Here is a 59,430-nt window from a genome sequence, read left to right on the forward strand (position 1 = left end):
TGTACACGTTTTTTTTGTTTGTTTTTTTGTTCCAGTAGAGTGGGAGGGAGAGAGAGGAAGAGAGAGAGAGAAAGAGAAACATCAACGTGAAAGGAACACATTGAGTGGCTGCCACACGCATGACCAACCAGGGCTGGGGACAAACTGCAACCGAGGTGCACACCCTTAGTGGGAACCGAACCCGGGTCTCTCTGGACCGCAGGCCGATGCTCTAACCGCTGAGCTAAACCAGCCCAGGCAGAACACATGTTTTTATTTTTTTCAGTAATTATCCAAGAATGAAATTGTTAGGTTGTATGATAAATGTATTTTGCTTTGTGAGAAACTCCCAAATCGTTTTCCAAGGCAGGTGTACCATTTTGCATTCCCGCAGCAGTGAATGAGTTCCCAGCTAGCACTTGATAATTTCAGTTTAAAATTGTCTTCCTCCCATCCAGATACTAACCAGGCCCGACCCCGCTTAGCTTCCGAGACCAGACGAGATCGGGCGCGTTCAGGGTGGTATGGCCATAGACTAAAATTGTCTTCCTTCTGATAGGTGCATGGTGGTATTTCATTATTGTAACTTTTCATGGCAGCCATTTTGATGGACATTCACAACTGCCTCAAATGGAACTGACAAAAACAAAAAACAAAAAAACATGGACTTCTGGTTAAGATGGCAGCGTAGGTAAACGCGGTATCGCGTCCTCCCACAACCACATCAAAGTTACAACTAAACTACAGAACAACCATCATTCAAAACCGCCTGAAATCAAGCTGAATGGAAGTCCTACAACTACGGAATTAAAGCAGCAGCCGCATCCAGACTGGTAGGAGGGGCGGAGGGGCTGGTCCCACACCCACGTGTGGCGGATAAAAATCAGGAGGACACCTCGGCTGGGAAGGTCCTTCCTGAGGACTGAGGGGTCCCCGTCCCACACCAGGTGCCCCGCTCAGGGTTCCAGTGCCAGGAAGAGAAGTCCCCATAACTTCTGGCTGGAAAAACCAGCGGGAACTGAGGCTCAGGGAGGCTGAGGCGGCTGGAGCCCCAGGCAGCTCCTTAAAGGGCCCGCGCGAACTTATTGGACTCTCTCCCTCTAAGCTTGGAGGGGAGGCAGCTCGAGGGGCACCAGAGACACACAGGGAAGAACTGAGCTGTTTGGCACTGGAGCGAGGGCTGGAGAGGGGGCTTTCTCCGGGACAAACATGATGTCAGAGGCCTTTGTTCCTTTGGTGAGCCCTTCCCTGGGGCGGCAGACAGTCGCCATATCTGGGACTCCAGCAACCCGGCTCACACTGGTAGCCCCGCCCTGCTGACTCCCTGAGACTCCACCCCACCCAACTTTCAGGCCCACCCAAGCTGTTGCCACTTGCTTAACCATAGGATTAGCCAGTCTTGGATCCTGCTTCAGGTTTTCCTAAATTCTTTCAAACAAGCAGCATCTGGTCTCAGGTAGCCCCATATCTCTCGTTAAGTAATACACAGAAACAAACACAGGGAGGCAGCCAAAATGAGGAGACAAAGAAACAGGTCCCAAATGAAAGAACAGAACAAAACCCCAAGAAAAGAACTAAGCGTAATGGAGATAAGCAACCTAACAGATGCTGAGTTCAAAATACTGCTTATAAGGATGCTCAATGAACTTAGTGAGAACCTCAGCGAACTTAGTGAGGGCCTCAAGAGCATAAAAAAGGGACTAGTCAGAAATGATGGATGCACAGTCAGAAATGAAGGAGGCATTAATTGAAATAAAGAATAATTTACACAGATTCAATAGTAGAGTACGTAAATCCAAGAAGCAAACCATTGATTTGGAATATAAGGAAGCAAAAAACACCCAATTAGAACAGCAAAAAGAAAAAGGAATCCAAAAAAATGAGGACAGTGTAAGGAGCCTCTGGGACAACTTCAAGCATGCCAACATTCCCATCTTGGGGGTGCCAGAAGGAGAAGAGAGAGAACAAAAAATCAAAAACCTATTTGAAACAATAATGGCAGAAAACTTTCCTAACTTGGTGAAGGAAACAGACATACAAGTCCAGGAAGCATAGAGAGTCCCAAACAAGATGAGCCCCAAGAGGCCCACACCAAGACACATCATCATCAAAATGCAAAAGGTTCAAGACAAAGAGAGACTCTTAAAACAGCAAGAGAAAAGCAGTTAGTTACCTACAAGGGAGTTCTCATAAGGCTATCAGCTGATTTCTCCAAAGAAACTTTGCAGGCCAGAAGGGAGTGGCAAGAAATATTCAGAGTGATGAAAAGCAAGAACCTACAAACAAGATTACTCTATCCTGAAAAGCTGTCATTTAGAATCGATGGCCATATAAAGAGTTTCCCAGACAAGAAAAAGTTAAAGGAGTTCATCACTACCAAACCATTATTATATGAAATGATGAAGGGTCTTTTTGAAGAAAAAGATAAAATATATGAACAAACAAAATGGCAATGAAGACATATCTATTGACAATGGAATCTACAAACAAAATGAACAGGTAGAACAGAAACATTCTCATAGATACAGAGAACATTTTGCTGGTTGCCAGATGGGAGGGGGGTTGGGGGAATGGGTGAAAAAGGTGAAGGGATTAAGAAGTACAAATTCATTGCTAGACTGACAAACCTCAAAGGGAAAGGGGTTGGGTGGTGGGAAGAAATAAACCAAAGAACTTATATGCATAACCAATGGACACAGACAACCGTGTGGGAAAAGGCGGGAGGGGGACAGGAGTGGGGAGGAGGGGGTCAATGGGAGAAAAATGAGGAACATCTGTAATACATTCAACAATAAAGATTTTAAAAAAACTTAATCCGTGGCATACATTGAAAAATGTAAGAATCTAATAAAAACTGTTTAAAGAAAAATGGAAAAAGAAAACTCCTGTGAAACTGAAGGATGGGACAGGTGTGGAAAGCTCCTGGGACATGTGTGTGACTTGAAGCATATTCTGGGTAAAGAATCAGCTTTTGGCAGAAAATGCGTAGGAGGGGGCATCTGCCAGGCTCTCCCCTCCCCCAGAAGCTCCCACCCACAGCCCTAAAATTTCTCCAGCAGAAAGGAGTGGGGGAGGGGTGGCAAAAACATTTGATCAGAAAGGTCTCTCTCAGAGGGTGGCAGCCTGCTGTCAGTCTTGTCCCCTGCTCTGTCCCAGAACCAGGCTCACTGCCAGTCTCATAACAGGAGCCCAGGACTATGCTCCTAGTCTGTGGTCTAGTCTAAGTTGCTCCCTCTCCCCATCTTTTTGTGAACATCGCCCAGAAGCAGTGACTACACTCTGCCAGCCTGCAGGAAAGTCCTCTTTGCTCACCCGAGGTCCAATCTGTAGCCCATCTGTGGTCGTGTTTCCTCACGACCTCTCACACTGGTCCACTCCACTGCTCCTCCCTTCTCACTGCTCCTCCTCTGGCAACTGACACAGCCTTGTAACAACTCTCCCTTTCTAATCTATCTTGTCTGAAGTGGATGCCGAATTCATAACCCCAGCTCTTATCCTGCATCGCTCACGCCCAAGCACCTGCACTGGCTCCTAGGTGCCTAAGAGAGAAAAGCCAACAGGTGGTCAGGCCCTGGCTCCCATAATACAGCCCAGCTCCCACTAGCCCTCTGTGGGGCTTGAGGTTTTGGTTCAGTTCCACCTTCATGTCTTTCACCTGCCCTTTCCTGTTGAAGCCACATCCTGTCCAGTCAGTAAGGCCCTTGAGAATCAGAATGACTAGGTTTGAACTCCAGTTCCCTTATTTCCTAACCAAGGGGACACTGACGAATTTCTTGACCCGAACCTCAATGTTCCCTTCTCTAAAATGGATAATACAAACAACTACCTTTTGTGTGGTTGTAAGGAGATATGAATAAAGGGTCTGGCCCTGGCTGGTTTGGCTCAGTGGTTAGAGCGTCGGCCTGCAGTACAGAGAGACCCGGGTTCGGTTCCCGCTAAGGGCACGTACCTCTTTTGCAGTTTGTCTCCAGCCCTGGATGGTCGTGCAGGTGGCAGCCACTCAATGTGTCCCTTTCACATCGATGTTTCTCTCTCTCTTCCTCTCTCTCCCTCCCATTCTATCTGAACAAAAAAAAAAAAAAAAGAATAAAGGGTCTGGTATATGGTTGGTATTTAAAGAATGTTAGATATGATTTTTGGTAATTTCTGCCTTGAGTAAGAAAGAAAGGTTAACAAGGGGGGTATAATTAAATAATTATTTTATGATCTCCTCCCAGCCGAAAACTAAAGGCTTCTTCCTTAAAAACATCAGAGAAACTGCCTGGGAGACATAGGGATTCTGGTGTGGGTGCTGCTGCCTCTAAGTCCCTTCATCCTGGCATTGGGGGTACCCCCAGCCTAATGGCTCACACACATAAAGAGAAGCTGGTCAGTCAAGATGCTCCCTCTAACTGCCCTCTACCCCTTCCCCACCCCAGTCAGCCTTCCTCCTTGGGAGAGAGTCCTCGCAGAAAGACCAAGTACACAATGGCACAGCCAGTGAAGGAGGACTCACAATGTGGGCAGCTGGGGTCACCTCTGGTGTGAGCTTCAGGAAGGAGGAAGATAAAGATAAACCAACAGAACTTGATTCCTCACTGGCAGCTCCCTGAGGGCAATTCTTGAGGCAGGACTGGGCACAGGGGGGAATAGAAAAGACTAATGGTGACGGGACTACTTCCAAGAAGGGAACCCTCAAAAATTCTCCAAAGCCATGGACTCCTTGAAGTAGAAAGTTCCCTAGCAGCGATGGCGTTCTAGAGAGAACATTATGATTGAGTATCGGGGAGCGTAAAGCTTCAATGGGCTCTTTTTTTTTTTTTTTTTTAACTTATCTTTATTGTTGAATGTATTATAGATGTTCCTCCTTTTTCCCCCATTTAACCCCTCCTCCCCGCTTCTGCCCCCCCCTCCTGCCTTTCCCCACACTGTTGTCTGTGTTTATTGGTTATGCGTATATGCATATAAGTTCTTTGGTTTGTTTCTTCCCACCCCCTCCCCACCCCCCTTCCCTTTGAGTATCATCAGTCTAACAACCAATTTGTACTTCTTAATCCCTTCACCTTTTTCACCCATTCCCCCAACCCCCCTCCCATCTGGCAACCAACAAAATGTTCTCTGCATCTGTGAGAATGTTTCTGTTCTGCTTGCTCATTTTCTTTGTGGATTCAATGGTCGATAGATACGTATTTATTGCCATTTTGTTTGTTCATATTTTTTATCTTTTTCTTCAAGAAGACCCTTCAACATTTCACATAATACTGGTTTGGTGGTGATGAACTCCTTTAGCTTTTTTTTTTTTTGTCTGGGAAACTCTTTATATGTCCATCAATTCTAAATGATAGCTTTGAAGAATAACGTAATCTTGGTTGTAGGTTCTTACTTTTCATCACTCTGAATATTTCTTGCCACTCCCTTCTGGCCTGCAAAGTTTCTTTTGAGAAATCAGCTGACAGCCTTATGAGAACTCCCTTGTAGGTAACTAACTGCTTTTTCTCTTGCTGCTTTTAAGATTCCCGCTTTGTGTTGAGCTTACTGCATTTTGATTATGTATCTTGGTGTGGACCTCTTGGGCTTCATCTGGTTTGGGACTCTCTGTGCTTCCTGGACTTGTATGTCTGTTTCCTTCACCAAGTTAGGGAAGTTTTCTGTCATTATTGTTTCAAATAGGTTTTCAATTTCTCACTCTCTCTCTTCTCCTTCTGGCACCCCCATGTTGGCACACTTGAAGTTGTCCCAGAGGCTCCTTACACTATCCTCATTTTTTGGATTTTTTTTTTTCTTTTTGCTGTTCTGATTGGGTGTTTTTTGCTACATTATATTCCAAATTGGTGGTTTGCTTCTTAGCTTTCCCTACTCTACTATTGAATCTGTGTAAATTATTCCTTATTTCAATTAATGCCTCCTTCATTTCTGACTGTGGATGCATCATTTCTGACTGATCCTTTTTTATGCTCCTGAGGCCCTCACTTAGTTCATTGAAGTTCTCACTAAGTTCATTGAGCATCCTTATAAGCAGTGTTTTAAATTCCGCATCGATTGCATTGCTTATCTCCATTTTGTTTAGTTCTTTTCCTGAAGTTTTGTTCTGTTCTTTCGTTTGGGACACGTTTCTTTGCCTCCACATTATGAATGCATCCCTATGTTTGTTTCTATATATTAGGTAGAGTTGTTATGTATTCTGGGCTTCCTTCGGTGGCTTATTGTAGTAGGTGTCCTGTAGGGTCCAGTGGCACAGTCTCCCTGGTCTCCCAGCTGGGGCCTCGAGGTGCACCCTCGTGTGGACTTTATACCCTTCTGTTGTAATTGAGTCTTGATTGCTGTCGGCACACCAATGAGAGGGTTTTACTCAGGCTGATCAGCTTCAAGGACTGGCTATGCCCACTGACCACCAACCTCTGACTACCTTGGATGATCAGCTGTGTAGGGGCCCACCACATAGAGGAAGACTTACTTCAGCAGGGCTCTGGTACCCACTTAGTCCACTCATTGAGTGTGTCACTTGTAGAGGTGGTTGGGTGGTGGTGCTTTGACATGGTCTGAAGCCGTCCACTGGATGTGCTGGCTCTGGGGCCAGGCCAGCCACTGCCTGTGTTCTACCCGGGACCACCAGGCATAAGCTACAAAGTGATCTGCAGATGGCTGCTTCTTGTGCTGGGCTTGGAGGTGCCTAGGCAAAGCAAAGTTGTGAACCAAGGCTGGCTGCTCCTAGTACCAGGCCTGGGGCCACTTAATAAAAGGTATGGGGCTTGCTGAGGCCAGATGCTGCTTTTTTGAGAGCATTTAGGAAAATCTGAAACAGGAACCAAGACAGGCCAATCCTATGGTAAAGCCACAGGGGGGTGGGGGGGCTTGAAAGTTGGGTGCAGCAGGGCCTCAGGGAATCACAAGGGTGGGGCAAACAGTGTGAGCCAGGTTGCTGGAGTCCCAGATATGGTGGCCCTCTGCTGGCCCCATGCAAATAGGGTTCACCAAAGGAACAACGGCCTCCACCAGCACGTCTGTCCAGGAGAAAGCTGCCTCTCCAGGCCTTGCCCCAATGCCAAACAGCTCAGTTCTTCCTCGTATGTCTCTGGTCCCTTTCAAGTTGCTTCCCCTCCACACTGGAGCTCAGAGGGAGCAGGTCTGAGTAAGTCCGTGCACGGGCCCTTTAAGAGGAGCTGCCTGGGGCTCCAGTGGCCTCAGCCTCCCTGAGCCTCAGTTCCCGCTGGTTTTACAGCCAGAAGTTATGGGGATTCTCTTCCTGGCACTGGAACCCTGAGCTGGGTGCCTGGTGTGGGACGGGGACCCCTAAGTTCTCAGAGAGGACCTTCCCAGCCAAGGTGTCCTCCTGATTTTTATCCTTCACACGTGAGTGTGGGACCAGCCAGCCTGAGCCTCCGCCCCTCCTACCAGTCTCCATGTGGCTGCTTCTTTAATTTCGTAGTTGTAGGACTTCCATTCAGCCTGATTTCAGGTGGCTTTGAATGATGGTTGTTCTGTAATTTAGTTGTAATTTTGATGTGGTTGTGGGAGGATGCGATACCTACACCTCCATCTTGACCAGAAGTCTGTCTGTTTTTCTCCCATGGGTCTTCTGTTAGATGTCCTCTCACGCCCCCTCCCCACCTCAGTCTGGGTCCTACAATTGAGAAGACTTGGGGGTTTCCAAGGGTTTCAAGCCCCTTGAAAAGCTAAAATAAACAAAAGATTCTCATATGTCAATAAAACAAGTAATTAAGGAAAGTAGGGGCTTTTAATACCAGGTGATGTCAGCACAAGGAGATGTATACAAAGCTGGGTCAATTTTAGTACAGCAGGTCCTCAAATAATGTCACTTCATTATAGTCTTGATGAAAAGAAAACATCAGTTCCGGGCTGGCACCACTGTCTGTGTGGAGTTGGCATGTTCTCCCATGTCTGCGTGGGTTTCCTCCCACACCCCAAAGCTATGCATGCATGTGAGGTGAACTGGTGTGACCCCATTGTCCCAGTCTGCATGAGTGTGGAAGGGGATCCTGTCCAGGTTGGGATCTTCCTTGTGCCCCGTGCTGCTGGGAGAGGCCCCAGCACCCCCTTGACCCTGAACTGAAATACAGTAAACCCTGTTTTGCAGACCTTGATTTAATGGATAACATTTCCAGTCCATATGTCATATGTGAAAATTAACATCCTGTTAATTTTAAATTGCTTTTAACCAAGAGTTGCTTATAATTAAATTAACAGGTTTTTTGTGTGTGTGTATGTTATTAATACATTGTTATTTTAAACAAATTTTAGCAAATAGGCCATATGTTGGAAAAAAACACTATAGTAATTTCACCAGTATAAATAAATATTACACATTACATATCTACAACTATAGTCCACCTATTTAAATCCAAGGGCTCATAAACAATGTTGGGTGAATGATTAGCACATGATCACACATGCATTATCTGTGGCAATTGGTTCTGTTGTCGCATGGCATGATTTCCTGTAGCATTTTTTTTTTTTAATGTTCTTATTGATTTTTTTTTAGACAGAGAGGAAGGGAGAGAGAGCTAGAAAGATTGATGTGAGAGTCCAGCTGGTGTGGCTCAGTGGTGGAGCGTTGCCAGTTTGATTCCCAATTAAGACACATGCCCAGGTGTGGGCCCAATCCCCAGTGAAGGGCATACAGGAGGAGGCCAGTCAATGTTCTCTCTCATCAGTGTTTCTGTCTCTGCATCTCCCTTCCTCTCTCTCTAAAATCAATAAAGGGAAAAAATAATTTTTTTAAAAAAAGAAAAACTGATTGAGAAACATTGATGGGCTGCCTCTTGCAAGCCCTCTACTGGGGATCAAGCCTACACCCCAGGCATGTGCCCTGACTCGGAATCGAACCGGGATCTCTCAGTCCATGGGACTACACTCAATCCACTGAGACACACCAGCTGGGCCCTGCAGCAGTTTTAACGTGGGCAGGCTGATGTTCCAAAGTGCACTAAGCCGTGTGCATTTGTTTACTCATGGTGACTGGTGAATGCACACATTTATTAGACCCATTTGGTATAAATTTAAAATTACAGTAATAACATAGAAAACTTTTCTGTGAAATTAAACTTTTCATACATACTAATTTTAATTACACAAATGTGTCTACATAAGAAAAAAACAGGTAAACTAACCAATTTGTCAGTGTTTTTACATACACATTTAGAAAATCTACTTTATTATATAAGGAACTTAAGGCTATAACAAATGACAACCCCTTGCCTGAATTAGTCCATTATATCAATGTTTTATTGTAGTGAGTTGGAAAATAATTCTTACTTTAAAAAAAAAATCCTCACCTGAGGATAACTTTTTTCCATTCATCGTCAGATAGAGTGGGAGGGAGAGAGAGAGAAACATCGATGTGAGAGAGACACACATTGATTGGCTGCCTCCCTCATGTCCCCGACCAGGGCCAGGGACCGAACTGCAACCAAGGTACATGCCCTTGACTGAAATCAAACCCGTGACTCTTTGGTACACAGGCCGACACTCTACTGATGAACCAAACTGGCCAGGGCTCTTTTTTGTTTTTATTTATCTTTCTTAAATGTATGTATAGCTCACATTTATATCATCGTTTAATATTTGAAGTGTTTAGGGTCTTTATTTAGAAGTTTGGTGATGTTTTGTGACCAGAAATATGCCTGAAGAACTTAAGTCTTGTTTATATCAGCCTATGATAAAATTAGTTTTCTTATACATCTTTTTGCTTAAAACCGCAGTTTCCAAGAACCTATCAGTGAGGTCTTAATATATTTGGAAAAGGTACATTATTCTTTTGACAATAAGAAGAAAAAAAGCAATGAGAGACTCCAGGAAAATCAAAAGCTATACAAAGAAGCCATTGCCCAAAAATAAAGCAAATGAAATGTGTCTCATGCCTTTGAGCAACTGATAGAGCCTAAGAAAATTGAGTGCCTGGGACCTTGATGTGTTCTCAGCCACCCTTTGAATGGCCTGGGCATCATGACATTGAATTAGAGGGGGAGGAAATGTAACCCTTGGGTACATACTCCTTGGTTCAGCACCAGACCATACTCATACAGGCATGAGATGAATATTGATTTATTGATTTTTTTTTTTCAATCCTCATCCGAGGACACTTTTGCATTTATCTTCAGATAGAGTGGGAAGGAGTGAGGGAGGAAGAGAGAGAGGGAGAGAAACATCAGTGTGAGAGAGACACATTGAGTGGCTGCGACCCACACGACCCCAACCGGGGCCGGGGACAAACTGCAACAGAGGTACATGCCCTTAGCGGGAACCGAACCCGGGACTCTCCAGTCCAGGGGCTGATGCTCTAACTGAGCCAAACCAGCCAGGGCAGTTTATTGATTTTTTTAAAAACATTTTTAAAATTGATTTTAGAGAGAGAGGAAGAGTGAGAGAGAGAGAGATAGAAACATTGATGTGAGAGAGAACATCGACCGGCTACTTCTTGCACACCCCACACTGGGAATCGGCCCACAGCCTGGGCTTGTGCCCTGACGGAGAATGGAACTGATGACCTCTTGGTGCCTGGGTCTGCAGGGGTCAGTGCTCAACCACTGAGCCACACCGGCCAGGAGGTTTATTGATTTAAACAAAAACAAAAACATTTTAAAGTCGATCTGTGGACAAAATGTAACTGTCCTCATTATGACTTCAAAACAGTATTTAAATATTATCATCTTTTAAAATGTAAAAGTTGAGGAGTAGAAGAGTGGGCAGGGAAAGATGAGAGATAGGAGTGGCCAATTTCTCATTTTCTACAGTGGAACGTCATTACCTTGTATCTCCACTCTATGGCTGGGAAGTTTGGTGTATTGTTTAGAGCACAAATGTAACCAATAGAAGAACAAAGACTATTTTAACTCCCAAAACCAGGTAGTGGGGGAGGGAAGAGTGGAACATATAAGTGAGTAAAATCTTATTTTTCATAGAAGAGTGTATTAATTTCCTAGGGTTTCCATAACAAAGTATCAAAAACTGGGTGACTTCAATAACAGAATTATTGTCACACAGTTCTGGAGGGTGGGAGTGTGAAATCAAGATGTAGGCAGGGCTGTGAGGGAGGACTTGTTTCATCTCTCTGGTTCTGGTGGTTGCTGGCAGTCTTAGGTGGTGTTTCCTGGCTTGCAGACGCACCACTCTGATATCTCATCTTCACAAGGCATGCTCCCCTGTGTCCCAACGTTGTGTTCCTTTTTTATTAGATCACCAATTATATTAAGTTAGGGCCCACCCTAATGACTTCATTTTAACTTGATTACCTCTTTAAAGACAATATTTCTAAATGAGGTCCCATTCTGAGGTACTGAGAGTTAGGACATAAACATATCTTCTTGAAGGGAATATAATTCAACCCATAAAAGAGTCATTAGATATTGTCTAAAGCATCTGTTTTAAGACATGGTAGTCTATGTACATAATTTGGATGTATGCAAGTCAACGTCACTTTAATCCAGGCCCTGCCCTGACTCCTGTGCTTTTCCCTGAACCTTCTCTGGCCTAGAGTTGCCAGATTTGGAAATTTCAGATAAACAATTAATAGAATCTGGGGGTGGGGAGTGTTTTTTGTTTGTTTGTTTGTTTGTTTGTTTGGCATAAATATGCCCATTGTAATATTTGGGACATGCTTAAGCTAAAAAATTATTGTTGTTTATCTGAAATTCAGATTTAACTGAGTGTCCTGTATTTTACCCTACCCTGGCCATGCCTTTCCAAGGGGACCCTTTCAGCTAAAACCTGCATCCCCACCTCTGGACCAAGCTTCCAGGACTCGAGACCCTGAAATTCTCTACTCAAATGAAATGGCCTGAGCCTGCTTCCAGGGCCTCTGTAAGTCTTCACCCTGACCACTCCTCCCCAGGAAGGACTATGCCAAGGTGTGTGCACCCCTAAGGTCAAAGTCAGTTTGAGGGAGATCGGCATGTCAATAGAGCTTGGTGTGAGGGTTGGAGTATCTACCTATCTATGAATGGAACCCCGCATTGGGGGCGGGGGTGGAAAGAGAAATCGGACAACTGCAGGCTGGGAGACTGGGTCCATCTGCTTGTCTAGTTCTGGTGAGGGACTCCGAGGAGTCAGAAATTCTCCATTTGAACTTGGCCTTCAAGTGGTTATGAAGGTACATTTGTCAGAGTAGGAGAATAGAACATATTATTTAGTTGGTAGGATTTATAACTTTTAAATACTTAGACAAATGTACCTTTGCCCCAGGCCCTGCGCGTGTTATGGGCAGGCCTGACATGTGTAACCACAGTAGAACTGAAAACAGAAACCGTCCCGAGTTGCTACCTGTGGGGAATGGATGAGGACAGAACAGATGGGGAACAGAGAACTGCAGCACTTGGTTATAAGCTTCCCTGCCAATTCGATTGTTTTATCATTGCATTCTTTGCTTTGTTATGAAAATTACTGAGTTCCCAACTCCTCCCTCAAGTCTTCCTGATCCCTAGTCCCAACGTCTATAACCCTCGGTGCTGTGTAGCATCCTGCCCTGCCTGAGCAGCTCTCCCAGGGTCCTCTGCAGCCAAAGCCCCATCTCCAAGCAGACTGGATCCTGTCTCCCCTAAGAGGTTGCCTTGTGCTGAGGTCAACATGGTCTTGTGTCCCAGCCCTACCCAAGGGTCAGTAGCCTCTGCTGGAGCTCCTCTTCATGCCCCATCTCCAGTGGGTGCTCCCACTTGCACCCCCTGGTCATCCATTCTGAGAAGCCTGGTGGCTGCCTGCAGCCCCTTTCTAGCGATTGGTTGAAGCAGCATTGCATAGAAACTGCTGCAGCCTGACCTGCGATGAGAAGCAGGTGTCGCTCGCTGTGCTAAATGGCTTTCTGGTGTCAGTAAGGTCAATCTTCCTCCTGGCTGTCCCCACCTTTAACATCCCTGTTCTCTTCATGTCTCAGTCTCTGCTTGCTCCTCTCTCTGCCCGATCTCCCTGTTTCTCCATTTGTCTCTCTCTGCATTACTTACTCTCCATTCTTCTGCCCACCAGCTCAAATCCATTTTCCCTACAGGCACAGAGACCATTGCTACTTTCCCATTCCAGACCCCAAACCCAGCATCATATGTGAAATTAAACTACCCTGCCCCATCCACTTAACCTGCACCTGCATCTAATCCTGGGCTTTCAAGCTGACCCCTAACAACTGGCTCTTGGCCCACTCCTAGAGCCCCACAGCTAACATTAGGACTGGAATCCTGACCCTGTAACTCTGGCCCCAGTCTAGAACTTTAATTCAAACTCATTTTTATTTATAACATTCCCAACCCACACTTAGCCTGTGGGAGGCACTGGGGCTGAAACTAGAGATCTGCTATGTGCCCTAGGTGTTTGGCCAAGGTCTTGATTCCTGGAGGTTGTGAGATTGGTCTGGAAAAGAACAAAAATAATTCCTATGAAATATGCCCCAGTTAGTGCTGCTGCTGAAAACAGTCTCTGCAGACTAAGGGAGCGGTCAGTGAGGACAATACTAGGAGGGTACTGAAATGCTGGCTGGAGAGAGGCCAGTGAGAGGGAGGGAGGGGCTGGCGAGGCCCTGGGCAGATGGAGGAGAGCTGGTGGTGGTGATGGGGTTGGGGGTGAGGGCAGAGCCTTCCTGCTGGATGCCCAGAGGTCATTCTTCATTCATTCATTCACAACTTTTTATTGAGCACCCACGTAGTAGCTGGCCCATTGGCAGGCTGAGGGTAGCAGTGAACAGAAGCAAGTGCCTACGCGTGTGGAGCTCACATTCAGACGGGGGAGATGGACAAGAAGTATGCTCACAGACACATCAGGAGTAAGTGCTACTAAGAGGGACAAATAAAGCAGCAAGAGGGGACAGAGGGGACAAAGGCTGTTTATATAAGGTGGTTATGGATGGCCTTTCTGGGAAGCTGGCATTTAAAAGTCTCCATAGACAAGAAGAAGTGAGTCCTGCACATACAGGGCGATAGAACCCTCCTTGAGAAAAGAACAAGAGCAGTGGCCCCATGGAAGCAGGTGATGTGTGGGGTTGGGCACGGTAGGCAGGAGAAGAGGCCAGGAAAAAAGACAGGGGCAGACCACTGAAGCATCTCCTTGTTTCTGAGAAATTGAGACTCCAAGGCCTGGGTGATGGGGAGGGATTGTGAAGAGGAAGGTGAAGGATGGGAAAGGGAACAGGGAGTGAGGGCACCTGCAGGGGTCAGCCTGGGGCCAAGTCAGCTCTGCCTGGGCTGGGGCTCTGGGCTGAGGCTGATGCAGGAGAGAAGATAGGGCCTGCCCTGCCATCCCCACCCAGTTTCAGGTGCCCACGCAATGAACTTATGCTCATGTCACCCCATGTACCCACCTGTGCACACACCAACAAAGTATGGAAAACCAGCTCAGGCCCACATGCATGCTCTTAAATACGGCTGCATGAGCACATGCGAGCATGCAGGCTCCACTTGTAAGTGTAGACATCTCTTAGAAATTCTAAAATGGCACAACATGGGGCTGAAGGACATCAGACCACCTCATCCAACTTCCACACAAGACAGAAAAACTGAGACCCAGGAAAGGGAAGGACTTTATCAAGTCCCATCATCTGGAGGTCTGGGAAGATCTCAATATTCCCCCTGCTCCCACGTGCACACACTTACATGCCCCAGCAGAGTTCCTTCTATATATAACCTCATACTCTCAAGGGTGTTGGCCAGCCTCTCCTTCCCACAGGCTTAACCAACTCCCTCCAGGAGCTGCGCTGAGCTTCCTCCCAATTATTCCAATAAGCGGTATGGAGGTAATGCAGGATTGAGATCAAGACCACTCTGCCCCTCTTGCTGTGATGGCAACAGCCCCACAACCACAGCTGGCCACACATCTGAGTGCCACTGTCTCTTTCCCCTTAGAGCAGTGTCAGGGTCCATCAGACCCCCTTGCTCAGTCTCCTTTTCTGTGTCTTGCTTCCTGTCTCCACCTTCAAGTCTCACCCTGGCTGCTAGTTATTCTCTGCTTTTTTTCTCTCTTTCTCCCATCTCTCTCACCCATTTCTCTGTCTCTCAGTTTCTTTCCAGTTCTCTCTGCTGGGCTCTGTCCCTCTTACTCTATTTTCTCTCTCCAGGATCTTTCTTTACCTTCCAGGAAAAGCTGATGTGGCCTCCAGCAGCCCCCTGGCCAGTGGGAGGGGGCCTTTTTGGGGAGGGGGAGTCAGGTTGAGCCGCAGCAGCTGGAGAGGGATTTGCAGCCCTGGTGGGATGGGGAGGCCCAAGGAAGAGGAGGAGGAAGGTCTGGGTAGGCCTCTTCTGTGGCAGGATGGGACGGTGAAGCAGAAAAGAAAAGCTCTGTGGAAAAGTGAGCGCCACCTCCCCTGCTAGGATGACCAACTATCCTAGTTTGGCTGGGAGTGTCGGATTTTAGAGCGGGAATTCTCACCTCCCAGAAAACCCCTTAGTCCTAGGCAAACCTGGACAGTTGGTCACTCTACCCTGAGGCACACAGGCACCAGGCAGAGCTGGCAGAAGGGGTTCCCAGATCTGGTCCCTTCCCCCTTCTCCCTTCCACTGTTATGGGGCTGCTGAGGACCCAGGGATGTGGAAGGGCCACTAGAGCTCCATCTTTGATCTGAGGACAATCAAGAAATCCACTTGCTCAACAAGGCCCCATCTTCAGGCCAGAGCCCAGCTGGGAGGCAGGGTGGAAGGATGGCAGTCCACAGGGAGCTCCTGGGCTGGGAGGAGGAATGGAAGCTGACCTCTGGCTTGTCTCCTGCCCTGCTTGTATTATATCCTGTGGGATGTGCTTTTCAGGGAGAACTCTCAGCAGATGAGAGTGGAGGACCTGCCCAGGAGGTAATAAGCCCCCTCCTTGGAGGTGTGCACAACTACTTCTAGGGCTCAGCAGGGGTGGCCCTGTGTGTCCCACTGTGAAGCACTACTTCCGATAGTACTTAATTGAGGCCTACTGGACCCTGGTGGCCCTTGTCCTATTGTGCTTTCTGGAGGAGGTGGGGCACAGCTGCAACCTCAAGCAGCAGTGGCATTTGGACAGATGGGAAAGAGCTGTCAGTGACCCAGGTGGGCAGACCCTGTCCCGCCCAGGTGGGCAGATCCCTCTCCCTTCTCCTGCCCTCAGGCCCTCATGGCTGTTCTGCAGTGGGACCCGGATTCCCAGAGCAGCTCTCCAGGTCCTTGAGGATGGGAAATGGGGGCACAAGGGCTCCCTTCCCCAGGAAGTCTAGTAAAATACTCATCCACCCAACAGAGTGTGGATCTACCACATTGTGTGAAATATTCTTAAATGTCCTGTCCTAAGGAACCACATAACCTTGGGCATGTCCCTTCCCCAGCCTGGGCCCAGAGTCCCACCTGTAAAATGAGGTTGTGGAGAAGGTGACCTCTAAAGTGCTTTCATTTCTGGCATCTAATGTCCATCCGATTCACCCATCCATTGAGTCAGGAGACATTTATTGAGCATCTTCTCTGTGTGAGGGATTAATAGTAACTGGGAGGACCAGATGTCTGCCTTCAACAGGCTTCCTCTCGCATAGAGGAGTCTGGCATTAAATACATAGGAGTAAATCTCTGCTGAGTGAGGTAATTGAGGAAACCTCTAATAGTAAAGACAGAGTCCCAAACAAGCAAGCAAACAGGAAAAAATACAACTTGAAGCAAACAGATAATATAGATAAAAAAATTTTAACAATAGTAATAAAGGGGCTGTTATTATTCTCAAAAAAATAAAATATATATTCATGAAACAATAATGAGATGCAATATATTTTATTTTATTTCATTTTTAAATTAATTCTACTTACCATGCAATATTAAAGAACATGCATCCAGCAAGTAATAAAGAATCTTTGAAATTTAAAAATTTTAAAGCAGAGCCCTGGCCGGTTTGGCTCAGCCGTTAGAGCGTCGGCCTGCAGTCCAGAGAGACCCGGGTTCAGTTCCCGCTAAGGGCAGTTTGTCTCCGGCCCTGGTTGGATCATGCGGGTGGCAGCCACTTGATGTGTCCCTTTCACATCGATGTTTCTCTCTCTCTCTCTCTCTCTCTTTCTCTCTCTCTCTCTCTCTCTCTCTCTCTCTCTTCCTCTCTCTCCCTCTCACTCTATATGAACAAAAAAAAAAATAGAAAAAATGTCATCGAGTGAGGATAAAAAATAAAAAATTTAAAGCAGAAATATAAAGGTCTGTTATAAAGGTGGAATGATAACATTGAGGAGGCCTCCTAGGACAAGGAACAGAAAGAAAAACTCCAGGTACCATGCACAGAACCAATGTCAGAGAATTGGGGATCCTTCAACACCAGCACCGTGAGCAACATTAAAGCCAATGACATTAAGGGGAGGGCCCTCTTTTAAATTCTGGGGGGAAAAAGATCTCCATCTGGAATTCTATACCCAGACTATCAATCAAGATTTGGAACAGAATGAAGCATTTTTAGACATGCAAGATCTCAAAACATGTATCTCCCGTGTACCTTTTCCGAAAGATACTGGAGGATGTTACATAGATACAGATGTGAACGAAAGAAAGTCCATCTCTGTGTCCAGGATTTCATTTCATTTTTAGGTTTCATGCTGGACCTTTGACCAACTTCACTATCCTTAGTAAGCATATCAAAGCCTACTAGTTGATGGTGATCTGTGTTCTTTAAAATATAGCCATAAATATTTTTATTCGTAACAGCCAGAATGACATTACAACAGAGATAAATATCAAACTGGTAAGAGTATCAATTATGATCTATCACAAGACCACCAGGAGGGAGGGCCTCTGGTGCTACCGCATTCTTTGTCTCCTTGTCTGGTCAGTCATTAGTACCTGAGTTATACTACAAAAAAGTGCAGAGACAGGGAGCACAACTGCTCAGAATTGCTGGATTCTGTTCTGCTCCCACCCAACCTTCCCTTAAGTAACTTGACCTATAATAAATTCTATTATATTCTATGGAGTTTCCAGCTTTGTCTTTTGGTTTGATGATACTTTCTCACTGTTGGACAGATGTGTTCTGCCAAATGAGTAAACTAAGGAGGGATAAGGTGGGATCCAGGAAGCAAGAGATCCACCCCAAAGGGTGACGGGGCGCCAAGGAATGGAGGGGGGAGGCTGGGAGCCTCTGCACAGCAGGCCTCTAGGGAAACGGAACTGAGCAGGTCAGAAGGCTCAGGGAGAGAGTTCTTCCACAAGACTAAAGAGGAGAAGTCCTTCCAGTTGACAGAGGACTTTATGTGTTTACCTATGTCCAGAGGAGATTCACCCAACTAGGCGAGAGTTGGAATTCAATTAGTGATAGGTATTAAAAAAAAAAAAATCTTAGCCTCCCCCCCCTTACCCCCCCCCCCCCCACACACACACACACACAAGAAAAAGACAATTAGTAAGTCCAGGGAAAACAAGAACTGTCAAAAAAGATGTTAGTAAGAGCTCGGAAGAAAAACAGGGAGGTCTGTGAGGGTAATTAAGGGGGGAACCTACTTCGGTGGTATCAGAAGGGATGCTCTGAGGAGGTGATGTGGGATGGAAGCCTAAAATACCAGCTGCAGCAGAAGAGGCTGAGGTCTGGAGAGGATCTTTTACATTCTGAAGCCCTGGTGTGCTTTAGAGGTGGAAGAGGAGTAAAGACTATTAGCTCCTCAGAGCACCTGGGACGTGGCATGGCCCTTCATGGGTAAGGTGGTGACTGGGCACAGTGAAGCCCCCTCAGCCAGCAAGCCCTCCCTGACTGGCACTGAAGTTGCTAATTTATTGAACTGTGGATGTGTGTGCTTCCAGCTTCTGGTTGACCCATCAAATTTAGGACTTTCCCAAAATTCTCTAGCACAATAGTGAAGATGCCGGACAGGGCTTCACCTGCAGTGGGAAGGAGCTCAGTTAGACTATAAGAATATGTTCAGCATCAGACCGGGGTGTTTTTAAGGTAGCACACTGCTTCCCAGGACTTCTGCAGCCTTGCTTTGAAGCAGGGGGCTGAGGATGTGATGAGCTGGAATGGGGCTCCATGGGGATACTTTCAGCAAAGACGATGCCTGATAATGGTCCTTGGCCCTGCCAAGAGGGTAAGTTGAGTCATGAACAGAATTCAGCCAGGTGTACGGACAGAAGGAAAGGAAGGTTGGGAAAGGAGGACTGAGGGGACATATTTGTGCTGTAGAGAGCAAAAATATCTCATCTAGAAGCTTTCAGGGGCTCCCTCATCTTTTGGCTTTTCTTCCTGCTCTCTAGTTTGGGGCCTCTTTCTCCTCCTCATTCCCTCTCCCCCTGGACATCCTGTTTGGAGAAAAGGGGTCAGATATCCTCAGCCTGAAGGCATATGCCCCTTCCACACAGGTAGTGTTGGGACAGTGGAGCTCAGGGATTCCAGGCACCAAAGGAGACCACAGAGAGAATATTCCAGAAGGAGTGAAGTTCCTCAAGCTCACCTCTGCCTGCCAGGTGGACAGTCCTGGGTGATGGAACCATCTCTGTGAGCCTGGGTGTCTCAGAATCCCAGCAAAGGAAACCGAAGCCCTGCTGGTTCTTGTCCCAAGCTTCCTGCTACTGGGTAGAAGCCAAGTCACCTCCCTGTCTGCCTCCTGACCCCACCCGCCTCCCCAGAGCAATGGAGAGCTGGGGCTGGAGCCTCGGGGCCCCCAGGGAGAACAGCATGTGTTCAGAGCAGCCCAGCTGCGGAGCCAGGGGAAAAGGATGTGTTTTCTTACAAAAACAGGCCTAACATTTTGGCTTCTCACCGAAGCCTTGAAGCCTGGTGAGTGTTTCATACACTGGCCTTCTCAGCTTTTCACTGAGACACACCCTTCACTCAAACAGACATATGGATGCAGAGATTCACTCCTACGCACAAACACACATACACAAACACACACACGCCCAAATACACGTACAAACTCACACATATAAACACAGTCACAAACACACAAAGACAGTCCCACACCTACTCAAATACACACACAAATTCACAGTCTCACACCCACATCCACACAAACACACACACAAACTCATCCCCACACAGAGAGGGCACACCCACACACACATGCACATATAAGCACACACATTATCACTCATAGGGCCCCAGCTTAGAAAATGGCCCCCCTTTTTTTTCTTGTTTGAAATGAGGTTAGAAGTATCCCACCTTCCTTGAGATTCAATTTCTTACCCTTCCCACCATAAAAACCCTTCTGCCCTATCTTTTCTTGGCTCCTGTCCAGCTAGTGCTGTGCCTTTAAGGAAGTTGAAGCTGCTAAAAGTGAGTGAGAGAGAGGGGAAAAAAAAAACACCAAAAAATTTGGCATCTTCCCCCTTAAGTTTCTGGTGTCACTTATGAAACACAGGTCCTTGTTGCTGTAGAGAAGCAGTTGTTTTGCTGGAAGAAGGGAGTGTGCAGGCTCCTCTCAGCCTCCTCTCAGCAGCTGGTTCCAGGCTCAGGGGTGCAGGGACCAGGCTGCCCCTTCCTTCAGCAACCTCCTCTTCCCTTGGATTCCCGTGGCCCTGCAGACTGTCCCGGGCTAACTCTGGCCTTTGTTGCTTTCTGGTTCCATCTCAGGAGAGGCTCTGCTTGACCAAGAAAGAGTATTTTGAAGGTAAGCCAGCAGGAGGAGGGCCCCAAGGGCCCGAGGAAGAAGGGAGAGGCCTGCTGGGCCCAGGGGCCCCTGGACACTTTTCTGTTAGTTGGACTATCCCTTGTTTGGACCTGTCCAGGGGGCATCTGCCCCTCCAACAACCATAGCCCCCCTGGAAATCCCAGCAGGGGATTTATTTAGGCAGCTGCCTGGTGCAGTTTAAACAGAACAGGCTATGGGGGTGATTCTGTAGAAAGGGTCTGGTGTCTGCTGCGGTCAGGACCAGTAGGAGCAAGAGGGGGTGTGTGGGTCCGATGGGGGCGGTGTGCACTGCACAAGGGGCCTTGTCTGGGCCAGCGCAAAGCATACCTATGGGGAGCTCCAGTGGGAGGGACTGTGGCCAGGATGTGGGATGGCAGGAGGGAGGTTCTGCAGAGTGCTGGGGGAGGGGGCGACTGGAAAACAGATTTCAAGTCATAAAGTCAGCTAGGAACTGGCTGGGAAAGCTCTCCGCTCAGAGGAGCTGGGGTTCTCTCTCATCCTTTTGTCACCTCTCCTGGCTGCATGACCTCGGGCAAGTCCTGGCCCTGCTTTGGGCCTCAGTTTCCCGTTCTGTAGAATAAGGGTGGTGGGCTAAGTGGTGATGATGCTGGCTTATGTGGGGCAAGGCCTTCTGATGGGGAAGAGCTCTGGGTTGGGCTGCGATGGGGACGACTGCCCTCCATGGGTCCTTGGAGTCACCTCAGTGGCTTGTCTTTATCTGCAGGAGATAGGATGCAGGAGCTGTGTCTGCTGTGCTGGGCTGTCCTCCTGGGCCTGGGGCAGGCCTGTCCTGAGCCCTGTAGCTGTGGGGAGAAGTACGGCTTCCAGATTGCCGACTGTGCCTACCGTGACCTGGAGGCTGTGCCTCCTGGCTTCCCAGCCAATGTGACCACATTGAGCCTGTCAGCCAACTGGCTGCCCAGCTTGCCAGAGGGTGCCTTCAGGGAGGTGCCCCTGCTGCAGTCGCTGTGGCTGGCACACAACAAGATCCGCATGGTGGCTGCTGGCGCTCTGGCCTCTCTGGGTCATCTCAAGAGCCTGGACCTCAGCCACAACCTCCTCTCCGACTTTGCCTGGAGCAACCTGCACAGCCTCAGTGCCCTCCAGCTGCTCAAGATGGACAGTAATGAGCTGACCTTCATCCCCCGAGATGCCTTCCGCAGCCTCCACGCCCTGCGCTCACTGCAGCTCAACCACAACCGCTTGTACACCCTGGCCGAGGGCACCTTCACACCACTCACCGCACTGTCCCACCTGCAGATCAATAACAACCCTTTCGAGTGTAACTGTGGCATCATATGGTTCAAGACATGGGCCCTGACTACAGCTGTATCCATCCCAGAGCAGGACAACGTCACCTGCACTTCACCCCCTGTACTGAAGGGCACACCGCTGAACCGCCTGCTGCCACTGCCTTGCTCAGCACCCTTGGTGCAACTCACCTACCAGCCCAGCCAGGATGGTGCCGAGCTGCGGCCTGGCTTTGTGCTGGCACTGCACTGTGATGTGGAGGGGCAGCCGCCCCCTCAGCTCCACTGGCACATCCAGACGCCTGAGGGCACAGTGAAGATCACCAGCCCCAATGTGGATGCTGATGGGCATGCCCTGCCTGCTGCCCTGGCAGCCAGCAGCCAGCCACGCTTCCGGGCCTTTGCCAATGGCAGCCTGCTCATCTCCAACTTCGGCAAGCTGGAGGAAGGCACCTACAGCTGCCTGGCCACCAATGAGCTGGGCAGTGCGGAGAGCTCGGTGAACGTGGCACTGGCCACGCCGGGTGAGGGTGGTGATGATATGCTGGGGCGCAGGTTTCATGGCAAAGCTGCTGAGGGTAAGGGGTGCTATACAGTTGACAACGAGGTGCAGCCATCAGGTCCTGAGGACAACGTGGTCATCATCTACCTCAGCCGCACCGGGGGCCTGGACACTGCAGTAGCAGGGGAAGGGGTCTCTGGGCAGCAGCCCCCAGGCCTGCTCCTGCTGGGCCAGAGCCTCCTCCTCCTCTTCTCTACTTCCTTCTAGCCCTGCCCCCACCCAGTTGAGCTGGAGCAGCCCCATGGCCTCCCTGACTCCTTCCCCTGACCCTATGGATATCCATGCAGGGGTCTGGGGTTGGCAGCTCTCAAGGCCTGCATGGGGACATCACATCTTCCTACCACCCCTTCTCATCTCTTCTGGAACACTAGTCACATCAACTTCTAGACTTGCTGAAAGCTAGTGACTAGGACAGAATTTGATCCCATAACTCACCGTCTTCGGTATTTCTTGCTGCTAAGCACATGGCTCAGGTTCCCCTGTGGGGGCAGCGTGCTCACAGGGTACTGCCCTAACCAACTGGCAGAGCCTCGTGGTGGAATCCCAGACACTGGGACTGAGCAGCTGGCAGCGGCTGGGAGCTGAGGGCTCAGCAGGGAGGGAGCTGGAAGCAGACACGGCACAGGAGAAAGGGATGGGATGTTGGCAGTGGCTCGTGTGGCTCTGAGGCTTTCGGCGACCTGCTTGAGCCTCTGCTGCCCAGGGCATTCCTGATGATTTGGGGGCTCTGTAGTCTCTGTCCTCGTTTCAGACAGGGTCAGAGGGTCTGGGATGGCCTTCTTCTTCTCACCCTTCCTCTTCAGCCTCTACTCCTCCATCCTGGACACCTGCCCTGCCTCTCTCCAAGTATGTGTCTGTAGCCCACCCCTCCAAAGAAGTCCCCAAGGTGGCTAAGCCCAGGGGCTAGAGAGTCAGGGGGACAGGCCTATGAGGTACACACAGACCGTTTGGCAGGCAGGTAGCATGGATGGCCCAGGGGTAGGTGAGAGGCTGGGCCTCCAGCTGAGCTGAGCAGCAGATGTCCCTCCCAAATTAGCCCAGGAGACAAATGGGAGCACTGGCCTGACAGCCGTTACAGAGGCTTCCCTGGGACCCTGAGTGGTGCTTGTGCCCGTAGGGGTCTGAGGATGCATTGCACAGAGGCAGGGAAGAAAAGCGCCTGGGCTGTGCCCTTCTTCTTGGTCCTGCCTGGGGAAGAGATGTTAGGGAGCAAAGACGGAAGGGAGGACAAAAGGCAAGATGGAGGGGTGAGCAAAGGGAGGGGACAGAGACATGGGACATAGAAGAGAGAGGAAGGAGGGAAGAAAAATGATCCAGGGAGAATGAAAATAAGAGAACAGATATGAGGGAGAAGCCGGAGGAAATGGATGTACTTTCTCCCACCTTTTCAGGAAGAGGAAATGGTATTCCTGGAGGAACATCTTTCTGTAGGAGTCACCCCACAGAGCAGATGGACCAATAACTTGACTTGTGTGTCGGGGTGGGGGGCAGTGAGGGCCTCGAAGCAGCCTGCAGGTCTCTTAGGATGGGGAGCAGGCAGATGGGATCAGGACCTGGGGACTATAGAACCCCATATCTGTGCTGGGCCAGATGCATCTCCCCTCTGCCTCCATCCCCGTCCCTTTCCATAGGACAAGACCCCATGGGAGAAGCTCTGCCACCTCTGCCCAGAGCCCAGCAAAGTGGAGGCAAGGAGACCAAAGAGCCTAGGGTAGCACCACCTGATGGTCCACATGCAGCACTTCTCACCCTCCAATCAGGTTGCAGCTCCCACTGAGCAGATGTAACCAGCAGCACATGTCAAGGATGACTGCACATCTGGGGGAAAGCAGCAGGAGGGAGCTGAGCCCCTGTGCTGTGCCACCTTGAATAAGTCACTGCCCATCTCTGTGCTTAGTTTCCTTAGAAAACAAAAGACAGGCCCTGGCTGGTGTGGCCATTGGTTGGAACGTCATCCTGTACCCAAAATGCACCCCCCCCAATCTGTCTCTGTTTCTCTCCCCTTTCCCCTCGCTCTAAAATATCAATAAAAATATATCCTTGGGTGAGAATTAAAATGCCATATTTCTGAATAAAAGAAATGAATTATTAAAAAATGAAAGAAAACGAATCATGGGGTAGGACATGGCAATGCCGAAAGCCCCGGTGGCTCTGATTAGCTAGGGCTCGGTAACTCCAACCTGACCTGGCCCTCTGATGCCTCTGGCTCCGTTCAGTTGAGCAGGCCTGGCTTCTTGGAGTAGGATGTGGCCCTGAGACCCGAGTCAGGGGCAACTGGGAAACAGCTGTTCTCTGAATGAACTGGCTACTCTCCAGCCTTAAAGTCATCCATGGCCCCCACTGCCCTGGGGTGAAGCTCTAAGTTCCCAGCCAACTATTCATGGCTACTCTGAGTGCTCTCCCAGGGCCCCCACCCCTCCCGGCCTCTCGTAGAACTGCTAATTAATTGTTCTCTAAATGTTCTGTGTTGGGTTTATTCATGCTGTTCCCTCGGTCTGGACACCTTTCCCTGTTCCGTACTTGGCTAAGTCAGCCTTCGAGACTTGGCTCAGGTACCACAGGCTCCAGAAAGCCTTCCTGGGTGCGCTGCCCCCCTGCTTCCCAATGTGGACTACGCCCCCTCCTCTGGCTCACACAGCCCTGGTGTTGTGTCCTCTGCTTCCTTGTTAAGGGCTGAGACCTAGTCTGCTTCTCATCCCTGTGATCCTGTCAGTCACCAACACAGGGCCAGGAAGACACTTTCCATGGCCTGCCCTCTGCACAGACAGCCTCGAAGGTGGGTTCCAGCTCCCTGGCTCTGCCCCTGGCTTCATGTGTGTTTTTGGCTGTAGCTGGGGTGCAGGAACGTGGAAGGGAGTTGGTCTCCACTGATTGCGCAGACATTTTTTTGAGGCCCCACTGATCTTGATGTGTGGAGTAGCCACATTTTCCTCACCCTCTGTAGCCCCAGCCCCACAGTAAACCCCGTACCCTCCTCCCCACCAGCTGCCCTTCCCCCCTGTGTCCCTGGCCCACTTCCAGCAGGATAGCTCCCTCACAGCACACTAGGGGTGACATCATAGGGTCCCTAGTCTCTTCACCACCAAGGGATGTGACTAGGGGCTGTCTTTTCTGCCTTTCACCCAGGGGGACCCAGCCTAGCATGTGACCAGAATACCCCACCCTCACCCAAGGCCCATAAACCCTATGTGGGCAGTTTTCCCCACGTGACCCTCCCCTACAGAGGACTGTTTCTCAAGGACAACTTTATTACAGTGAGCACACTAACCTCTTTTATAATATCTAAAGGCATACCAACTACAAAAATATCAGCTCTCAAGCGTGGGCATCTCAGTGTGGGGCCTGACGTGAGCCATGAGTTTGTTGCAGGTAGGAGCCCATGGGCTTCCTCCTGGCTGCCCTGCTGGCCACGAGACCCCAGAGAGGAGAGGGGAAGCTGCAGAACGGCGGTGAGGTCAGGGCAGAGATGGGGCTGAGCTGGAGCTTGAGGCTGTCCCAGCTGCAATCACCAACCCTGGAGGCTGGAGCAGGGCCAACATGGAGAGACTTGGATGTAGCTTTTCTGTTTCCACTGGCTCCTGGACCAAGGGCCTAAACTACCATTTTCTTTAGAGCCTGTGGCTTGCCAAGGCCAAGGGCGCAGACTAGAGCCCTTCTAAGGCTCAAAGTGTAGACAGACCTTCACTCAACCACAGTGACCGCCAGCCTTGAGGGCCGGTCACTGGGATATTGATCCTGGGAAGTGCTGGCAGAGCGGGTGCTAAGCAGAGAGGCTGCCATGGCTGGGTGGTTCTGGGAGAGCCAGGGAGTGAATGGGCTGGGAAGAGGGGAAGCATCCAAAGATGGGGACACATGCCTTGGTGTTCCCCACTCTCAGGGCTGGGTGCCATTGGCCTGGGCACCTAACAGAGACCTCTTCCGGAAGGCCTGGAGGGCCGGGTTGTGCAGCAGCGTGTAGGCCAGACCCCAGCGAGCCTTGGCTTGGCAGGCTCTGGGCCCCGTTCCCTTGGCCATGGAGTCCTTGGTCTGCAGCAACTGCATCCCTGGGAGGGGGAGACCTCTGTGAGTCATTCAGCAAACCCAGCCAAGTTCCCCGCACCCAGACCTGAACACATTCTGAAAATCCCGTGTGTGGAGAAGGCTGGTGAGACTGGGTTCCAGGTGTCAGGTAAAGCATGGGGCTGAGAGGGGTGTTTGCAAAGGCTCAGGACGTCATCCTGTGGGTGGCAGACAGAAGATGGGGAGGCTGAGCTCTGTGAAGGGGACTGAAGGCAGGGCTGGGACATGGGTCTGGAGCCAGCTTAGAGTCCCCTCATTACTACACACTTCCCAGACAGTGGGGAAGGGGAGGGGGAGGACTGAGAGATGGGGAGGGGTGGCCCAGGATGGGGGGGTGGGGGGGTGACAGAGCCCCTTAGCAAGATGGCTGTCTCATTCTCTGTGAGAGGGTGTGTGTGGGGGTGTGTGTGTGTGTGCGCGCGCGCACATGGGTGTGAGTGAGATAGTATATGTGTGAGAGTGTGTGTATGGGGGGTGTGTGTGAGAGGGTGTGTAGGTATACATGTGTATGGGGGGGTAGTGTGTGTGCACACACATGCACATGATGGAAAAAATTACCGAAATGGACCAGGAAAATTCCCACTTCCTCTCTCGCACAGGCAGCCCAGGGACAGAAGAAGTGAGCATTTTCCTGGCACTCATTCAGTGGTGCATGTTGGGAAGGGATGCATCCCTCCTCCCTGGGAAAAGCTGTGGGTAGGCCAACTCTCCAATCCCCAATGGGAAGGCGCACCTTCTTCTCCTGCCCCCAGTCTGAAGCCATCCTGGGGGGCCGTGCAGGGCTGGGGTTTCTGCGTTCTCAGGAGCAAGGCACAGAAGGCTATCATGGCTGGATGCGACTGGCTGACCTCAATCTTCAAGAAATTGCAGTAGGTGTGGTAGCCTGGGTTGGGTAGGGATGGCGGTGCTCAGGGAGGAGGGCCCAGACAGTCCCCAACACAGTCACATGGGCACCCTGCACACTGCGTGCAAGCTCAGAGCCATCTGAGCACGCAGCGCACACACTCCACCTGGGCCCACTGCACACACGGGTGTGGTATCCAGCACCCTCTGCAAACATAGACCAGGTCAGGGCAGATCCTCCCTTGATGTTGGGTAACCTGAGCAAACCCCACCCTGGCCCCTGCCCTGTGACCTTACCAGGGTCAAGAGTGGCAGCTCTAGGTGGGAGCAAGCTGAGGTCCATCTGGCCAAGGTGGACGGCATTGTAGAGGGCAGAGAGGACCATGCGCCAGGTGACCACCGTGGCGCCCACCAGCACGTTGATGGGGAAGAGAAGGAAGGTAGCTGCATAGAGCATGCAGCTAGGGTTGGAGAGAAGGAAGGCCGAGTCAGGTCCCCACAAACAGCCCTTTCCTCAGGGTTAGGGGCTGGATAAGGACAGACCCAGGTGACCACAGCTGCTGTGTACTCACTGAGCACCTACTGTATTGAGTACACCTTGTATGTACACCACCCTGTCCTGGGCCAGCTCTCAACTCAGCTGGCCCTTGCCACCACTCTGGGAGACAGGCCATGTTACTCCCTCCTTTAGAAGGGAAACCGAGGCCCTGAGAAATTGGGTGACTTAGCTAAAGCTGTCTAGCTAGTCAGTGGCAGAGCTAGGGTTTAAGTCCAGTCCCACCTAGATCTTTCTGTGACCCCAATGCCTCCCACCTCCCTCCTCTAGGTCCCTTGTCCAGTGACTCTGAGTCTCTCCTGGGGCCAAGGTCCTCCCGCAGCCTTGCCATCCAACGAGGAAATAATGTTTCTGTTAACCTTCCTGCAAAGAGAAGGTGCGTGGTGTGGAGGGCACAGAGGATTGAGGGGACGGCAGTGCTGATCCCCAAAGCAAGAAAGGCTAATGGGCTGATTCTGGCCTCGTGACAGGTAAACAGAGAGATGTGTGGAGTAGGATGGGCCACTGCCCCTCTCTCCGTGGGTATGACAAGTTCTCTCTACTACCCACAAGGCCCCCTGAGAGGGAAGGGGAGAGACGGCTGTGGAGGGAGAAGGGGAGAGCTAGAGACACCAAAGGAGAACAGGCGGAGCCGGGAAGAGCCACAAGCTCAGGAGCTGCCTCACCGGTTGGTCAGCTCTGGCCATCCATGGTGAGTCTTCAGAAAGACCCAGTGGGCTGCCATGTTCTGCAGGGTCACAGCCAGGGCCAAGGTCAGCCAGAAGGGCCTGCAGGCAGGAGAGGAGGGTGCCACTGTTAGTGGCGCTCTGGGAAGGGGTCCCAGAGCCCTCAGCCCCTTGCCCCTCTCACCACAAAGACACCAGTGACTGGAGGAGCAGAAGGTTCCTGCCATGGAGCACAGGCATCAACACCAGGAAGGCCAGGGCTGTGGTCCCCAGGAAAAAGATGATCTGCTGCACCAGGAGCCCTGCGGGAGGGGGGCAAACATCAGCCTCTGCACTCCCAGCAACCCAAAGACTTTGGAATCGGGCAGATCTGGTTTCAAATCCCTGCTCTGCTGCCTTGCTGTGCTATCTTGAGCAAGTTACTTTATATCTCTGAGCTTTGGTTTCTTCCTCTGTAAAATGGGGAGAGTGGACCCTACCACTCAGGGCTGTTGTGAGGACCCAATGAGATTATGGCTGTGGCAACTCTTTGAAAATTACAAGTTGCTTTGTAAATGTTATTTTGCTCCTGAGTCTTTGGGGACAAGACTGCATTTTAAATTAATATTTGCATTCCTACTGGCCAGAGGTACACAGTAGATGCCCTACAGTTGTCTACTGAAACAACTAGCTAATTGCTTATGTGGGATCATGTATAGAAGCCAAGATGAGGAATTATGACTTCCAGTGCTGGTAATTCCTCGACTGCTTGATCATCCTCCTACCCTCGCCCTGGCGCAGGGTGAGAACTGAAAGAACCAGGAGAGGAAACGCTGGCCCGGGCTCCTGCTTTCAGAGGCTTCGCTCACGGCTGTGCCCAAGGAGAGACAGACTGTCAGGACTGGGAGGGTCCTGGGAGTTAATCTAGTCCAACTCCTTCAAGGCAGAACCACCTTTGCAGTCCCCATCTATGGCCATGAACCCTGTTTGCATACCCCCAGTGACATGGATCTCATTACCTCCTGAGATGGCCCGTCATTGCACAGCTGTCCCTCACACAAGAAGGGATGTGCCTCCTTGAGCTTCCCACCTTCCAGCTGGGGACCCACCCCTATGTAAACAACTGGTGCCACCCAGGGACCATGTTCATGTTAGGGGGAGCCTTTCCTCAAGGGCTCCTGTGTCCCCCAGCCCCATCTGAGTGAGCTTCCTGAGCACAGGGAAGGCCAGGTGGGTCTCTCTTTTCACTCTTGTCCCAGAACATTCCCCAGAAAACACCCAGGACAGTCAAGTCCTGCTAAGCACTCTCCCCTCCCTCGCTGGAGTCAGTGTCTAGGGCCAAGGCCCAGCAGGGTGGGCTAGAGAGGCTCACCAAGGCAGGTAAAGGCAGTCTGGTAGGCGCTGAAGTTCATCCAACAGAATACGGCCTGGCGAGAGGGGTGGGGACTCTGAGGCAGGGGGCCCAGGTCCAGGGCAGCCCCTCGGTATAAAGCTCGAAGATTGGCCCTGGGATGGGGGTGAGAAGGCAGAGATCTCAGGGAGCACCCTATACTCCCTAAATTCTTCCTCTGGGCCAGCCACTAGCTGAACTCTGAGTCTTGTACCCAAGGGCAGGGAAGCCTGGGCTGTGGGAACCCAGAGGAGGCTACTCATCCAGCCTGGGAGGTCAGGGAGGACTTCCCGGAGGATGTGAGGTTTGAGTAGAGTCTTAAAGGATGACTAAGAGTAAGCTGGTGGGGTGGGAATCCAGGGAGACAAAATTCAGGCAGAAGGCTCAGTGTGAGCCAAGTCAGAAAAGTGAGAAGCAACAGAAGAGATGGAAAGTGACTCACAGCTTGGCCAGAGTGGGAGGCAAGGTTCCCCATCTATGTCAGTGGAACCCTGCTTGCGTACCCCCAGTGACATGGATCTCATTGTCTCCTGATAGCCCATCTTGGCATAGCCCTCTCTCACACAAGCAGGAATGTGCCTGAACATAATCCCTTGAGGCAGAGGCTTGAGGACCTTGAATGGCAGCCTAAGTGGGGCTAACCTTGTGAGGAAAGCTCTGTGGGTGGGGCCTCCAAGGTCTGATGAATGTGTAGGGCAGAGGAACCAGTTCTCTGACATCGCTAAGAGCCTGCCCCCCCCCTCCCACCAGACCCTTTTCTTCCTCTCTGCTCACATGTCCTCTGTGCTCCTTTATCAGTCACCATGAAGAGGTAAGGTGGGTCATCTGGCATTTAGTGTCCCGTAACAATCAACGCCCCAATGCCAGTCAGACCACCTCCTCGCCCACACGCACAAGAATTAGGCTCCCCCAGCCTCTGTGCCCTTGCTCACGAAGTTCTCCTCCTGTGGCACCCTCCCTCCCTCAGCTCCATGCCCTCCCATTCCCAGGTGTCTCCCCTAGCAAATCCAGCCCACCAGGTGGTCCCTCTCAGAGGGCAATTCCACATTCCAACCCCTACTTGGTTGTGCCCTAGATCATTCCTAGACAGTTACCCACACAGACTGAACTTCCCCCTTCTCTGCCCAACACAGGGCAGCTGGGCTATGACAGCCTTGGCCTGCAGAGACCCTCCGTCCCTCTAGCCCCAGGGCTTTCCCAACACATCCTTCTGGGTCAGGGATCCCACAGGCCCACAAGACTCTGACCTCCTCCCCGCATCTACGCTGAGGATCAGAGCCTGCCACTAACCTGTGTGTCACCAGCGAGCGGATCAGCACGAGGAAGGTGAGTGAGCAGGACAGGACCAAGGCCGAGATGTAGCAAACTAGAGGGTGAAGAGGGAGCAAAGTGGGAGACCAGGCCTGGAGGATCTCCTGGGAGCCTCCTAACTGCTGCCAGGGTGTGCCTAGTGGGGAGCTGCTCCTGCCCCATACCCTACTCTGAGCAGAAGCCTCTTGTCACATTCCCTGTTCTCAGACCCGGTGTAAGTTGACAACCACAGCTGGCCTAGAGTGCCAGGTGACCTAGGGTGGCCAAGATGGGGAGAGGCCACCTCAGGCTTCAGACCTGGCCCTCTCCCGGGTCTTGCTGCATCTATTGCTGTGTGACGCCTAGTGAGCAACTCCATCCAAGCTGGCATCTGCCTTCAACTCCACTGCTCCCTGATCGTGCAGGCTTCAGGGGTCATTTCATCTCTCAGCCCAGCTAGCTCATGCCAGGCACATTGCTGTGCTGCCCATCTCGCAGCATGATGTGAGCCATAAAGCCCCATCCAGGCCTGCAGCAGTGGCCTTTGTTCAAGGCACAAGGATGCGAGTGACCTTTAGTGTGGCCTGAGTCCATCAGAATGAGGGGAGGTGACCGCTACTACCCATCTCTACCCCGCCTCCTTGCCCACCCCAGCCATGAGCACAGATCATGAGTCTGTCTCACCAGCCGCTGGGAGAGAACACATGGTGTGTTGTGAGCAAGCCTGGCATTTAAGCACAGCAGGGATGAAGGCTGTACCCTTTCCACCTTATATCCATACCCAGCCTTGCCCTGCACCCTCAAAACATCCCCACAGGGGAGACACAGAAAACCATGGAACCAAAGAAGTAGCTGAGAGAGGGTCTGACCTGCCAGCCACAGTCTAGGAAGTGACAGAGCCAGACGTAGAACCGTTTCCAAGCAGACCCAAAAAGAGCCCAGGGAGCCTGCACCCTGAGCTCATCAGCCAGCCCAGGGAAGGGTTCTTGGTTCCAGATCCAGGGCCTCTCCACCGGAGGAGGTGGTGAAATGCATCAGTTCCACATAATCACAGGTGCTGGAGAAGTGGGCTGGGCACTGGCAGCATGTTAGGATTGCCTGGAGATAGTAAAACCCCCATGGCCCAGGCTGCACCCCAACCAATTAAATTAGAAGTTCTGGGTGTGGGACCTAGGCCTTAGCTTTTGTGAAAACAACTCGGGTGATCCTGGCATGCAGCACTGAGAACCACTGTACTGGGGGCTTTCAGAAGACAGAGCCTTAATGGTTTATTTCAACCGGCCATTGACTGAGATCAATCAACCACTGACATGTATAGAGTGCCTGCTACAGTGGTTCTCAAACAGACATAGGCTCGCGTCAGAATCACCAGGGCCCCATCCTCAAGGTTTCTGAAGTCAGACCTGGGGCTTGAGTCTTGGGATTTTTAAAGTTACCAGAACTTTAAAACTGCTCCAGAAACCTGAGCCTCCTTGCCTGTCCTGGACTCTCCTCCAGTGGTAGGAGGTGGCACTTTTCGGAAAAGTAAAGCCGAGAGAAAGCTCTGAGCATGCACAGCTTTGCCCGGTTCCACCTGCCCTTCAGGGGCCGGTTCTGCACCAGCAAAAGTGCATTCAGACTGTTTCTGCCAGGAGGTGAGGAGCCTTCATGGGGCCCAGGCCCAGCCTTTGATCTCCATCTACCTCTTTTAAACTGATTCCAAACTTGGGTCCCTCCTAATCCTGAAGCCCATAACATCTTCCTGTACTTTGCCTCCTCTGGTCACTGCACCTGCTCCCTTCTGGTGGATCCATCTGTTTGGTGGATATATGTCTTCCCTATCAGATCCAGGGCCTCAAGGACAAGGTTGCCTTTGCCCCTTCAGCACCACTTTGCAGATGGGGAATTTACGATCCAGGGAAGAGAAGTGTCTTGCCCAAGGTCACACAGCTATTAAGTGGTGGAGCAGAAATTCTAATCTAGTCTGTCTGACTCAGAGTATGCACTTTTGTGAATAATGCCAGATTTACTAACCAGGCACTGGGGATGCTGGGGTGGCAGCCCTAAAACAGGCTCTCGGAGCTCAGACAGCATTAGCTCCTTAGGCTAAGAACTAATCACGGGGTCCCAAGCTCACATCTAATCTCAATTGCACTCTGGCTTGCTGACTGCTTTGGACATATCTCTAATGCCCCCAGGCCTCAGTTTTTCTCATCTGTGAGCTAGAAGAGTAAACACTGCTGTTTGTCCCTGAGAAGATCCAAAGTGGGAGCCTTTGGGCTTGGAAACCACAGCATGTGATTATCAATGCCAGGTGTATTGAGTAGAAGCAGAATCCATTGTCCTGGACATGTCACTTCCTGCCTCCAACCCTTGAGATGATGTTAACCTAACAGAGATGCTGTGAGATCTGTGCTTGGGTGTGGACCCATGTGAGCCAGGTCTACTTCTGCCTGTGGCCCAGACTGTAGCCAACTTGGAAAATCTCCCTGAAGATGTCATTTCAGCCCACCCAGAACTTGTCACCTGTCCAGCTTGTGGGCCTCAGGCACAGTTCCAGGGGCCTCGGGTATGGGAGGAGAATCGCTCAGGAAGGTGGGGGGGGGGTGTCAGGGAAGAAGCAGTACTGAACACAGCTCTGCCCACCCCACTCCCTGGGCTGTGGATGAGGACACTGATGGTCAGGGGCAGTTGCAGAGCAGTCACACCTCTGCCTGCGCTACTGGCAGCCTAGGCTCCAATTATCACATGTTCCTCCTCAGGAGCCAGCGTGCCCATACCAGCCAGGGACTCCCGAGTCAGCAGAGGTGCAGGCCCCTTGACTCCTGACCACCAGGCTTTGGTCTCAAGGTGGTGGAGAGAACCCCAGTGGAGGGAGGCATCAGGAGACTGAGTTCTTTTCTTGGTTCCTACCTGACTGTACAACCTCAGGTGAGTCCTTCCCCATTGTAGGTGGGGACACTTCTAGGCGCCTCAGGGCTCTTGGGAGGGCCTGGGAGGTGGGTAACAGAGCTAAGAGATGAAGGAGGCATGTGACCCCAGAAGGGGAGGCTGGTATTGTCAATGGAGGGAGGAAGAAAGAAGGTAGCCCAGGAGGGCTGGAATTGGGGAAGAAAAAGCATCGGCTCTGCCCAACCCCACCCAACTGCCATGAGAATGAGCTCACATACTGATGCTCCATCCGTCCGTCTGGCAGCTTCCCTCCTGCCTCTCTCACTACCCTCAGCAAAGCCCCCAGGGCTGTTCCCTCAGCTCATAAACACATGGCCTTCCCCATCTCCAGCCTGCAGAGCTGGGCAAAGTCACTGGGGGTGAGAGTGGGAGACACCACAAAAAATGATGGGCTACTGAGATGACCCCTTCAGGTCTGAAACGGGACTGGAAGCTCCAACCCCCACCCCACAATTGGGAGATGAAGCTATGGAGACCCAGAGAGAGGAAGGAATGTGCCCAAGGGCACGCAGCTCAGGTATCCCACCCAGCTCACATCCCCCCACTGCAGGGCCCTCAGGGACCCCGCCCCTTCCAGGGACCTCACCTTCCAGAGCCCACAGGTGGTACTTCACCAGCTCCACCACCTCCTGCTTGTCCTCTGAGAGCACAATTCCAAAACCGGCCAACAGGTAGGAGACGTCCGTGGTGATTCCTGCCCTCACCTTCTGAATGGTGGGTACCACACCCACCAGCAGCAGCAGGGCCACCTGGAAGAGCCCCCAAATGAGAGCACTAGGGCCTGGCTGTGCCGGACCAGGCGCTCCCATCCTAGGAAAAGTGTTTTCTGAGTCACATGGAGACTTCAGGGCAGCACACGGCCTACATGCCCACACCTGGCACCCATCAGTGCTCTGGTCTGCCCCCAAGAGCAGCATCCTCAGGCCTTTGATCAGCATGTTACAAACAGATCCAGTTTTAGCCTCATAGGCCACAGGTGTGCTTTCAGGCAGCATACTTGTATATCTACACCCATCTGTCAATCTATCAATCATCTATCTTACACATCAGAATATAAAATGTCCAATTTTTCCAAGTTGGAGAAAGCAAAGTGTCCTGTAAGTGAGCAGAAGCATCGACGCTGGACAGGCCTGGACTCGGACATGAGCTGCCCTGAGATATCAGCTGTGGGAACTTGGCCAAATCAAATTCACCTGTCTGCGCCTCAGTGTCTTCCCTCTGTGAAACGGAGAAAAATGACCTACCCCCTGAGATTTTGGTTTGTTTGTTGTAAGTGCTGGTGGTGATGGTGGTAGGGGTGGTGGGGATTTATCAAACACATGTTATTTCACTAAATCTCCCAAATTCCGGAAGAGGAAGGCATTTCCTCCACTTTTAGTTGAGTCAGTGGGTTTAAGGATGTTGACTAACCTGTGCAAGGTCACACAGGAGGTAAACAATGAAGTTAGGATTTAAACCCTTGTTTATGTGACTCAAAAACACGTGCCCTGACTCTGTGTGAGCTCAACAAGAGTTAACGCCTCCGCCTCTGGGTAGGCCAGCGTTGCCAAGACATCAGAAGCAGCTGGACAGTTGCGAGCCACGCTTTTGGAGTGCTGAGCTGGGCCTGAGCTGTCCAGACTTGGGAGTCCGGAGGCAATGGCACAGAGGCAGGACATACCTGGTAGATGGCCGTCCCTGTCAGCGTGGCTGAAAGCACGAGCATCAGCGGGAGTCGGAATCCTGCAGTCCCCAAAAAGAGGAGCGCGGTGAGCCTAGCACCACCCAGGCCCAGGAGCTCCCATACCTCCCCAGGGACCCAGGAAAAGGGCCAGGACTCATAGGACCCTGGACCACCAAGGCCAGGCCAGACCAGGGGCTTCCTCTTGTCCCAAGCTGGGGGCTGTTCTTCCTGATGACACGGTTCTGGGGGTGGCAGGAGCTGACCTGTAGCTGCTTTGTGCATGGAAAGGGGGAGATCACCTGTCACTCTGGACCTCAGCTCCCCACTCCATACCTCGCTGTGGAGTGTAGACATAGTGTCTGAAGCAGATCCAGGCCTGGGGCAGGAAGCCACGCTTGAATGTGTGGGAGCTGCAGAAAGACCCAGGGTGTGGAGGAGACTCAGGGGAATCCCTGAGCCCTAGAGTTTGGCTCATTCCTCATTTCTGTCCCACTAGCCTGCCCACTGCCAGCCCCCTGCCCACTGGCCTAGGGGGTGTGCCTAGAACCTCACCTGCTTCTCAGCTTCTTCAGGCAGAGGAGGGTCTTCAGATATTCCTCAGGGAAGCTGCCCTGCAGCCTCTGTGGGGATAGACAGATGAGACCTGCCTTAAGCCACCCCTGGGACCCTGGCTCAGGTACCACAGTGAGCACCCAGTAGATGCTCCATAAAAACCTCTTGGTCGTGGTGGAGTGCAGAGAAGGGCCAATCTGTGGGATGAGGCCCATATCCCCCAACACTGCTCTTTTCTCTTCCTGATCAAATACAAGATTAATTGGTCTGCTTACACTCAATGCTGGGAAGTTCTTTCTAAGGTCTAGCTCCAACCCTCTCCTGCTTTACTCAGTCACATCTCATCGTTGTTTCCCTCTTGGCCCTCTGACCTCTGCTAACTGAGACTGTGGCACATCTATGATCAGGACACAGGAAGGGGCCGTTCCAGGTCAGATGCCTCAGGCCTCTCCTTCTACTCAAGAGAGATCACAAGGGTGGTAGGATTTGTCTAAGCCACGTTCCAGGCCTTAAGCTCACTGCCAAGTGGCAGAGACCCATGGGAATAGGGGGTGAGTCCCTGCCCCCATCATTAGGAGAATATAGGCCATTGTCACCTGTTGCCACAGCAACCCTGGGATCCAGGACAGATGTGAGTCAGCTCAAAGCTTGACTGTGTCCTTTGAGGCTTAAACCTCTTTGACTAAGAGCCAAAGAGTATTTTATCTCTGCCAAGACTTCTCAAGAGGATAGGCATGCAATAGGGGGAAGGCAAGGCAGAGAAGTTGCCTGGAGGAACAAGGGGAGGGGTTCAGTGAGGCAGAACCGTGCCTGGTGCACTGTATACCCTGGGGAGTGGCTCCTTTTCTGAGCCAGCTGTAAGAACGAGGAGACAACAGGCTTCCCTAGAGGATAAGGAGGCAGTAGTGACAAATACTCAGAACCCTGTTGCTGCTATATGAAAGCCAAACCCAGTCAGGTGAGCCCACAGGGATCCAGGGTGGCCCCTGGAGTACCTGAGCCCACTCCAGCCTCTCCTCCCCTTATCTTCCATCCCTCCCTATGGACCTCACTCCTTGGGTCAGTCCCAGCCCCTTCTGAGCTCCAGCTACCTACCAGACCCTTAAAATCCAAACTCACACAAGTGCATGGTCCCCCGCACTCCCGCTCTCATCCAGAGTAACATGTGTCAGCAACTGGCACCACCACCCACCTGCTCTCTTTCCTAGATGCTGCACTTCAACCCTTTCCTTCACCTTCCCCAGCTGAAGAGTAACCAGCTGTTGCCTCTGTGTCCTGAGCCTTTCTCAAGGGCCTCTGTGGAGCAATGTCCTCATCCTACTCTCTCACCAGAAAGAGTACCTGGTCCCACCCCCACCTGCACGCTCATGCACCAGGATGAGCCTGCGCACTGTTCTTGCTGTGAACACGTGCAGCTGCATCCATCCCCAGCACACTGGGAGCTCGGGGTCAGACACAGTCAGTCAGCTCTGAGTCCACAGCACCTCACCCTGGGCCTGGCACTTGATAGGTGCTCAGAAGTCTTCTAAATAAAACTATCATATCTTGTAAGACTTCTCGATGTGCCCATCTATCTACCCAAAACTTCAGAAAGATTTGCTGAGTGCTTATAGTGCTAAGACCTGGGTGCTGCAAATCAGGCATGGACAGAACAGACGCAACCCATCTCTGCTCCTTTACCCATGCTCTTTTCTGTGCCTGCAATGCCTTCTCCCTATTCTCTCCCCATTCCAGATCCTGCCTGAATTTCAGGCTCCTGCTCAAGTCTACCTCCTCCAGGAAGCCCTCCCCTTTATGTGACATTAGCCAGCCGAGAGTGGATTTATAACACAGTTCTGCACTGAGTGCATCCTGGATTATGTCAGCCTCTGCAGAGCTCCTAGCAGAGACAAGGCCCCTGATTGTCTCATGTCTCCAGTGTTTCAGAACTAGAGCTATGCCTTACTGTCTCTGGCCCAGTTCTCTTTGGCAGAGTCCCTACTATGACATCCCAGGGCCTGACTATCCTTTGAGTTGGGAGGACTAACCAGTTACTTGGCAACTCAGCAAATCTTTTCTGAGAGCTGCTACATGCTGGGTCCTCCACCAAGCGCCACCACATGTAGGAGACCAACAGACACGGGGAGTCCAGCCCAGTCCCTTTTACCTCTGAGCCGGCTCCTATCCTATGGCTGAAGCTTCTCACTAGCTGCACTGGGTACCACAGGCTCAGGAATCCGAGGCCCAAAAGGAGGGGCATGGAGGCCAGCAGGGAGTAGTACTTGTAGATCTGGATGGACAGACAGACACCAGGCCAGGATCCATATCCCTTCCAACCTCACCCAGGACTCTGAGGGTGGTCTGGGTGACATGGGAAGGCTTCTGGTTTTTTTCATCATCCAATCACCCCCAACCACAGCCACTCAGGACAATCACTTCCACTTCACCTTCTCGGACCCTGCAAAGATGCCTGCCCCTCTCCCAGGCTCTTGGACTCCCATGGCCCTTAGAAAAGCCAAAAGGAGGATATTATGTAATGCCCTCCTTCCCACCCAGGGGGTTGCAATGGGGCCTGAAACAGGAACACCCACTTTCTGTATTCCTGTGTTCCTGACACTTTGGATACAGGCCTCTGAAAATTAGACAAAGGTCTAATTATATCTATGCAATTTGCAACCTGGTCATCAGGAAAGTATGTGCCCTACCTCCTGGCATTGAAGTCTTTGTTTCTGAAGTCCCAGCGCTGCGCCCCTCATATATTCATTCATTTATTGTTAGTTAATACCTTTTAATTGAGAGCTTAGTATGTAACAGGTTCTGGGTGTGAAAAAGACAAATCAAGTCACTGCTCTCAGCGAAACCAACTAATCTTCACCTCTACCCCGAGAGATTGGTAATATCAAGTCCATACGCAGGGGAGCATCTGAGTGTCAGAAAGGTGCACGGTTTCCTCAGAGCATCGGCACCACATGGCATCAGTTTTTGTGCATTTGTTTGTTTGTTTATTGTGTCTCCCCTTGTGAAATAGTAGCTCTTGGGATGCCAGGGACCTCATCTTTCCTGTTCACAGATCTACTCTAGTGCCTGGAAATGTCCCTGGTACAGACTATGTGCTTCAAACATGTTTGCTGAACAAATGGATGGATAAGTGAATGAATGAATGAATGAATGAATGAATGAATGAAGCTGGATTCAAACTTAGGTTGTCTGATTCCTAAGCCTACAGCTCCACACTTTGGGGTCTAGACTGGGCAGCTTCACACCCCTAGCCAACAGCCAGTGAACCAGGGAAAGTTCTGGAATTCTCCTTTTAGCCCTCTGAGACCATCCCCTACTCAGCGCTTACCATCCTCCATCTGCCTTCACTCCCGCTGCAGCCTGGCCAACAGAAGGCTCGGGGATCGACAGAGGGGCTGGATTTCTTGCTTCCATTTCCTCCTCCCCTGCCCCTGTCTCCTCTCAACCCCTCCAGACTAGAAGCCCCCGAGGGCTGGCCTAGCTGCCTTGTCCCACAGGACTGCGTGGAGTGGCACATGTTTGAAGGGGTGGAATCTGTGTGCAGTGGAAGGCAGCAGGAAAGCCAGAATGCAGAGAGATGAAAGGAGCCATGCTGGTATAAGCAGCTGTTCCAGGCCCTCTGTCCCAGGCCATCGCGAATCAGTGGTTACCTTGGGCCCCTGGGGACACTCTGCCCTCTGCCAGACCTGGACCCCAAAGTGAGCCCAGGACAGTGTGCTGCCAAGCAGGTGTGAGGCTTCATGCCTGACTGTGGCACAGGCGGCCAAGGAGTAGTAGAGGGCAGGGTAATAGAGCAGGGCCAGCATCTTCCAGGACCCTGGAAGGCAAGATGGGCAGAGAGAAAATGATGGAGGGGCAGGTGTGGGCTGAATCCAGTCCACCCAGGCCTCTGTCATGTCTCCATCTTCCCAGTCCCTCCACTGGTTCAGTGGGCAAGAGCCCTGTGTTCAAATCCAGACTCTGACTAGTATCAGCAATGTGATCTTGAGCCAGTTACCTCTTGGAGCCTCGGTTTCCCCATCTGTAAAATGGAAATAATAGTACTAAATTAGCAAAGATGAAATAAGAAGGTCTACATACAGTGCTCAGCGTGGTGTCTAAGTTAGTACTAAATAGACAAGCTATTACTTTTTTGGCTCCTTCTCTGACCCTCAGTATCATTCTCTATAGAGTAGAGCTAATATCCACATTTTGTGGAGTCATTGTGAGGATCAGATGATCTAAAGACGCCATGCCACAGGACAGCGGCCCCTCTCTATGGCAGTTGTCTTTGTCTACCATCACCTCCTTGAGCTCAGCTCAGTTCTCCGGGGCCCCTCCCCACCTTCCTTCATTCTCACAGGGGACTGGGCTGTCTGGGGGACTCAGCCAGTGCCCATGAACAAAAGAGTCCCCTCCCTCCTGAGGGTGGGGTTTGCCCAAGAATAGAGAAAGCAAGGAGGGCAGTATTGACCCAATGTCTGGGACCAACACAGGGAGGCCTCAGGCATTGTGGAGGGACAGTGGGAGAGGAAGAGGACGGTGCCTTCTTGGCAGTGACTCATGACTGGAACGAGAGTGACTTGGTTCATAATAGAAGACCCCTGCCTTCTTGGTCCAGATTCCCACCCAACCCCATCCCATCCATCCAGGCTCAGGCCTCAGCTACACAGGGTACCTCGGCTGGATGGTGAGGCCAGGGCGAGGAAGGGCAGTGGGGCCTCAGCCAGGAGCAGCAGACACAGGGAGCTGAAGAGGACCATGAAGATAGCAGTGGGCACGGTCCAGGGTCCATCCGCAGTCAAGAAATTCACAGGGCTGGTGCAGGGGCAGCAACAGGACAAGAGGGAGCTGCTCAGGCCCTATACCCTCATTACCTCATGGCATGTTCCATTAACTGGGAAAGTAGAGCCAGTCCCACTTCCCAGCCTGCTTTCCAGACAGGGGAACGGAGGCCCTTCACCCATCCATTCCACAGACATTCATGGAGTTACTTCTATGTACCAGGCTCTGGGCCCCGTGGCAAAGTGACTTGGGAACATACCCCCAGCACGCGCGCGCGCGCGCGCGCGCGCGCGCACACACACACACACACACACACTCACAGGAACAAGCCTAAGCATTAACTCTCCACCCACCCTAGATGCTCAGGAAACAGCTGCCTCCACACTAATTGCTCTGTCAGGGCTGGCAGACTGCCAGAGAACTCAGAGAGTCACAACATCCTAACAAAATGGCCAACGCCCTGGCCCGAGTGTGGCCCTGGGGCAGAGGGCAGACAGAGGACACAGCTGTCCCCGGCATCACCTCTCTGGGCTCAGGACAAACCACAAAGACCCTGTACTTCTATGGTCCACTTGCTTTCATGCCCTGACAACCCTGTCCTGCTTTACTCTCCCCCAAACCTTCCCCCAGTTAGGGCAGAAACCCCAGCTCCCCACAAACCCAGCGTGTAGGACCCACCTTTGTGTGCAGCCCAGGCCCACGGGGCAAGGCCACCTACAATGGGGCTCTACCCACCACCTCCCCCAACCCTTGGGTCTCTCCCACACAAGCCTGACTAGTCCCACCTACTCAGGGCCATCTTCTGAGGATCATCCCTGTCCCAGGCTCTGGGGTTGCAGGGCTGAAGAGTGAGGGGGAGAAAGCCCCTCAGCACTCTGCCTTTAGCACCAGGGTCCAGATGAGACCCTCAGGGAGACGAGGGTCACCATGGTGTGGGGTGGGCATGGCCTGTCCGGACCATGGGCCACTTGGTGAAGTGTTTCCTGGAGCAGGGCCCTGTTGAGCTTATGGCTCCTTGGGGTTCGGAACAGGAGCAGGTGAATCTGAGCAGGTCCTTTCCCCTCCCTCTGGTGGTCCTGACCAAACCTGGAGATTGGGTGGGGATGGGGAGAGCCCCAGGCTGAGAGAAGAGGGGGTGTCCTGGGGCCAGAGCTGGCTTCTAGGTACTAACACATCACCATTCCCTAGCTGGGTCCCTGAGTAGGGGTCCCCTGGCCATGGCACCGACCTGGGCAGTCTGGACCTGCCGTGCCCACAGTGGAGCCAGGGCTGGCGGCGCCTCAGCAGCAGGGCCAGCAGCAGCAACACAACAATCTGAAAGGAGAGCACAGTGGAGGGCTTGGGGTGCCCGGCCCTTCCCTGATGGGCCGAGTATGAGGGCTTGGCCTCAGTCCTCAGGAAACCCACTATTCCCCTGTGCACACTCACGTGGCATCTTGGGGACAAGCCAAGAGGTGACAAAAGTCAGAGGTTGGCCCGGCTGGTGTGGCTCAGTGGTGGAGCATCAACCCATGCAACAAGAGGTTTCTGGTTTGATTCCAGGTCAGGGCACATGCCCAGGTTGTGGGCTCGATCCCCAGTGGGAGGTGTGCAGGAGGTGGCCAATTGATGTTTCTGTCTCTCTCTCCCTCTCCCTTCCCCTCTCTCTCTAAAAAAAAAAAATATATATATATATATATGTGTGTGTGTGTGTGTGTGTGTGTATGTATATATATACACACATATATATGTGTGTGTGTATACATATATGTGTGTGTGTGTGTGTATTTTTTTTTTAAAAGAAAAAACAGTCTGAGAGGTTAGACTTGACCTGCATCCTGGTTTGGATTCCCACCCAGTGGGAACCCCCTCCCACATTTTGGGCTCCCAAGTGCCCCCTCATCAGCCTAGCAGGGAACACAAGCACCTTGCCCAGGCTGGCAGCAGGTTGCAAGCCAGTTTGGATTGAGGTTAGACTCACCGACAGCACGGCCAAGCAGGTGTGGAGGAGGCCAGGCAGCACACTGGGGTGGCAGGAGGGCATTTCTCTGCAGATAGAGTGAAGGCTAGGTCATGCCTGGGTAAGGAGCCCCAGGTACGCCACCATGTCTGGGGTTCCAGGCTCTCTACACAAGGCCCCATATGCCTCAACTCTTTGATCTCTCTTACATAAGCGTGCCCAGCCCCACCTTCCAGGGCTCTCATATTTCTATGGTGTGCCAGCCCTATGCCAAGCTCTGAGATTCCAGGGCTAAAGGAGACAAGGGGCTTCCAGGGGAAGACACAGGAGAAACAGAGTGGGCCAGCTGGGCTGAACCGCCTTTCTTTCTCACCCAGATGCTTCCTATCCTCCAAGGCCCACTGGATTACTCCCCTCCTTCAGGAAGCCTCCTTGATTGCTCCAGGCCTCATAGACCTCTTCTCAGAACTGTGGCTGAGCATACTGCATGGGTCAAACAATCAAGTGTTTGGTCCTACAATTTGCCCTCCATTCACTGGTATCTGAGTGGTCTATGTCTGACTGGAATGATTTTCCTTGGTCTTTCAGGACTTATGTCTCTTCCTGTTTCCCTTTCATTAAGGGCTTCCCTGTACACCTGGGCAGTTTGCACACTGCACAAGGATTCCCAAGCAAGACAATGAGTATGGTCTGAAATCCAGGCCACACAGCTCATCAAGCCCTATACCTGCTGAGTTGCATTAATCTAAATGAGGGTCCCTGTTTCTGATGGGGTTCCCTGTTTCTGATGACCACAAAGGCTCCCTATGACCTGGCAGAGGACCTACTCTCGCCATAGCTGAGTGCAGAGGTAGGCCCATGGTGGAGATAAAGGGACCGATTGGCAAAATAAAGGCTTCCACTTCCCCAACTGGGTTGTGGCAAAGAAAGGGGTAGGAGCCCTGAGCTCAGAGCTGGACCTGAACTTGGGAGAGCAGACAGGACTGGGTCCCTGGGGAGGAGCAGACTTCTGAGTTTACCCAGCTGAAGCCTAGGACACCCATGTGGGCAAGGCCAGCAAGGTGCTGTAGCTGGGCCCTCCCTGCCCAGGAGGCTCACCCAACCACCTGGGCACCCTCCTGCGGTGTGGAAAAGAGGACTCCCAAGGCCGTCTGCAGGGTGAGCTCAGAGCCCTGGGACTTCTCTGGAAAAGCCTAGTTTCCCCAGAGCTTGTTTTCTCTCAGAAAATCTCAGGGGGTGAGAAGCAGGAAAGAACCTGGTCACTGGGCTTGCCCTTGGGTTGTAGGGACAGAATAAGTCTGTTTTGTGCAACTTTTTGGCCAGGGTAGAGCTGGCCTCTTCCCAAAGCAGAGCTGTATTCATGGGTAAGGCAGATGCCGTGTGAGGCTCAGGCCTCACACTCCCCACTTCCAACTCTGAGCCCCCTTACCCCAGCATGTCAGGTGGGGATTTGGGTGAGGCAGGGCCCCTCTCTGCATGTATCTTCTCATCTGACCTGTCCCCCATGCAAACTAGGGTAGGGGCTCAGCAAACTGTGTCTGGAGCAGCCTGGCCATTTTTCCACTTATCCCAAACCAAAAGCCCACCCACCCCTATGGATGCTCTTCAGGTCCCATCTTGGGGAACCTCTGGCCCTTTCAGTACCATCTGGGTCTCCCATCTACCTCTTAGCTCACTTTGGCTGAGGCTCACGGACTCTCAGCTGATTGAGGTCTGAGCAATAGGAATTTGGCTAATGCCTCATGGGCCCATGTTTTGTGCTGTGGGACAGACAGAATGGCACAGACACAAAGAATACCATCTCCAGGAGGGTGGGGACCTTGATCCTGGAAGAAGCACAAGCAGATGCTAAAGGATGCAGAGGAGGGAGAGAACCTTGGGGCAAGGTATCAGAGGCAGTGGTATTGCTCTAAGTTTGAAAGATGGTTAGCATTTCTTTAGGCAAAGCGGGAGAGAGGGAGCTCTGTGGAGAGGGAAGAGCACAAGAAAGAGAACAACAGGCCGTGAGCAGTGTGGCTGGGGCTGGGCAGGCTTTCGGCCCGAGGGTAAGCCTAAGGCGTGGGAGGCACTGGGGAACCACTAAAGGTGTGTGAGCAGGGCGGTGTTTGAGATTTTAGGAGATTTTTTCTTTTTTTTTAAATCCTCATCCGAGAATATGTTTTGTTGTTGTTTATTGTTTGTTTGCTTTGTTTTTATTAATTTTTACAGAGGGGAATGGAGAAAGAGAAAGAAACATTGATACGAGAGAGAAACATCAATCGGTTGCCTCCTGTGTGCGTCACGACCTAACCTGCAACCTACGTATGTGTCCTGACAGAATCAAACCTGCACCCCTTTGATGTACAGGATGATGCTTCAACCAACACAGCCACCTGGGCAGGACAATTTTAGGAGATTTCTGCTGCTAGAGTAGAATATAAATAGTGGCCGTAACTAGTACTTTCTAACCACTGACTAAGTGCCAGGCACTGTTTGTTCCATGGATAAACTCAGTTATTACCTAAGAGGTGTGTGTAGACAAGAGGCCAGGTCTCAGAGAAGCTAAATATCTTGCCCAAATCACACAGCGAGTAAAACAGCAGAGTCAGGATTCGAACTGAGTTTGGCTCCAGCACCTGCATCTGACTGGGAGGTGAGAAGTAAGTTGAACTATATGAAACTGCCACTTCTGTACATCAGAAACAGTTGCACATCAGCATTTTCAAATGGTACAGCAAGCATAGTCACTGGGAGCGGAAATGGCAGCTGCACCTCAGAGTATTCAGGAGGAAGAATGTGCTCACTGGATGCGGAGCAGAGGGAGGGCAAGTTTCCGGAATGACTGTAGGGTTTTAGGCCTTATATCAAGACAAAGAGTGAGCAGGAGAGCGAAACGTAGCCCAAGGAGCTGAGGCGCGGTCTTGGACAGTGAGGGACAGAGGCCAGACGGCAGTGTGGTGAGGACACTGAGACGGAAAGAATCAGACGACTATTTCTAGAATTCGACTCTGAGTGGGAGCCTCAAAGGGCCCCAACCAGAGAGGAGGGCAGAACACATCTGTGTGGGTGACAGGAAAAGGCTGACTGCCTGGGTTGGAGGTCTGGGGGCATGAGGTCCTAGGAGCCCTGGAGCCCTGCTTCCTGATCCCCCACCCATACCAGAAGGGCCTGCAGGTGACCTGGTGTGGGCCCCCCACAGGAACTCCTATGTGAGGGAAGCCTCTGATTCCACCTTCCAGACAGCCCTTTGAAGCCATGGGGAGGTGAATGACATTCTTGGCAGTATCCCAGGCTCTGGCTGGGACGCTCAGTATCGATGATGGTTAGATAGCACGCAGGCACATGTCAAGCTGGGCACATGACTGGCCAGAGGGACCTCTGGGGGTGGAAAGGGCCAGCTTGGCTTACACAGATCAATCCCTTGCCCATGGAAGACCCCAGATGACACACCCGACCCCCATCAGACTCACCTCCCCAGCCCTGACCTCTTCAACCAGGTCCCAGCACCACAGGGCACATGGATAAATGTGAGCAGGAGACTGAGTTCATCCCAGCCACTGACACCAGTGCTGACCAAGCCCAACCCCCAGGTCTGCTGGGACACACTGAGGCACAGAGGGGGACCACTGTCAGATCTCCTCAAAGCTTTGGTGCCCCATCTCCCTGGGGTGTCTGACTCACACATGCGAGGTGAGCCCAGGGAAACCTCCACGGGATTCCCCTGGGCTGCCTGCTTCTGGCTCCCACCTTTGAGGGGGTGGTGGAAAGAAGGCAGGCTGCTCAGTTCCGGTTGCCTACGTAAGTAGGATCAAACTCCTTCCTTCTTCCCTGAAGTGGGGAAAGGGAGCTGTAAATTCTAGATGCTACCCACCTTAGAAGCACTACTCCCCACCCTCCAATCCCTGCCACATACCAACTTTATTCTAGGGCCATATCTAAGTACCCCAACCACAAAGCTGTCTGCAGGCACCTGGCCCCAGCCACGGACCAGACCCTGCACGCCTAAGGTCACAGCTTCATACAGGGGCCTTAACCCAGGTCAGGGTCTGTCTTCTTGGGGCTCCTGGGTCCCTCCCCATTCTGTTGCTCTTCCTACCCCATACATATGCAGCAGGGTCAGCCAGAGAAGGAAAGGAGGGGCACCTCCTTGCTGACAGCAGGGTTGCTTCCCTGTGGTCAGAGCCAAGTCCTGTAAATGTCTCCTTCCCCCAGGCCAGGGTGGGAACTCTGTCCCTGCCAGGTGACCCATGTCTGGCCAGGCCCCAGCCCTAGCCTCTGGGGAGGCATTCGAACATTTCTCCTTCTCCAGTTTCTTGTTGATGAAGAACAGATGTGCACACATCTGGTGCAGCAACCCCAATCTCACCTTTCCAGTTCCCCCAACCCTCAGAGAAAGCTGGGAGGTGGGGGATGGGGCCAGGGCCAGAACAAGGAAGGGACAACTGGGCTCTGGGGTCCTCACAGGTGAGTATCCTTGGTAGCATGGGAGGGCCAGGTTCCCTGCCAGAGTGCCCAGACTAAACAAAGATAGAAATGGTGTGGGAAGAGGCAGCTGTGCCGACTCCTCCGGCTCACGGCCGTGCTGAAGCAGCCTCCCGCCGCTGGCTGACCGGAGCACTCCTGCTTAAGGAACAGGGCTCCTCATCTTCAGATTCTGAGGCCAGCCAAAGAAAACAGGGGTGGCCTGTTTCCTCAAGGACTACCTTACCAGGCTTTCTTCATTGGTTCTGTGCCTCACCCTGTCCCCAGCCTGCCCAGAGAACCTGACATTTGCTAACACCACACCCCAAGTGGTCACCACAGGGCCAAGTAACCCCTTTAAGGCAGGTCCAACTTCCCTCACCTACTCACCGAGCACTCTCCATCCTGCCTACAGACTAAAGACACCAGTTTATGGGGCCTAGGAATCTATTTTACACATACCACACAGATGCTTTTTAGATGATTTGCCTGGTCAGGTCCCCACCTCAGTTATCTTAACACATGGGCAAGGACTGTTGTTCTCATGTAACTGATGAGGAGACTGAAGCCCAGAGAGGCTGTGCTTTGCTGAGGGTCACACAGCAAATGAGTGACAGAGCTCATTTTAGCAACGCAGTGCAAGTCTTCCCCAACCCCCCATCAGTAATCTCTGCCACACCCATCTGCTGGCCACAGAGCCAGGGGCTCCACTTACCCCTCAGGCTGGAGCTCCTGGCCGCCCTGGGGCTCATCGAGGTACCAGCTGCCGTAGGAATAGTCCTCTGTGGCCCCAGAGGGGGTCTGGTTCCCTGCTGCTCTGGACATTCTCTGGCTCTTCTCCTCTGACCCCCAGACAAGAGGAAAAAAGCCACTACAGATGTGAAAAGAGGCTTAGAAAAAAAAAAAAAGAAAGAACGAAACCCAAACAAAGAAACGTTTCTCTGTAGTCCTAAAGGTTACTTTCTTGCTTTTAGCTCTGGTAAAAGCCTGTCTGGGAGTGAGGGCCTAGGAGGCTGGCACAGGAGGAGGGGAAGGGCTTCTCTTGTCCTTTCTTGTCGCCTCCTGCCCGGTCTTGCCCGGTGCTGCAGGAGGTAGCTAGCTATCCCCTAGAGACTAGTGTTCCCTTGGGGTCCTTGGGCTCTTGCCTTTCGGTCTGACTGACCACCAGCAGGCTTTTGCTTAAAGGGCCATTTTCAAAGAAGGTTTGTCCAATCCGAGCTGCCCACAAATACCCCCACATACACTTCCTTCCCCCTCCTCAAACCCACCCAGACTGACCTACAGATACACACTCAAGGAAGAGCCAGGGAGGAAGGAGCTGCAGAGATGAAAGGGTAGGCGGGCTGCTGGGCGGGCTCAACAGTCTGCTGGACCCTCCCTGCTGGACTCCTGGCCCCTCCTACTTTTGGGGGGTCAGCTCAATCCCCCTTTTTGTTCTGGCTCTCTCTAGACCACCCCTTTGGGCCTCAGTGACGGGGAACACACCATGGTCCTGACAAAGACACCTCCCAGGGGCAGAAACCCCACCTCCACTGGCTCCCAGCCCCAGAGGGGTGTGGTCAGGAGAGACCTGCACCTGACACCTTCAGCGCCTTCCCCAAGGCTCACACACCTTTGCCCACCACATCTGCTCACACAAGTCTGGTCTGGCAATCTGGCATTTTGGCCACCCAAGGAGACAGCAGGGGTTGGCAGGACAGAGGCAGGGAGGGAGCCTGTTCATTCCTTCTCTCTGGTGTCCATGAAGGAGGCAACATGTATCTCATTGGCAAAACTCTTTTGTTTTCCCAACTTGATTTCACAAGGAGATAACTCACCCCCACAAGGCAAAAATTAGTCCTTTAAACAGGAACCAGAGCCACAAGTAGGAAAAAAGAACCCTGCCTGCCTCCTCCTTTCAGGGTGTGGGGTGAGGGTGGAGAAGACAGGGCCTGGGTAGAGGCTGGGAGAACCTCTCCATCCTGCCTCCCCTGAGAGCTGTTCCCCTCCTTGTTCAAGCAGGGGGTGGGGGTGAGGGGCACGATGCTGAGGTAAGCAGAGAGCAGTACCCAGGCCCCTAGGCCTGGGTGGGGGTCAGGACCCCTGAACCTTTGAGGATCTGTGTCCTTCCTGTACCCCACAGCAGCCTGGGCCCCGGCCCTAGCCAGCTTAGGCATTTGTTCAACTAGCTTCCTTTCTTCCTTTTTTTTTTTTTTTAAAGACATTCATCCATTTAGTCTTTTAACATATATTCACTGAACACCTACTAAGTGCCAGCACTGTTCTGGCCCTGGGATGTGAGTGTTTACAGTTCAGGGGACACAGATGAATAGGTCAATGACCTCAAGTGTCTGAGGGTCATAAAGGGAAGGCAGATTGTCCTGACATGTCCCATGGGAAACTGAAGTTGGTGTAAGAGAAGGTGGGGGAGTTCCTGAAGAAAGTAACCTTTGAGTGAAGATCTGAAGGCAGGGAAGTAAGCTGGGCAGACGGTGGAGGGTTAGGAAGTGTACTCCCAGTAGAGGGAGCAGCACAGTAAAGGCTCAGAGGGGACAGGGCTTGTAACCCTAAAGGCTCTCCAACCAAATGCAGTAGACAGACCCGTGAGGCCTTCCAGGATGAGGGTCTGAGTGCTTTGTTGGTCTTGTTCCTCCCCCTCCTTCCTAAATAGCCCCTCATCCAGGAAGAGGGCTCTGACCCCCCTCCCCAACCTATACCGATGTCAGCATCTGCTGACTCAGCTAAACTAAAACTTTATTGGATACAATGCAGGTGCCCATCTGATCCCAGGGATTTGGGGGGAATGCTGCCTCCCAGGCCTGCTGTGAACTCCTGAGGGCACAGCTCTGCCTCTTCTTTTCCTCCTCCCTCCTTCCTCCGATGCACAGCACTTGGGTCACAGGGATTTTATAACTGGGTTTGGCAAAGCCATGCTCTTTCCAGCAACCATCACTCCTCCAGTGGCCTGTCCCGTTCAGGCTACTGCTGTGCCTCGATTCTCCAGCTGGGCTTTCCAGAGCCTGGCACGTCCTTCACCTGGCTGGGCCCATGGCTCAGGGAGCAGCCAACTCCTATTTGATTTTTTTTCTAATTTTGGTAGCTTTTTAAAATTTATTTTATTTTATTTTTCCTTGAGAAATGGATTACCTTTAAACACCTGAGATAATTCCACTCATGTGTGATAGTATATTCATCCTTATTATAACTGTTTCCCTTATTTCATTTCATTTTTTTAAATTAAATTTATTGGAGCAACATTGGTTAATAAACTTATACAGGTTTTTCGAGTGTACACTTCTATGATACATGATCTGTATATTGCGTTGTGCATCCGCCACCCAAAGTCAAATCACCATGTATTTGGCCTCCTTTACCCTTTACTACCCCCACCCCTATTTGATTTTAAATCCCCCTCATGATAACTTCAACAATGAGAGTCCAGTCTGCGATGGGGCGCTCATGTCCTCTACAAGGCAGAGATGTTCACGGGGGACGGACATCTCTGCCTGTCAGAAATCACTTCCTTCCCCGGAGGGAGCCTGAATCTGCCTCCCAGCCCAGCCCAGTGTGTTCGTTCGTTCATTCACTGATTCATTCATTCACTCAACAAAAGCTGATGGCATGCTGACTGTGTGCCAGGCAAGGTTTGACATGCTGAGAATACAGCAGCAAGCAAGACAGATCAAACCTGTACCTCAGGGAACCCAACATGCGGTGGGGGTGGAGGGGGGAGACATAATGTGTCATGAGTGCTGAGAGGGAAAATAAGGTGGGGTAAGAGAAGAGAGCAGACAGACAGACAGGAGTTGGCTGTTTCAGGCAGGACAGTCAAGAAAGACCTTGCTAAGGAGATGATATTTGAGTAGAAACCTGAAGGAAGGGAGGAAAGTATGAAGCTGGTCACTGGAGAAAGGCACTCGGGTACCCGAAGGAGCACTCACCAGCCCCAGGGCCCCAGCAAGCCCGGGTACAGTCCCCTCCCCACAGCACCACTCCCCAAACCAAACCCTGCTCTGACCCCAAAGGGACTTCCAGTGGTATCACCCCTCTCCCCAGGGATAGCCCAGTGCCCAGGGTATCCCCTCCCTGTCCAGTGGGTTAATGCAGAGCCACGTTCAGGGAAGCCCTAGGGTGAGGAAATCATGAGCTTCGCTCAGTCTCCAGGTGTGGGCACAGGGGCCACACCTGGGAGACAGAGGAGCTCACCATTTCCTCACCTCTGGGCTGGACTGGGAAAAGGAAGGAGTAGATCTGGGAGGTAAGAGCAGGGTTCCGTTGTCAGTGGGAAAGGCCCTGCCTGGGTGTGGGCTGGCCCTGGGACTCTGGGTGAGTCCCCTTCGCCTTTCTGGGCTTTAGCCTGCCTCTGTCACAGGAGGGGTGGGTCATCTATCCTAGAGATCCTTTGACTGTGAGCTCTCCCCTCCCCACCCTCGATGATTTTATGACCCAAGAATGTGGAACCAGCATGCTGGTCACTGGTTGTAGCAAGAGGTCAAAGAGAGCAGCTGTGACTGCCCAGGTGTCCCCCACTGCCTTACACCCACCTTCCAACCTGGGGGAGGGGCAGGGAGGCAGGCTAGGTCAACGATCCATGGATATTGGGTGGGTACGGGCTCAGGCTGGGAAGGGGACCCCGTTCTTGAACCCAAATTTCCTCCTCAGCTTGGAGCTAGAATAGCTTGGAGCTCAAATCTGCAACATGAGAGGATTAGCTCTGAGGTGTTAGGACTGCAAACTGGCAAGGAAAAATGATAAGAGAAAGACAGTAATGAGGCGCTCCTAAAGAATTCCTCTGAAGGCCTGGCAGCAGAGTCCAGGGCCTGCCTCCTGGAGGTGGCTTTACAAGGGGACTCACACCTGAAAGAGTAGGAGACCAGAGGAGGAGCCAGACAGAGGAGGTACTTGAGAGACAGTGCAGAAGCTAAGAGAAGAGGAGGGGGCACCAGGAGTGAGGAGATGGTTTGGGCAGTCTTGAAGGCTTCCTGGAGGAGAGGGCCTGGAGCAGGGCCCTAAGATCAGATAAGGAATGAGGTATAAGTGTCTTAGGAAAGCTGAGAATGGGAGAGAGCAGGGCAGCAGTCAGGGTTACCCAGCTGTGGCCCATTCAGATGGGGCTGACACTATATCCAAAGATCAACCCAGTCCAAGCAGGGCACGGATTGGGGTGGCTGAGCTGTGCTCACTGTGGAAGGGTGTCCCAAAAAGCTTCCATACTCTAAGCAAACAAAGACCGTGTGCTATCTAGGCCTAGCACAGAGCTGCCATGCCCTCAAGCTGGAGATGGCCCATGAAGGCCTTGGGACAAGGTTTCCTTCTTCTCCATGTTTTTGTTCAAGTTGATTACATCTGAGGAATTTTTGCCTCTAGAAACAGAGGCCCACATGCATGCCTTCCTCGCTTGTGGTTATCAGAATTCTCAAAGGGCAAAGTGCTAAGCTTAAAAGGAGTGGGCCAAAATGAATGACGAAGACCAGCTGCAGTCCCAGAACTCAGAAACACCCCCAGAGACCCCCAAGTCACCCAGAGTACTTCCAGAATCTCTGCAATATCACCAGAATTTTAGTAACATCACAAGAAACCCAGAACCTCAGTATCACCCTCATAAACCTCCAGAACTTCACAAACACACCAGAACATCTAAAATACCTCAGAACCGCCTGGCCAGTATGGCTCAGTGATTGAGTGCTGACCCATGCACCAAGGGGTCGCCAGTTCAATTCCCAGTCAGGGCACATGCCCAGGTTGTGGGCCCGATCCCCAGTGGGGGCATGTGGGAGGCGGCCCATCGATGTTCTCTCTCATTGATGTTTCTATCTCTCTCTCTCCCTCTCCCTTCCTCTACGTAGAATCAACAAAGAAAAAAATTTAAAAAAAAATAAAATAACCTCAGAACCTTGACTACATTCCAAGGATTAGCAAATCAAGCCGGGCAAGATGGTCAAAACCATGATGAGCAGTTGCAGAAACCAGAAACTCATCCCAGCCCTTGGCTTCCTGAGTCCGACTGCACTCCTCAAAAGTTCTACACCACCAAACCTCAGTAAAGCCTCAGAGCCTCAGCAACACCTCAATCCCCAGCTGCACAGCAGAGAATCCCCAAGGGGTACTTTGGTCCAGGAGTGGGGAGTAGCCCATGTGCCCGCTTGTGCAGCTTTGTCCTGCTGTGAGCCCACAGATAAGAGGCTAAGGTGAGTTCAACCCTATGCAGGCCAGAGAGCTCAGGGTCTGGCCTCCTCCACACAGTGCACTCACACACAGGTATGGAACCGCCCCCGGCATACAAGGTGCCTGGCCCCGGCCCCAGACCTGGCTTGACCTCTTTCTGTGCCTGGAAGGCAGTATTGTTGGCTGCTAAACTCATGTGGGGAGAGTGTGGCCAGCTCTCTGCTTCCTACCTCCCTTGTCTCTTAGGAGCGTCAGAAGTATCATGTGACATGCCCTTCCTGGAACCCTCCTGCACCTTCACCAAAAGTGTCATCAGAGCATAAGGGACTTAGGCCAGGCTGCTCTGGTATAAGTGTGGACACTGGTGAGGAGTAGGAGGAGGGAGCTGTGTGTTCTTCCCCTCCCAGAGGACTAGGCTAACACTGCCTCAGAGGAGGGAAGGTGGGGAGACAGATTTCTGCTCAGGACAAAGGTAGCTTTCCTACTTTCACAGGGTAGTGAGCCCGCCATGGTGGGGGCAATCAAGAAGAGACTGGTAACATCAAGATTCTACAGAAGGTTTCCTGCCTTCAAAGGAGGACTGGCCCAAAGGCCATGACAATTCCACCGGCTATAGAGCCATGGATTCTCCCTTCCCAGCACATCCTCTCTCCCTCTCTCCTCACTCCCTCCCACCGTAGTCCGACCTTGACGTGTTGGCTTTATGCTGCCCTCCTTCTTCACTTAGAACACTTTGGACGAAAAAGGGGCACATGCCAAACCTGACAAGCTCAGATGAGGCCTGCGTGGCGGCCTTACAAACTCTGAAATTAAAACTTTCTAACTAAAAGCAGGTCATGGAAGGTAGTCATGTCCTAAGCTAGTATTTTTCCCTAACAAAGTCAGTCTTGACCTTAACTGAGCCTGTCTGTTGTCTTTTTTTTTTTTTTTTTTGCATCTATGATAACATACCTGACAACACACCTTTGAAATATCAAAATAATTTCATATTTTTCAGACCCCTGAAACACAACCACTTCGCCAAAGCAAAGACCACAAATCCCCTCATTGTTATCATTATCATGTTCATTGTTGACTGTTAACTATCCTGTATCCACCTAAGTAAAAGAGGTATGTGTCCATTTATTTTACTTTTTATCCAGTCCCAGAGATTTCCCCACTTTGTTTCTTCCTCCGCCTCAATCTATCACCATTGGATTTCCTGTAACCTCCTTATTTATGTGTCCCCACTTTGATTCTGATGTATAAAATAAGTAGTAAAACTGCTGTTTTCCGGAGCATTTTCTCAATCTGTTGAGATTTTATTCCTGACAATTGTCAGTCTGGCTCAAATAAACTAAAAAATTCTTACAGGTTTGGACATTTCTTACACTGACATTTATTTGGTGTAGTTGGCAGGATTCCACCTTGTAGACCCGGACCCATGTGTGGTACCGGCAGGGGCCCACTGGATCCCACCAGCTCCTTGTTTTGCATTAGGTGAACTTGGGTGAGTTTCGCTTGGAATTACATACTTCTTTGTTTTAAGGTAAGAGGCCCTGATTTTATTTTAGCTGTTTTTTAAAAATCCTCAAGGTAGAACTAAAGGTTAAGAGTTGAGAGAATACAGGCTAAGGCAGGACAGGAGGAAAAGCAGGTGTCTGGTTTTTAACTTTGGCTTTTCAACTGGAATTGCTTCTGAAGAGGCTGAACAAAAACTTTTTATTGCAGCCTGGCCAATGTTGCTCAGTGGTTGAGCATCAGCACATGCACCAAGAGGCCACTGGTTTGATTCCCAGTCAGGACACATGCCCAGGTTGTGGGCCAAGTCCCCAGTAGGGGGCATGCAGGAGGTGGCCAATCGATGTTCTTTCTCATTGATGTTTCTGTCTCTCTCTCCCTCTCCCTTCCTCTCTCTCTAAAATCAATAAAACAAAACAAAACAAAACCTTTTATTGCATAAATGAGGGCTTGGATTCTCTTAGCTCCAAAGGTAAGGGCCATTTTCTCCCTCCAGCTGGGATATTCTTAAGTGATTAAGAATCTCTGTGGAGGTGTGTCAGGGAGCATCCTCTAGATGTGCAGGAGCCCCATAGGGAATTCCAACTCAACTGTAATCAAATGATTCATCTGGGGATGCACACATAAAGGTTGGTTATCTAGTGCTCGGAGTCCTCACAGCTGTATTAGACAGCTAGGAGAGAAACCAAGACACGTAAGAGGGTTGAATACAACTCGGGAAGTGACAGCCCCTTGGAGTCAACCCATAAACAGCACACTTCAACCACACAATATCCTTAAAAATTTGTTCAGAGTGCAGATAACCAAAGAAAACTAAAATTAACATGGGAAATCATGACTCCAAGGCCAGAAACTCCCAGCCCCCAGCCCCCATTAATACTCCTGCAGCTATACAATAAATAGGAAGCCTTTACTTGTAAGTACTTATAGAAATAGGAAGATTGAACTAGAAATGATATCAACTTAGGATGGCCAAAATGGAATTTGGGGAGAGGGGAGAATACCTAAATTAATTTTTGCATGCAAAATTAGAAAATGCCAGCTCTAAAATAAACTGAATGGCTCTGGCTGGATGGCTTAGTTGGTTGGAGCATCATCCCATGCACCAAAAGTTTGCAGGTTTGATTCCTGGTCAGGGTACCTACCTAAGTTGTGGGTTCACTCCCAAGTCAGGGCACATTTGGAAGGCAGCCAATTGATGTTTCTCTCACATCAAAGTTTCTCTCTCTCCCCGCTTTCTCTTTCTCTACTAAATTAATTAATTAACTAATTAATTAATTAAAACTGAATAAATGGAAAATATATCTTTATTTGAAAATTAGAATATTCTAGGAGGAACGCAGATTGTCTCTAAACAGACTGTCTCTAAAGAAGTTTTCTGAAATTAAAAATTGCCAACACCCCATTCCTCCTCCTTCTAAAAGCTCCTCTGCTATGTCCTTTGCTCTCTGAGCTTTCTTGTCTGGACTTGCCCCACCATCCTTTCTTCCTTTCCCTTCCATCTTCTCTATATCTCCTCCACTGCCACTCTCTACTGACCTGGGGAAAATGAAAATAGGAATTCAGACAAGGATAATCCAGAAATTCTAGCAGCTCCCTTTGGAGAACGGGAACAAGGGAACCAGCAATTCTATACATTCCTTGGACTAGAACAGAATTAAAGAATGTGCCTGAAGATTTCCCCAATTTTCTCCAGCACCCTGATGGGCTCATAAATGAACGTAATTTAACTGTTAGAATATGTGATCCTGGTTATTCTGACCTATTCCAATTAATATACCTACTGGTTTCTGGGAATAAAAGCAACAGAATTACTAAATAGGGTTTGCTGGGAAATTTCTGTAGAGGAGTCTGTTTTTATTGGAGAAAGCCAGGTCACCTTAAGAAAGGTTACAAAAATCTGAAATGGAATTTAGAAACAGAAAAGAAATGGAAAGAAGCATAGGGTTCCTCTGAGGACTGTAAGAGGGTATTTTCCCTTCTCCTTATTAATAGGAGAAATTTAAATTACCATAAAAGGAGGACATTACTGCCCTGGCCAGTTTGGCTCAGCGGTTAGAACGTCGGCCTGTGGTCCGGAGAGACCCGGGTTCGGTTCCCGCTAAGTATACGTACCTCGGTTGCGTTTGTCCCCAGCCCTGGTTGGTCGTGTGGGTGGGGCAGCCACTCGATGTGTCCCTTTCACATCGATGTCTCTCTCTCTCTCTCTCTCTCTCTCTCTCTCTCTCTCTCTCTCCCCCTCTCTCTCTCTTCCTCTCTCTCCCTCTCACTCTATCTGGACAAAAAATAGAAAGGTGTCCTCTGGTGAGGATATAAATAAATAAATAAATAAATAAATAAATAAATAAATAAGAGGACATTACTAAAGCACTTGTAGATACTGAAGCTATTTTATCTGCTCTTAACCACACTCAACTAAGTTGCCTTCTTCCTCGGAGCAAAGCTTCTGTGCAAATGGTAGGGAAACCTAATCAATTAATGACTGGCATTTATTTATTTATTATTATTATTTTTTAATCCTCACCCGAGGACATTTTTTTCCATTTTTTGTTCAGATAGAGTGGGAGGGAGGGAGAGGAAGAGAGAGAGAAACATCAACTTGAAAGGGACACATCAAGTGGCTACCACCCCGGATGACCAACCAGGGCCGGGAACAAACTGCAACCGAGGTACGTGCCTTTAGCGGGAACCAAATCCAGGTCTCTCTGGACCACAGGCTGATGCTCTAAACGCTGAGCCAAATAGGCCAAGGCTATTTATTTATTTTTTACAGTATTACAGATGCCCTCAATTTTCCCCTCATTTGTCCCACAAAACCCAACCCTTGCCCCACCCCAGGTATTCCCCACACTATTATCTGTGTCCATGAGCCATGTCTATATGCATTATGTTCTTTGGTTAATCTCTTCTCGTCCCCTCCAACCCCATCCCCTCTGAGATCTGTCATTCGGTTCCATGCATCCATGTCTCTGGACCTATTTTGTTCATCAATTTGTTTTTGTTCATTAGATTCCACATATATGTGAGATCATGTGATATTTATCTTTCTCTAACTGGTTTATTTCACTTAGCATAATACTCTCCAGGTTCAACCATGCTGTTGCAAAGGGTCAGATCACCTTCTTTTTTACAGCCACATAGTATTCCATCGTGTAAATGTACCACAGTTTTTTTGAATCCACTCATCTACTGAAAGGCACTTGGGCTGTTTCCAGATCTCAGCTATTGTAAATAGTGCTGCTATGGACATAGGGGTGTATATATTTTTTCTGATTGGTGTTTCAAGATTCATAGGATATAGTCCCAGAAGTAGGATCACTGAGTCAAAAGGCAGTTCCATTTTCAATTTTTTGAAGAAACTCCATACTATTTTCCACAGTAGCTGCACCAGTCTGTATTCCCAACAGCAATGCACAAGGTTTCTCTTTTCCCCACATCCTTGCAAGCACTTGTTTGTTGATTTATTGATAGCAGCCATTCTGGCAAGTGTGAGGTGAAAACTCATTGTAGTTTTCATTTGCATCTCTCTGATTAGTGACGTTGAGCATTTTATTATATGTCTATTGGCCATCTGTATGTCCTCTTTGGAGCAAAGAAGTGTCTGTTGAGGTCCTCTGCCCATTTTTAAATTGGATTGCTTGTCTTCCTGGTGTTGAGTTGTATGAATTCTTTGTATATTTTGGAAATTAACCCCTTATCAGATGTATCATTGGAGAATATGTTCTCTCATACAGTGGGTTTCCTTTTCATTTTGTTGGTGGTTTCTTTTGCTGTGCAGAAGCTTTTTAGTTTGATGTAGCCCCATTTCCCCCCCTTTGTTTCTCTTGTTCTAGGAGATGTATCAGTGAAAATACTGCTACATGAGATGTCTGAGATTTTGCTGCTTTTGTTTTCTTCTAGGATTTATATGGTTTTATGAGTTACATTTAAGTTTTTTATCCATTTCGAGTTTATTATTTTTTTCATTAATTAATTTTTGTTACAGATGTTTCTCCTTTCTCCCCCACTGATTCCCCCCTCTCCCTCCCTCCCCGCCCTGTCCCCAGCCTTGTTGTCCATGTCCATTGCTCATGCATACATGCATATAAGTTCTGTGGTTTATTTCCCCCCCACCAGCCCCTCCTCTGGGGATTGTCAGTCTGTACCCCACTTCCACGTCTCTGGGATGACCCCATTCCTCAGACTGTTATGTTCATTATATTCCACAAATAAGTGACATCATATGATACTTGTCTTTCTCTGTTTGGCCTGTTTCACTTAGGATGACACTTTCCAGGTCCTTCCATGTACCTCAAAGGATAAGAGATCTTTCTTTCTTACAGCTGCATAGTACTCCATTGTGTATATGTACCACTGCTTTTTTATCCATTCATCTACTGCTGGACACTTGGGCTGTTTCTAGATCTTAGCGATTGTAAATA

At 50.7% G+C, this 59,430-nt stretch overlaps 2 protein-coding genes across 4 annotated transcripts; one reads left to right on the forward strand and one right to left on the reverse strand.

Annotated features, from left to right (window-relative positions):
* Positions 1-20,240: 20,240 nt before the first annotated feature.
* ISLR (immunoglobulin superfamily containing leucine rich repeat) lies at positions 20,241-24,264 on the forward strand. The gene is made up of 2 exons (XM_036247385.1): positions 20,241-20,464; positions 21,210-24,264. The coding sequence occupies exon 2, from the start codon at positions 21,218-21,220 to the stop codon at positions 22,502-22,504; it is 1,287 nt and encodes a 428-aa protein (XP_036103278.1). The 5' UTR covers positions 20,241-20,464; positions 21,210-21,217; the 3' UTR covers positions 22,505-24,264.
* Positions 24,265-25,564: 1,300 nt separating this feature from the next.
* On the reverse strand, positions 25,565-48,243 carry STRA6 (signaling receptor and transporter of retinol STRA6). Of its 3 annotated transcripts, none has more exons than XM_036266955.1 (18): positions 48,081-48,243; positions 42,947-43,013; positions 42,215-42,300; positions 40,880-41,019; positions 40,220-40,243; positions 39,873-40,039; positions 38,372-38,494; positions 36,226-36,293; positions 36,007-36,083; positions 35,671-35,732; positions 34,597-34,759; positions 31,080-31,155; positions 29,772-29,905; positions 28,608-28,722; positions 28,421-28,522; positions 27,497-27,660; positions 27,090-27,239; positions 25,565-26,340 (listed from the first exon to the last, which is right to left on the reverse strand). In XM_036266955.1, the coding sequence occupies exons 1-18, from the start codon at positions 48,188-48,190 to the stop codon at positions 26,171-26,173; spliced, it is 1,998 nt and encodes a 665-aa protein (XP_036122848.1). In that variant the 5' UTR covers positions 48,191-48,243; the 3' UTR covers positions 25,565-26,170. The 3 variants fall into 3 exon arrangements, with proteins under 3 accessions (XP_036122848.1, XP_036122837.1, XP_036122859.1); XM_036266944.1 differs by having other exon boundaries at positions 28,605-28,722; XM_036266966.1 differs by lacking the exon at positions 48,081-48,243 and adding an exon at positions 46,652-46,711 and having other exon boundaries at positions 28,605-28,722.
* Between the last annotated feature and the right edge of the window lie 11,187 nt (positions 48,244-59,430).

The sequence above is a fragment of the Molossus molossus genome, unplaced genomic scaffold, assembly GCF_014108415.1.
Source record: "Molossus molossus isolate mMolMol1 unplaced genomic scaffold, mMolMol1.p scaffold_m16_p_1, whole genome shotgun sequence".
NCBI classification, from domain to species: Eukaryota; Metazoa; Chordata; class Mammalia; order Chiroptera; family Molossidae; genus Molossus; species Molossus molossus.

What these genes read in the sequence shown, in the direction of transcription:
- ISLR (XM_036247385.1), top strand. Translation starts at nt 21,218, where the DNA reads ATGCAGGAGCTGTGTCTGCTGTGCTGGGCTGTCCTCCTGGGCCTGGGG.
- STRA6 (XM_036266944.1), bottom strand. Translation starts at nt 48,190, where the DNA reads ATGTCCAGAGCAGCAGGGAACCAGACCCCCTCTGGGGCCACAGAGGAC. An exon ending in GGAAACCGAGGCTCCAAGAG is followed by an intron (nt 40,040 to 40,219) that starts GTAACTGGCTCA and finishes CTTGCCTTCCAG; the next exon opens with GGTCCTGGAAGATGCTGGCC. An exon ending in CAGGGACGGCCATCTACCAG is followed by an intron (nt 34,760 to 35,670) that starts GTATGTCCTGCC and finishes GGGCTCTTCCAG; the next exon opens with GTGGCCCTGCTGCTGCTGGT.